This window comes from Cyprinodon variegatus, unplaced genomic scaffold, assembly GCF_000732505.1.
Source record: "Cyprinodon variegatus isolate N-32 unplaced genomic scaffold, C_variegatus-1.0 Scaffold347, whole genome shotgun sequence".
NCBI lineage: Eukaryota > Metazoa > Chordata > Actinopteri > Cyprinodontiformes > Cyprinodontidae > Cyprinodon > Cyprinodon variegatus.
In genome coordinates, this window is record NW_015150800.1 from 800161 (window position 1) to 865999 (window position 65839).

The 65839-nt window shown below is 35.7% G+C and overlaps 1 protein-coding gene across 2 annotated transcripts; it reads left to right on the plus strand.

Annotated features, from left to right (window-relative positions):
* The first annotated feature begins 3862 nt into the window (after nt 1–3862).
* LOC107091688 (solute carrier family 12 member 7-like) lies at nt 3863–42233 on the plus strand. 2 transcript variants are annotated; one of them, XM_015385765.1, is made up of 26 exons: nt 3863–4612; nt 13700–13788; nt 13868–13993; nt 18607–18753; nt 22337–22391; nt 24154–24284; nt 24372–24493; nt 24573–24677; nt 25318–25529; nt 25688–25855; nt 25977–26075; nt 26251–26308; nt 26548–26722; nt 28993–29111; nt 29206–29304; nt 30676–30795; nt 31007–31111; nt 32081–32249; nt 33289–33484; nt 33841–34010; nt 34127–34258; nt 34390–34497; nt 40523–40692; nt 41083–41097; nt 41372–41505; nt 41881–42233. In XM_015385765.1, the coding sequence occupies exons 1-26, from the start codon at nt 4465–4467 to the stop codon at nt 41970–41972; spliced, it is 3264 nt and encodes a 1087-aa protein (XP_015241251.1). In that variant the 5' UTR covers nt 3863–4464; the 3' UTR covers nt 41973–42233. The 2 variants fall into 2 exon arrangements, with proteins under 2 accessions (XP_015241251.1, XP_015241252.1); XM_015385766.1 differs by lacking the exons at nt 3863–4612; nt 13700–13788; nt 13868–13993 and adding an exon at nt 15986–16135.
* Nucleotides 42234–65839: the final 23606 nt, after the last annotated feature.

The following is a 65839-nucleotide window of genomic DNA, read 5'->3' on the forward strand; positions in this document are numbered from 1 at the left end:
CATATTCAAAATAACTTCAAGTAATATTAATGTTAACAGTTAAGATTCCACTGAGAGCAACTTTGTTTGGCCAGCATGAACATAAATCTATATTTTTGATTGAAAGGGGGCACTTACTCTTCCCCTTCCTGAGGTGCTCTGCCATGTTTGTCTTGTCTGATGTCTCTCACTCTTACTGAACATGATCGAAGTCATGAAATGATTGTAATTTGATAATAAGGATCAAATTAGTAACAAGCAGTGCTGACATCATTCAATTGCAGAGTAATTATTAGTTTAGAGACAGAAAAACGTAATCACCATACCAATGGACGTAGGGTCTGAAGGGGTTAAAGCATTGATTTCCTTTCAAAGTAAAGCTATAAAATCAGATTTAATAGTCATAGAAGTTGTGCACTGCTTGATAGATACTCTTGCAGTCCACATAAATCTTACTTACTCCAGTAAGAGATCAACATTTGTTATAAATAAACATGCAAGTACTTAAATGTTGCATCCATTAATTAAATAGAATTGACATTTGTTTGAATTTACAGCCTAAATTAACCATGCACACATGGAAAGGAAACTTGCTGCTCTTGATATTGTGTTATACGGTCTGGCACGGCAGTGAATGAGTCGAAATCTATCCCTAGAGTGATGACACAAGACGTCGTCCAAACCCTCCAGCATGTTTGTGCAGCTACCTGGTTTTTGAGTGGGGGAGTCAGTAAACAGGTAAAATGCTACAAATAGAATCTATAGCCACTTAAGAATACAGTCTGGAGGGAGGGCAGCCTGTTCCCTGGCCTGCGTCAGCACTGACCTTTTTGCTGTTTGCTAAAGGGATTTGATTTCACCTCCACTTCTCACCCCCTTAACTTTTTTCATAGATTGACTCTGAAGCCACCTGAGGAGGATAAAATGGCTGTTTGTCTAGAAATGAGAAGTTGTGGTATTTTAGCCACAGGCCAAATGATAAAATGCTAAAGAAGAAGAAGAATCTTTGGCATTTTTCAGCAAAGGAGAAGGAATTTCTACTTGCAAAACATATTTTTGGAAAGCGTGCATTCTTTACCTGTATTTAAACCTTTCTCTATCCCTAAGAGATATAAAATATTATTAAAAGCATGACAGGAGAGCTAAGGTACCTTAATAATTATTGCTTCTTACCCCCTGCTTTTAATAAAAATCATTCTGCTGTAAATTTGACATTTATCAGACATCTGGAGGTTTCTGCAGATCTTTGGTGACATAAGCCAGTTTTACTCCTACAGCTCCCTCTGCTGTTGATATCTGTGAAGTCCCAACCTGCTGACTTCTTTGATTAGTTTTAATAATAATACATTTTATTTACAGTGCCTCTCAGGACACCCATAGACACTGCACAACAATCAACAATACACAGTATTATGCAAACACCTCTGATTAATGATTGATAAGATATAATTACTAGAATAAATACAACTAAAGGGCCACATGGAAACTTGAAAGGATCATAAAAGTCCTTTCACAAAAAAATGCAGAAGAGGGAGACGAAAAGTTCATAACTATAGAAGTCCGTGGGTCTTAAATTCGATTGTGTTTAAATTAACAACTAAATGAGGTAATTTATTATCTTGTAGGTCCTGTTAAAAAGAAAAACTTCTGAGTTCCATTATGTATTTCAATGCATTTGCATATACAGACTTTTTGAAGGGTCACGTATAGTAGGGGGCACTTAACTATGCATTTTTTCCCCCTGAGAGGCAACTTAAACATGCATTTTGGCTCCCAAGAGGGCACTTTATCACATGTTTTGGCATGCAAGGGTGCAATTTAACATGTGTTGTGGCCCCTGAGAGTGCATTTTGGCATAGGTTTTGGCTCCCGAGATTGCAATTCAACATGCAATTTGGCTCCCAAGATGGCACTTGAACATGTGTCTACCTTTCCGCAATTTCACTAATTTGCCAACTTTTATCCCCTTTTTTATTATTATTATTTTAATTCCTTCTAACCTCTATTATGTAGCCTCAACAAATTTTTTTACTATGTGCTTAAACATAGTATATTATTTAATTGGTTGCAAAGGGACTATTATAAATTATAGAGGTAAGTAATCATAAAAATTGCTCAAATCAGCTAATTTAGTTCAACTGTAATTATCTTGTGATAAAACATTAAACATCACACATTCCACACATGTACATACAAATGTATATATTAGCATGATTTCCCACCAGTACTATATTATCCCCTTTGAATGGATGGGAGTTTGTTTCAGCCAGATGGTGGGCTTTATTTGGGTAACTTTTAACATTTTACTCAACTCTTGAACAGACAAAGAAAACAGACTCTGCTCTATCCATAAAAAAGGGGTTTAGATTAGCTTGCAGGTAAACGCTGAAGCAGTTCATCCACAGTGGGAAATCTAACACACTATCCAGAAAAAACACAAGAGGTAAACCAAAGAAAGAACAAAAACAAAAAGTCCTTGCAATACTTTACTCTGTGTAACCAGAATCGCACATTGTATTGATCGATATCTCATTTTCTTTCATAACTTCAACATGCTGGTACAGCCCATTCCCTCACCTGCTGCTCATACAGGGCAGATTTTTGTGAAAAAGACAGATAGCTTTCAACACCAAAGATAAAAACAAAATGGATAGGCCTGCATACATATTTTCACTGTTAACAAGCCCGTTGAAGGAGGTTCTCTCCCTCTGTAGCAGTAAATGTATTTCTTCTTCAACTTCCTGCATTTTTTTTTCTCCTGATCAGAATTATTTTCTGCCTGAAAAACAGACAAACAAGCATATAGGACTAACTGCCCATTGCAGTGCAAATTAACAGTAAACTAAACCAAGTAATGATGTAAAAGTTGAAAAAGTGAAGTTTTCTAGAAGATGTTTTTCCTCTCATCCAAGATAGTGTAAAACATTCATGTTTATTTGCTCCTTTAAACCAGACTATTATTTTATACAGCCCCTAATGACTTTCTTTTGGTATAAATTGAATCAATTTGATGTGTTTTATTCATATAATCACATTTCTATACAGTAGACCTTCAGTTCAATTTATAAAAATTACTTACAAAATTGGTTGGCAAATTGATTGCAGAATATCTAAATGACACCCAGTAGAGAGCATTTAGTGTTTGTACAAACAAAAGTGCAAAGGTAAAAAAAAAAAAAAAAAAAAAAAAAAGTGGAGAAATGTGCTGCTCCTATTTCTCCTTTATTTTTATATTATTTTTAAAAGACATTAAATAGGGCATATATGTTATTCAACACATCCTTTTTTTAAAATCTTCAGTTGTAATTTCCCCACAGCCATATACTGAGCAACCAAAAATAAAAGACCTGCGCAACTAAACATTGTTTAATAATAATACAAATCAATAACACACACACAAAACTCTGTTTGAAGTTTTTAGTTTTGGAGGAGGACACATAAACCAAAAAACAAAAACAAAAGCCAAACCAGGAAACATGCCAGTAAGGAAAGAGCAGGCTTTGTTTTTGTAAAACATAATCACTTTTTAATGCCAATGCTGCTTTAAATAACATAGAGGATGTTTCTATTGGGCACCAGAACAACAAAAGATACAAGCTGTAGTTAAAACTCCTGCTTAAGATTTCATTCCCACAAAGTAAAAATAATTGTTTACAGTCATCCATTGTTATTCAAGCTCTTTCTTTTTCCCATGTGGCTTGTCCATTGTAATCCATGCTGGTACTCAGAACACAGAGGAAAGTTCTTGCTCAAGGCTTTAAAGGTGTTTCCTTACTGGATACAGTGTGTGAGGGCTGTCCTCTCTATGATGAACAGTAGCACTTCACTATTACCCAGAATGCACTTTGGAAAAGGTAACACCCATTTTTTTTTTCAACAGGAGAGAAACCAAGACCAGAATTGTCAGCCTAGAGGTACAAGAAGAACAAAAAACAACAACATTGGATTGGAGAAACAGAGCTTTTCAGTTGTATGTTACTTATTTAAATGGATTTTTAATTACTCTTTTGTGACTTGTTGACTTGTTTAGCTCTTCAGCAGACATAGGGAAGTTAGATTCTCTTGTTTTTTTGAATGTCAAAGGTATGAGAGAGAGAAGTGGGATGGCTGGAGTTTAGGGAGGAGCCTCTGTGCTCTGTTGAAATGGTAAATAGAGAGTCACATGGGGCAATCTTAGGTCTTCAGGGAGTGGGGGAAAAAGGGAGGGAAAGCTACAAGGAGTGACTACAACACATTGGAAGACTTTGCCCTGTCTGTTGGACAGGAAGCAGGACTTTCACCCCTAATTTAGAGGATGTTTCCAAACAGAAAGATTTGGAATATGTGCTCTGTTCCGGTCACAATGAAATCCTAACATTTTTCCCATTACCCTGATAGGGTTTTGGATTGTTGTACCTCTTTGGACGTTATTCTTTGTGTCAGAGGTTACATCCTCTATTTTTTAACATTTATTTTAATCATCGAACACCTGACAGAGGAATCAAGATGCCAACAAACTTCACTGTGGTAAAAGTGGATGACAGTGGGGATGGCAGCAACAGTGAAGCTGCAGCTGGATGCAGCAAACCTATCAGTCTGGACAAAGTCTTTCAAGAAGAGGGGGATGTTAACAACTCTCAGGAACCTGAGTCAGGTAGGTGCAATCTAAAGACAGCAAAAATGCTCTGTCTTGTTCACATGCTCTTGAACTGTAGGAGGGTTCCGCAGTAACAGAACAACAGTGCCAGGATGCACAAAGATAAAAAAAAAAAAAACACAATGTGTGCAAGTATGATAAAGTGTAAGAGTAACTGTTTATGAGGAAAAAGAAACGGAAGACCTCTGATGTGGGCAATCTCATGCTATAACATGCACATGTTTTAAACACACAAGGAATTTAAAAGCTCAACCAGCTGGAACTTGCACTTTGCATGACTAATATGGTGGGGAGGATGGCCTGTGTGCTGTAAGGTTATTGCAGTCTAAAATTATGGCTAAAGCTCTCTGCCTTATTATGGTGTTGCAAAAGAGCTGTTTGTTTCATAAAGCTATGGAGAATTGTGTTCTTAACACAGCAACAAATATTTTCATTATGTAAAGTAAAAAGGAACAAAAAACGGTAGTAAGTTTTTTTATTGTGCCTGGCAGTGTTTGTTAAACTGATTTCTGTCTGGTAAACAAACCCTCCTTAAAAAACCCTAAATGATTAGATCGCAAAAGAATGTATCCTCACTGGGGAAGCATTTAGACCAGAGAGAACATGTTTCATTTACAGCACCATGCAAGATTGGTACCTCTTTGTCTTATGGTCACCATTAGCTTTTATGTTTTAATATTTGGGTTTTCATTGATCCACACAACATCACGAAGTAAAAGTGTACATTAAAAAATAAAACCTGAAAAGTATGGCATGCTTTGTTTAGGATTTACCTTCATAGTTTTTCTTTAGAGGACACTTGTGAGAAAACATCATGATGAAGAGGCCCCCACTCTCTACTATGGGCCCCAGCACATCTGACATGGTTGTCCCCCCACCTTTCTGCAGACGTGTTAAAGACTGTGAAACACAGAGGACAAATTTGAATCAACTTTGTTCCCAATTTTTAATCAAGGCTGGGTTATTAAACAAAATATTTCAAACTTTAACTGAAGAAGTCACTCAATAAAAGTGTTGCACCAAGAACGATACTGCACTAAAAGGGTGCTATCAGTATTGCCGAGTACCAACAAATAGGGCACTGATATCATTTTGAGAGCGAAAAGTTTATTTAACTATTGTCACCCATTCCAGGTAGGCAATAAAAAGATCTACTGGATTCACTTTGTATTAGTCTTTTTCCTGCTTCCCAGAGGTAGTCAGCAGCTTGACAAAGCCATGATGGCAATTATTTTACATTCAAGTAGTATGCGGTTCTTTAAATATACACACACACTTAAATTTCAAACGTCAAATACTGCACAGCCAGGTATCGGTTATCGATATCGGGGCCAAAAAAATGGCATTGGCACAACACTACTCAATAATGCCAACAATATAGAACAACTTTAAATTCTAATAGTTGTCTACGTAGACTGACTGGCCATGCAACAAGGCTCTTAATCAAGTGGGAATTAAAGTCAACCAAGTTAACTCTAGAGGAGCTGCAAAGATGAGATCCACAGCTCAGGTGGTAGAAGCAATTGGCAGGAATTTTTTTAAAATCTGCTCTTTTCTAGTGAAAATTTTAAACTACATGGAGTTGCAGTGGTTTCATAAAGGTCCAGGAAGTGAGCCCCCATGAGCTATGCTCTGTCCACAAATGTGTGGGTTCTCTCTGGGTCATCCTTCTTTCTATAATTCTCCAAACAAATAAGAACAACAGTTAGGTAAATTTTTCTAGTCTTAAGTTGGTGTTAGCTTTCAGTTAGCTCCCAGATGGTTGTTTATCCAGGGGGTCTTTGTGATGAGAGGTTTATTTCTAAGTTTGTTCACACAACCAAGAGATTAGGCTTAGATTCAACTTTTGCCTCAATGCAAACGTAATGCCCTGTGAAACCCTGCGATGGATGGAGGAAAATAATAGTGGAAGACTAATATTGCACACCTCCATGCTTTTCTTTAGCAGGGGCAGGGAAGGTGGTCTTGGTTGATACGAAGATAGCTGGATGATAATACAGCGTAATACTGGTAGACCGCATGTTTGAGACTGGAGGGGTCACCATCCAGCGGGACGACTCTAAACTCGAAGTGTAAACGACTTTAAACTCTCATTTAAGCAATCTTCACAATAAATTAAACAGGTATTACCAGTGAGTGAAGCTCCATTGAGGGAGTGCTTGTTCTCTATTCATTGTTTTATTATTCAAAAGGGAGTCAAGCTTGCATGGCAGCTCCTATGTCATTTGTATGTTAGGGTGTGTGCAAATTAGCAAAACACAACTATAACTTCAGTTTTCTTAGACACACATCGTAAAAACTTTTAATATTAGATCACAACAACCTATATCTAGATATCTGGTCGGCAAGCAATAACCTATGTTTACCCCAAAACATTCTTAAACTCCTGAAACTGCCTTGGTTATACAAGTGGTTTAGTTTACTGTTTTTGCTATTAAACAAGTTTTCTTTAGCAGAAAATTTAGTCACCCACACTGTACCTTTGTTGTGCTTTAAATCATGCTCAATAAAAATAGGTGGAGTGCTTTCTCATTGCACCGCCTTTACAAAGTCATACAAATGGTTATAAAAATATATGAAAGAAATATATCCATTTCTGTGACTATAAACAGAATTTAAGCAGAAAAAATGTAGATGCATAGTTGATAGTACCGGTAGATTGATTGTAAGATCGGTAATAGTTATTTTTAAATACTAAAATGCTTAAACTGAAATGAAAAAAGCTCCATTTGTATAAATATGTTGCTATGTGAAAAAAAAATTGCCCTGAAATCGGACATCTATGAGAATATTTTTTGTAAGATGTCTGTTGTCACTTTTTTAGTGAATCTGGTAAAATCAGAAAATGACAACTTTCTTGCTACAGAGAAGAGTGGTGGTTTCTTTTACTTCATATTGCATGCCATCCTGGTAGAGAAAGGAGTCTGTGCAGCAGAATTCTCACCCTCAGATACACAACAAGTGCTGATTAGGCAAGATGCTAACTGTATAAACACCATCTCAGCACCCTCATTTATTAACCGGGTATGTCCTGGATCAGGTTTCGCAATGTCCACTTTCTGCTTCTTCTACAGCCTGACTGAGAAAGAACACAATATGCTTTAAATGTGCTCAAAAGACATTCATGTATTCCTTATATTGGGACAGTTGTTCCCAAAGAGGGAATTGCGCCCCCTATGGCATATGTAGTGTAATTAATTAAAGATTTTGGGAATAACTTGCATCTGTAACCTTGTTGAGTAATCTGTTTTTAAGTTTGTCTTTTTTGCTCCTTCAGATTTTGACAGTTTATGTTAAATACTTTATTTAATTTAAGTTATTTTAAAACATATTGCTGGTGAGCATTCTCAGTCATCCAGGTCATAGTCATTCCAAAAAAAAATTAAACACAATCCACTGGACTTGGTTTCCAAGTTTGATGACGTTTTGCTTCCCATCCAGTCGTTTGGCCTCTTTTGTTAGACTGTAATACTCCATACCCATCTAAGTGTCTGAAAGGTCGGTCGTTAAAGGGGATTGTTGGCCTGGCTGAATAGTCAAGGTCCTCCACTCTCCTGTACATGACCTCGGCTATTCTGCCAGAACAACAATCAAATGGCTGGACCCCTTCGTCTATACCAATTTGCATAAAAAAAAAAAAAAAGAAATCCAGGCTTTGTTAGGCTACTGTATAAAACCTTGAACTCAACTGTATTCCTGACTGTTTTAATTAAAAAGGCTTCCTGGATGGGAAGCGAAACATCTTCAAACTTAGTCCAGTGGATTATTTTTTGTTTTATGTTTTTGTTGGAATGACTATGACCTGGATGACTGAGAATGATCACAGCAATATGCTTTAAAATAACTTAAATATAATGAAGTATTTAATATAAACTGTCAAAATCTAAGGGAGCAAAAAGGCAAACATTAAAACAGATTACCAAAGACAGTTACAGATACAAGTGGTTCCCAAACTTTTCAATTAATTACACTGCATATCCCATAGGGGGCGCAATTCCCTCTTTGGGAACAACTGTGCCAATACAAGGAATACATGATTGTCTTTTGAGCAAATGTAACCAATTCTTTAACAATGCATTAACTTTTCTAATATTTACTCTTAACATACATTAAAAAGTATAATATATTTATAATATGAACTGAAAAATAAACAGAATAATTTATACCATGTCTTTTTTTTTGTGAATTCTAACCTGAAAGAGCAGTTTGCAAACCCAAACTGTGGCTCCAGTTTCACTTGAAAGAAATATAGGGTGTCTATGCAGCCTTGAAAAGTCTGGAAAAGGAGGTATAATTTGCTTTGATCAATTTCCAGGTCTTTAGAGGTATGAAAACATAATGTTGCTTTACTTTCCAAAAGACAATATTGTATATTTTATATTTCCTATTGATGTGATATACATGCATTATCGTATGATCTATTAGATCTATTACGTCACATTTTGATCTTGAAATTGATCTTTTCACCCCCTCAAAATAAAATAACGATATTTTAATTTTTGGTAAAATTCCAAAAGAGGCATTACAACGGCTAACTTCATGACTTTTCTAAAGACATGATCAAGGAAAAAAATCCCACAAATATGCTTCTAATTATCTACATTTAATATTTATTTAACACGACTGAGAGTGTTAGGTTTGAGACTAGTTCAAGTTAGTATTGATGTCCTAAACCACAGTCTGAAATGCATTTATTTTTAAATTGTATATTTATTATTCGTTGAATTTGCAACAACTTTACTGCTATCATTAAGGTTGAAAACAATCAGTATAATTAATGGTACCTATTAATTTTTTCATTAAGATTGTCATAATTTTTGGAATTTTGGTTTGATAGGTCATAACAATCCATAAGCAGTGATTGTAGATGTACATACCTACTTCCTAAGTTAAGCTGCTTTTGTGTGACAGAATATAACTAATAATATTTGCTCTTTTTGGCATGCAAACAGGAAATCCAGCAATATTTATCATTAGAGTGAGCCTGTAAAGTGTGACCTTTCCTATATTTAATGATGCTTGAAGCTTTACACTTATAGTGTTCTGCTTAACATTTGTACTTTTTTCATATGGCAGGTTATCAGAAGAACAAAAAAATAAAAAAAATAGTTACAGACAAGAGAAAAACAAAATTGTTTAAGTTAATTTAAGTTCAAGCTTCTAATGAAACATAATTTGTACCCCAGGAGGCTTTAAGAACTTTACCATTGACCGAAGGTCATGTTAAGTGAAATTTGAATAGACATACAATGTGTGTTAACTGTAGAGACACTAGCTGCCCCCCCCTTTTCTGCCATTCTGCTGCTACATTCTGTGACATCTTATTCATATTTACACTTGTGTGACTGTAGCGTATTTCACATCATAGTTCTGCAATAAGCACACAACCACAAACCAAAACCAAGTATCCATTTTTACTTCCAAATCACACGATGCGCTTTATCGGGATTAATTTAACAAACTTTAGATAATAAAAAATAATCTCTGCTGCAGATATGGCATTTTGGTTAAACATTTACCTTTTTATCATGTAATCAGACACAGTACCTCAGACTAAGATCAACTCACATAAGGACTTTAAATCTTAAAATTGAATATGCTCATATGACAGCCTGGGGTCTAGTTAGTGTTGCATTAGAAGATGAGTATTACAGTTATGTCAAAGGTGTTAACTGAACCCATTTGAGATTAAACACAAAAGCTGGACTTAGCTTGATGTTTACAACATGTCATCTTAGCCTGGTAGCAATTTCCAAGAAAGGCTGATAAGATTTTTATGAGCATCATCTTTTCCGAACTTAAGTTCACAGACCCTTGCTGGTGTGGTTTCCTACTGCAACACCGTGTGTCTCCTATTTTGACTTACTGCTATTGCTTCTTTTACATCAACTAAAGTTGAATTTCTTTAACAGCTGTAAGTTATAAAAAGGTTTGCTTTCAAAGTCACACAAATCAGACGGAGAAGAGAATTTCTTTCTGTTCTCCTTTGATTTTCTAAAAGCAAAATAAAAATTCTAGTATAAAGCAATTATATTTAGGTACATATAAAAATCTAGTGTCAGTAAAATATCAAACATCTAAGCCATTTTTTTTTTTTAAATATGTTAGATTTATTCTTTATACATCATGTGCATTGTTATTCTGTTAGCCAGATTAGAGAGAGTAGAAGGCCTTTCTTCACATTGTGGATGTCACTGTGTGTATGAAGGTCATCTAATCAGGACAGCCTTTGTGTCTTTAGAAATACACAGGATATGGGCACATCATGGAGCCGGTCTGATACAGGGAAGCTACCTGTAATTCTTGGGAATAGAGGCAAGATGCATACAGGTCAGGGCATGGATGGCGTGTCAGTTTCTGATACGGACAGCTAAACATCCACATGATCCAACACATAGACTCATGAGCTATAAGAAGGAGAAGAAGACCTTGTTTGGGGCTCAATCTTTGCCAGACGCTCGCGGACGTGATTTTTGAGCCCACAGCTGTGCAAGCTCCAAGCATTTTCTCTGTCCTGTAATGACCTGATCTGGAATAAACTCTGTTACTTTTTAACTCCTGTTTTCATAGTCCTTTTTTATATGGTTTTACCCAGTTTGAGTTAAGATTAGTAAATAACTTGCTCCCAGGAAAAGAACAGTTGAGGTAGCCCAGAGGCGCAACTGCCTTTTTAGGGGACATAACTTCTTCATTTAACAAATAGTAAGAAATTATATTTCAAATAAAAGACTGTATCCCTAAAGAGCTTGGTATTTCTCTTTTCTAAATAACCTGCATTTATGTGCTGGTAAATATTAAAATCAATTAAGTAGTCATTCTTAATCAGTCTTTTTAATTAATTAAAAGAGTGTTAATTTTTGTAATATAAATCAAGTTATACAAAAGTATTTGTGTTTATGTACAAACATTGATATACAATTTCTTTGTATTTATTAAGTTCTTTAATTTATACATTTTAAATTTGACATATTTTAGTTTTATTTCTCTGTTTTTGCTCTTTTAAGCTCGAATGCTTTGATCTAAAAAATCTTGATATGTAACTAAAACATATCAGTTCCATGTCAGCATTCATAGCATGCATCAAAAATAGCCACGTTTTTAGGAAATCTGATATAAGTCAAGCACCGTTGTTTTTAAAAGCAAAGAGATGTCAGCAAAAAAAAAAAAAAGTAATCAAATTAAAACATAAAAAGGCAACATCAGTTTTAATATAACAGACTGTTCAACATAGGTTATACGAACTTGAACGGAAATTGCCAAAAGCCAAAGGAATTTGCCTGGCTGTGAAAATAGAGAATAACCATCAAATTAAATTTATATATAATGTTTATTATTGTATCTAGCAGTTGCTCTAAGACATTAGTAGATCATGTGCACCCACAGCTCAGTTCTCATTCTATGATCTTTTATGAAGGATTCTACATGGTAATAGAGAAAGAGCTGCTGACTGGGTGCTCCGGATAACTTTCCAACTTTCCAAGACTTCTTCAAAAAAGAAACAAAAAGATGGAGGAAAATGTTAAACTGTGGAAAGCCTTTAATCTGCTGGATGCTCTTCAAGCAGAAGAGGACCATATAATACCAAATTGCTATCCCATAGATCCTTTAAATCCCTCGTTTAAAAGTTCTTTTGAACTGGGTTCTTAGACTATATTGGAAAATTGGTTAAGGTTTATCCTTTAGCTGCATTTTATTTTATAGTGATTTTACCTTTTGCAGAACTGGCCAGGAAATGTGAAATATGACATAATCTGATAGTTCTTTGTCTTTCAAATTTAAATATAGCATAGCAAAACAGCGATTTCCCTTTAGTTCTATCAGATCTTTTAAAATGTTTTTTTTTTTTTTTTTTTAAGAACATATACTTGTTCATCCATACAGAACGTTTGGATCACTATGGGGAAGCTCCTGTTCCAAATGGGAAAAAAAGTCCACCATTAGGCCTTCTCGTTGCTTGAATAATTCAGGAATCCTTGGGCTTTGCTGGACCGAATATGAGAGCAGGGTCCATGGAAACCTGGCTTTGGGGACATGAACCATCCCCTGACTGGTAGATGGGATTCTTATGGGTTTCAACATTAACAGCTAGAAGTAGTTGGACTTTTCTTTATGCACAGCTTGGACTGTAGAACCCACACTCCTCAGCTTCCCTCTCACAATAGGTGAGGGGATCATGTTTAAAGTTAGCATTCCAAAAACAACCAATTCCACTTTTGGCTTTTATTAACCTTAAGTAAATATATTTTAAGTTAATCTACTCACAGCTTTACTAACCCTGCATTAGGGGTGCACCAATTACAGCCTTCTAGCCAATCACAATGACAGATCTTTAAAAAAGTTTGACCACTACATCACAGTCAGTTGCGCTCATTGGTCAGAGCGTTGGCCAACAGGCACAAACATAGTTTGAAAAACAACGGGTTGTTCTCATCAACAGTCTTCTGATGACTCATTCATTGGGGCCAGACTAAGTTACACATTTAATCTCACATTTACTGTGGTTTACCAGGCTAAATGAGAGGTGTTATAAGGTGACAATGAACCTTCAATGTCAATTAACCTCCAATATATATATATATATATATATACATATATATAAACATCTTTATTGTTTCAATTATTGGGAAGCTTAGGAGCACAGGAACTTTTTTTATTAACCCAAGATCATCATGTGTTTCCCTCCCTGGTGTTTCCACTGCTGTGTTCACCTGTAGTATTATTTTTACTAACAACTATGGACATCTGTGCAAATATTAATACATACCAACATCAAATACATTATTTACATTTCCCTTTTTGACTCCAAAAAAAAGAACTACTACTACTCTACTAGCCTTGTTTCTTTGCTGCCGTTGGACACCCACAATCCCGTGCGATATCTCATCCATCTGTCCACTTTTTGACAATGGTGCTCAATATAAAAATGGGCTTACCGGCCGACTCCAATGTAAATTCTTGTATATCGTGCAGCTATATCACTAACATAGGAACCACTCTACCGTATTGTGCAGTTGTTAGTCCTCTTGTTGTCTTTGTTGTTTGTCAGCCTGACATGTTTTTCTTTGTTCTGTATATTTCTAACAGAGGAAAGTCACAAAGAGTCTACTCCATTTATCAACTCAAACAATGATGGTGAATGGAATTACAAAGACAAAAACATGGCCCTCTATGAGGTAACTGACTCTTAAGTTGGAAAAAGTTTTGATTTCTTTGAGTTTTATTGTGTTTTTAAAAAGATCTTTTTGCCTATAGGAGGAAATGGACAGTGCCCCCATGGTTGCCTCTCTTCTCAACAAGCTGGCCAAATACACTAACCTCCCCCAGGGCGTTCGTGAGCATGAAGAGGCTGAAGACGGGGTCACGAGGGTTGCTGTTATGGTATGGACCCCTGTCTCAGTAGAGAGAGGTTCCTTTCATTAAACAACTTGTTAAGTTAATGATACAGTAGGGTGAAATTGAGCATGCCTATCAACATAAACATAAAGTCTTGCTCATCTTTTTATATTTGTGGGTTACTTTGATCTCTTTTGATTACAACACAAAGTAATAACCAAATTGATGTTTTAGAAATTACTTTAAGAACCAGGTGTATATTTTTATACTAGCTTTTTATAAAAAAAAAAAAGTAAAACCTATGTCAATAAAACACATGAATGTTACTATTTTCCAGTACCAAATCCAACTAGTTGAGCTTTTGTGTAGGTTAGATTAGTGTTTAGCAATTTTTTTCCGGCTTTAGATTTAACCCTTTATAGGGCACTCGGTGAAATACTTTGAAAATCACAATGTATTACCTTTATAACATTCAAAAAATTGATATTTTGGCGGCAATAATTTTCAACTCAGTAAAAAGAAACACCAACTTGCCCGAATATATAAAGAAAAATAACAAAACCTTTTTTTCTTTTTTTTACTACAACATAACCTTAGGGGCATTAATGCTGATACTGGCACTTACATTTTGTAGTTTATAAACCTAAATATAGTTGTTAACTAGGTTTATTAACTTTTTAACTTTTCAATTAGCTTTTTACCTTTTTTCTTGACCTTTCTTTCCAACTTTATTTACAATAGGTAATATGTCATTCAAGGGCTCATCTAATTGGTTAAATGCCAAAATAAGATGTATAGCCATGTAGCAGTATCTTTGCTGAATGGCTGGATATAGATATTGTGATTCTAGAACTCACTTTGTAAGGGTAAGTGATCAAAAACAGTAACTTGCCTTATAAAGGGTTAAGAAGCTGATGCTGTATGAGAAAAAAATCCACTATATGTGAGAAAAAATATAGTACTTTGTAGTGATTGCAGGGATTTGAAAGGCATATAATTTAAAATCATACCATTATCATTAATGTTGTGCTGTGCACTCCATCAGTTATGCACAAAAAGCTTTTGGATGAGAACAGAAAACTGTTAAAAATGTTGAAACAAGTCAGATTCTTTGTTATATGGAAAGGAGAGAATTGTTAGAAGATGGATGCAACAAATACACAGGGACTTTTAAATGTCTTTTGGTTCATGGATAAAAATCTTTGCGGCTGGAGTGCATCCCATGCAAAGTTGATTAGACTGCCTGAAGATAAATTCTACCGACTAATAGAATTGCACCTTGGTTAAAATGTTACTGACCCCTGAACCCTTTCCATACTCTGATTTTAATTTCCATCATCTGCTTGAACAGTTTAGCATTTAGAAAGGATCAGAGAGTGGAGGGTAATTGATTACTCACACTCTCACTGCAAACCTGCTTAAATGAAATGCTGTAACCGAGGATAGGGAATTTCCACTGAGAACTTGCTTGTAATGGTGAGCCGACACCCAATTTAACAAATACAGTTAATCCGTGTTGTAGTCCAGTTAGATCTAAAGGTGTTCATCTGCTCCTTTTGACAACTGTCTTCTTAAAGAGCCAGGGAAACTGTGTCAAAGAAAACATACTTTAATTTGGCATGTTGAATGTATATCACTTTTATTTGGTTAAATGCTAGATTTACGGATGCTCCCACAGCGGCCAACCCTACAAAAATGTTTTCATGTCTGCAATCAGTGTGGCAAAAACTCAAAATGGTTTAATCTTGCTAAATTGATGGCAAGTCAAAGAAATTGACTTTTGTGATGTTGATAATTGCCATGAACCAACTTGTCACAGTTGTAACAAAAGTCATCTGTTAAGCAGTGCGGTGAACACAGAACATTGGGAGTTTTTGATTAAAGCAGAACTTGAACTTTGAGCTTTTGGTCTGTTAAAAGGCATTGATTGCATTTTCATTAAAACCCACCCCCTGGATGTCATCTGAAAGAAGATCTTAAGCTTGAGTCCAACATGAATGAGACAAATAATGCAAAGAGACTGAGGGAAAGGAGCAACGAAACAGAAGGCGAATGCAGGACAACTTAGGGGAGAAGATATGGGAAATGTGGAACTACAGTACCGCAAAAGGCACTTTGAGTCATTTCGAGAAACAGCTGTTTGCAATGAAGCAGCCACAGGAAAATGTGTTTTCGAATCAGAAGAAGGTATGTACCTTTTGGCATTTTGGGAGGAAACTGATAGCAATGCATACGGAGCATATTATGCATCATAGTTTGTTTTGTAGAATATGAACTCTTTTGAATGTGTTTCCACTGTCGCTAGTATACCTGGATTTGCTTTCTTAGGGTATGGAGACACACATTTTAGGGTTTCGTAATATTTATACAATGAGTTTATTGATTTACGAATTGTCATCTGAAAAGGGTAAAAAATATAATTTCTGATCAACTGATATAAGTATGTGGGTTATTTTAATTTTTGCCTACTTTATTCTCTTAGTTTATTTGTCCGTGTTAGTGAAAATGGTTTAAAGCATCGAATACACATTAGAGAAGGAATAAGAGTATCAAAGACCTCTAGTGAATTTTAAAGGGCATATATCCAACTGTGCAAAACACATGGAATATGTTAAAGATTTCTTATATCTCAATAATTTAACTTATTTGAATTTTATGAATAGACAGAAATGTTTGGTTTAAATGTCAGGATGCAGCCGTCATGGCAACTGTCCCCTGTAAATAGATTGTGTTTCCATTCCCTCTTGGCTCTAGATTTAAGGAACCTGGCTTATAGTGCTACTTTGATTTATAGAAATAATTAGTTGAAATAATTGGAGCACAACGGGATTATCATAATTTAAATGCTCATATAAATTAACCAGTCACTTTCTTTGATCTACTTTTTATTGTTTGTTGTTACAAATATTACATTGGCCAATCATATAAAAGCACCTGGACATATTTTGGTACCTAGGCTTGCTAAAGCATCTAAATGGGGACAAATTTAGATGGAAGAGACTTTGAAAATTGCTCCGTTGACAGGGCAGTCTGACTATTTGACAAAACTGCTGATTGAGAAGGGACACTTAACAATCTTTCACTTTACAGAAACAAGTCAGACATCTTAAGAGCCTTACTTTACTTAATTATTCTTTGAGAAAAAAAATTTAAACCTAACTTTCTGTAGTGTTGGTGCTGATGTTTGTGCTTTTCTATAAACACAAATCCCCCATCTTGATGGCTTCTTTCAGTTTTACAATCATTAATTAATCTTTTTTCATTTAATCTCATATTGCTTTCCTGAAAATGACCCCCAGTGGCCTCCAACAATAAACAAATCACATTCCAGTAAGTAAAGATTCCCAAACTAGGGTGTATTACCTTTATGTCGGTCACTTGGAGTACACAGCATAACTTCAGTGTCTATTATGGGTTTCCTAATGTAAGAATAAAACAGATATCTGCATTGTATTGCCTGTAATCAGCTGATATTTTACATAAAAAAAATACCATTCCCCGCACATAAAGAATTTAATGCACTTTTAAATAGTCAAATCCAAAAGTAATGTACAAACTAATGTCAATGCTGAAGTCTGAGAGATGATTTGGCTTTTTTCTTCAACTAAAAATAAATGCAGTAAGTAACGCTGTATTTTTATATTAAAAGCATATATGAAGCAAACATTAAAACATACACACTTGTCTATGTGTGCACCTTTTTTTTTCTGTGCATAAAAGGATTGGCTCTCAATAAAAGAGGTTAGAAACCACCCCAACAGAGCTCCTTTGTTATGTATTGAAGGCTGAGGTTTTTATGGTTTTTCTGTTAGATATCACAATATTTCATTAAACATTACTTGTATTGATTCAAAATACCAACAATGTGATATTTGATCAGAAAATATTTAACATTGTTTTGGAAGGGATCTTAAATATAAGAAATATATTTATAGACAAACATCCATTTCATTGTCTTGTCGGAAAAAGAAAAAGGATTATCTTTTTCCGGGTGGATCATCAAAATAACTGGTCCTCCTAATTGTCAGTCATTCTGGTGGTATGTTTACATAAGGCCGTCTATGTGGTCATCCCCATTTTCACTTACCGCTGTTAAGTCTGACTTATTGGTAAAATTGCAAATCTTCTTTTGGAAAGTAAGCTTGTATGAGCAATGCAAACAGCAACTTTTAAACAGAGCGTGCACGAGGAGAATTGGCTTGTGCATGTTCTCGCACGCGTTTAATAGGCGTTCCCTCTCGGGAGCAGGTACAGGGAATTTGCTTGTGCATTTGTTTTTTTTAAATGGAGAGGGCGGGTCTTTTCAAAAATTGGCTAAAAATCCTCCACTATACCTTTAAATGCCCAGCAGCTAGTTGGCAGCGAAATGTCCAAGATCCAGTTTAGATGCTCTACACTAGCCACAGCAGAGCAAATCACACCCCAGAAATTCACACCCAAAGTAAATGTATAACAGAGACATGCAGAAAATATTTGACCCTATCATGTTGATATCATGCCAAAATCTTAAAGGAATGAATTAAATTGGCTCGATATATCTATGAAATGAATAATCAAGGTTGTTCTGAAGGCAACCAGGATCTAGTATGGTGAACCCATTAAAGTGACGAGTAGAGGATGAAATATTTAATTGATACATCTCTGTGTTTTGTCTCCAGGTTCCTCAGATGGGCACATTTATTGGGGTTTATCTGCCCTGCATGCAGAACATCTTAGGTGTCATCCTCTTTCTCCGCCTTACCTGGATCGTCGGCACAGCAGGGATCTTGGAATCTTTGGCCATCGTCTCCATGTGCTGCATCTGTGTGAGTCTTTGGAATCGCATTAGCAGTGCCCGCGTGTCAGCTTTGTTAATGTCTTCATCATTTTATAAAATCACATTCATTACACATGAAATATAGCATCTAAGGTCAAATTTTAGGTTCACTCTAATAATAAGATGCTTTAAGATGTTCAAATAAAATCCTGTGTTGAGTTCAAAGCCTGGTAAGTGTTAATCATGTCTGGGCTCAGAGGAAAGTACTCACAAAGGGAACAGAAAGGTTGTGTCTTTTAACAGCCTCATATGTCAGCTGCTGCAGATGGCCAAACAGAGCTCTGACTGTTCAAAAACTCTGAAATAATCTTGACCAGGACTCATGTGATATAATGTGAACAAAGAGCACACATCATCAATAATGTGTACCCATTTTCTGATGTTTCTTTACATTGATGAAATTATTCCAACGGATTGTTCCTGCTTGTAATTTAAGGATATCTGCTTAGCTTTATTACATGCTTAACTTAGGCTAAGTTCAAACGGGCAATGCGGCCCTAATATACTCTTTGTTACCAAATAAGGGACCCATATCTGACTTTTATGGCAGTTTTCACAACCTATTCCTATCTTTTTAAGTGCAAAAAAATAGCACATATGAGAATCAGCCGCTTTCGTATGTGGTACTAAATCTGATATGTTTAGCGTTAGCAGTCTGAATCGTAATGTCGCGTTTTAGCCTACCTTTACATTATTGCTCTGGTTCCAACTACAAATTGACAAACTTCTCTCCAACAATTGCGATCGCTGTAGTTGTCTTTTCTTTTCTAACCTTCATTTGTCTTGTTATGATGAGATTGTTATATACCTTGCTAAACTGTTCGATAATAACAGAGAGACACTGGTTTCCACTTCGACTTTTTTTTTATGTAGGTTTATTAACTATTTTTAGTAACAGCCACATCCAATATGTCTTCCATAATGTATCCCACCTTGTAAACGAAAGCGGACATCTCCTGACTTACACTGAGTTTTTCAGAACATTTTATTTCCCAGTTTCTGAAGCATATCGTGCAGCCATAGAACAATAAAAGACCGACCAGTCCTACCATGTTCTCAGAAGCAGCCACCCCAGCAAAGAAATCTATATGGGGCAGGCTTGGGTCCACACCATCACCATGATGATGCAGTGACCCCCCAGGCGCCCCAGCTGAGGTGATCGGCATCCCCATGCCTGAGCACAAAGAACCCAGCAGAGAGATTCTCAAGAATGAAACGCTGGAGATTATAGAACTTCTTCAGAATTTTAATAACTTCAAATAATTGGAACAACTTAAAACCCACCTTAAATAACATGCTGAAAGAACTTATATTGACTACATTTTCCTTTTCACACGTCCAACCGTGAAAATACATTGAGGGGTGGGGCATGTCGCTGGGCAAAGGCCAACCATTAAGAAAGCAGCAATTTCTGCAGCAAGATCGGCATTTAGAGTTATTAGAAAATACATATGCAATTTGCCGTTTTTAGATCTCGGCACTGCTGCTTAAACTTTCCGTAAAAATAAAAAAAATATCCACTGGACTTGGTTTCCAAGATTTGAAGACGTTTCGCTACCTCTCCAGGAAGCTTTCTCAATTCAAATGTCTGGATCCGCAGTGAGTTTGAGTCTTATATAGACAAAGCCTTGTATCGCTTGGAAACATGCAAATGAATGACTATGACCTGGATGACTGAGAACCTTCATCAGCATGCTGCTTAAACTGCTTGTGATCTCCTTTGCTCAGTACAAATCCAAATATATGTATGCACAAATGGTAAAATTGGTAAAATACTACTGAAAAAAGTTGCACTGCTGAAATGAACAATTCTTGAGAAATATAGTTAAAATCTCACTTGAAGGTTTCACTTCACCCTTATTTTGGCATAATGAGGAAATTCTTGGTACCTAAAAAGACTATATCTGCAGTGGTTGACATCATAGACAGCAATTAAGAACAGGAGGCTTCCATAGATAAATTATAGTCACTATCAGAGAGAGAAGATGAGGCGGAGTCAGAAGAACAATGTCAGCTGTCATCAAATAGCAGAGCACACTTTTGGGGTGCAGCTTAATTGGAGCTTCTTGCAGAGCAGTGGGTTTTAGCCACAATTGTCTTTTATTGCTGTTGTATCACAAGAAAGTGTAAAATAATGCCCAAGTTTGCATTATCAATATACCTTTCTTCCATTCTATTTATTTGATGAAAAAATGCCTTGCAGACACTTTAAATGTACATTAGTTGACTTTTGAAAACAAAGTTTTATTTATTTGTTAAAACTGTTATATGTCCTGGCAGTAGATCATGAGTGAGAGAAATAAAGGAACTAGAGGCAGGATAGGGGAATGAGATTTACAAATGAAAAGACTGGGCAGCAGGTAACTGTAGCCACAAGCCAAGCCGGCAAAGGAAAACGCAAAAACGTGGACAAGCCATATTCACAGCAGTGCAACGGTGATGCTGTAATTCTGTTTCATACGTGACAGTTTACTATAAGATCACTGTGCATATTTAATGACACCAAAAAGCACCATGTTAAGCAAATGTTCCACAATCTCTATTAAAACAGCCATGACCTCTTGTATCAAAGCTGTTGGGGGCACACATGCTGCGTCAATTGACATCACATCTGTAGGACTGCACAGGAAATTTGGCCCCTGAATTGCAGAATAGTACACATTATGTGGGTGGGCTCAGTTTTGGTTTTAGGCGCTTCATCGCCCATAAGCTTTTAAAAAGTGGACATGCATGTTTATTCTTTTACATGTCCTGCCCCTAGTTTCTTTAAGCTCCTCTCGCTCCTTGCAATGGTCTTACTTTAATTTGGAAAAATACACCACACTCAATCAGAGCAAAGGGGAATGTCTTTACAATATCAATCCACTAATGTGTTATCACAGCCCTCATCAGCAAACCACCTGCTGTCTTTCAAGTGTAAGAATGTGTGCAGCAGCTATGTGTCTGTAAAGCTAATTGTCGATGTTTTGTCCCTACCAGTAAATTTGCGATAGCTGTTTATTCATTTTCATCATAGCCAATAGTCAACACTTGGCAGAAAGGGAAAGGAAATGGTAAGGTTTGCTTTTTGAGATTTTAGGGCTAAGTCCATGGTTATCCCAGAACTTCCTGCTGCAGCTTTAAAAAAAAAAAAAAAAAAAAAATTTTTTTTCAAAAGTTTTCCTTTGAAAAAAAATATACATTTTTGTTTTCAAAAGTTTTCCTTTGATGTGAATCAGGTGTGTCATTTTTTTTATTCACATTGATCTCATGCCATAGGTAATAGTGATAATAAAAATGAGACAAAGATATGTACCCATTTAGAGAAGGATAAAATCCTTGTTTTTTTTTAAAAAAAAAAACAATAATTTTTGTGTGATCTTATATTTGTACCTTACATCTTATACACTTAGTTTGTTATCGCATTTGACTGTGAATTGACCTGTCCTGAACTAGCCAATATTATGTATTGCTAACGAATCAGATGTTGATGTCAAACTTTGGATTTAGCAATAGATATGTTTACTTTTTTCTGATAAAGTTGGACACTTCTTTTCTGCATCTTAACATCTGTCTTGTCTCCCTCTGAACAGACCTTGCTCACTGCCATATCAATGAGCGCCATAGCAACTAATGGAGTTGTACCAGGTAGATTGAAATCCCACCTTTTTAAAACATTTCAGAACATCTCTATGTGTATATCCATGCTATGATTTATTTTAGAAGTTTTAGATTAAAGTAAAAATGGCTGTGTTTAGTATTTTTTTAACAATGACTTGCAATAGATAAAGATAATATAAAGCATGAATTCAAAAGTCACAAACTGTAAATTAAGTAGCTGGCATACAAATCTAAACTAGATGAATACTGTTCAAATGACATGATTTTAATGTAATGGCAACATGTTTGTTGTCTTAGACATTAAAAGTATTTAAATTTAGTAGCTGGAGTCAAAAATAGGCTAACATTTTTAAGGTTATTTGAAATTGGGATTTTTCTTTCTTTCTATAGCTGAATGGGTGTAGGGATGCCTGCTGTAGTAATTGACAAGGGTATTTAAATATATTTTCCTATAAATAATTCTAATCAGGATCATTGAATAGATTAGATATTTCAGGTGTCGAATAATAATGGCTTTGTAGAGCAAAATATTGTTTTCATTATTTACTGAACTAAAATATTGGAAACAAGAAACAACCAATTAGTAATAGACTGATATGTTTTAATAAAAACTGAACATAAGAAAGAAAATGATATATGATTTAACTAAAATAAAATGAATAAATACTTTATGTAGAACATAGCTGAGAATGCATGTCCAATATCAGCTTCGTTACAGCGCTATGTTTGTCAAAATTCTCTGCTTTTCATTAAGTCCTTTTGCTCCAAAACAGTTTGTAGTTTCTATCATAAAGATCTCTTCTAAAAATGTTCTAAAAAGGTCTTTAAAAGAATCTTTGAAAAAATTAATCAATCTGGCTAAATATGCAGCAGCAGCCATAGCAAAAAGTGGTATTGGCAGACACGTTTTCTGTCTTTGTAAATTTGCCTGGGCTTCTTCTTGGTGATGTTTATTTCTTTGTCCATCAGTGCATCACACTTTGACTACATTCACACTGCAGCCTGAAGTGACCCAGATCATATTTCTTTGCCTATATGCGACCTGGATCTGATCTTTTCATGACAGTCCGAACAACACAGACCCCATTTTTATCCAATGTGATCCAGGCCACTTGGCTCTGTGGCCCTGAATCTGATAAGAACCTGATCTTTTCAAATGCGACCTGTGCCTGAACAGCCAGGTTTGCATCCACCCAAACTGAATGTCATTAATACCTGACAGTGGTCAATTTTCTGCTTCTTGCTAAGCAGAGGTGGCAAGAAAAACAACAACAATGGCGGACGATAATGTGGAGAGTAGTATTTATGTTTAACCATCTTGGAAATATTGAGTTTTTAAGGTTGGGAAAGATCTCTAGATGTTCTCCAGCAAAACCACCCATGTTTACTTCCATAAACACAGAGCAAGCTTGCTTGTGACATCATGGCATGCTCTACTGCGCATGCAGGACACAGGTTGTATGAATGCAGTTCACAGAGGAGATCACATACAAGTAACATATATTTGGAAATCTGAACAGCAACGCAAAAAAATCGGATTTCACAAAAAAATCGTAATGGAGCATCAAGGCCTGCAGTGTGAACGTAGCCTTTGACTCTCCATAAACAGTAGCCAGCAGACACTGATCATGAAAGCCAGTTTGTAGTAAATCACCTAATCGAAGCAAAGAAAAAAAACTGTTTTTAGAAATTTTGTTTTTACACCATATTTTTTTGATCAACAATGTTAAATAAATAAAAAAATAAAAAAGAATAAGTTAGCACTAATTTATCTTTTATCTCATCATAGCTGGCGGTGCATACTACATGATCTCCAGGTCACTGGGTCCAGAATTTGGAGGAGCAGTTGGCCTTTGTTTCTACCTGGGAACCACCTTTGCTGGATCCCTGTACATACTGGGTACCATAGAGATTCTGCTGGTACATGTGCCCACCATAGCAGCCATGTCAACTCATGTACACTGCAGTTTTTGATGACTCAACAGCTTTGTTTATGTCCATTTCTAGACATACATCATTCCACCAGCAGTATGTACAGATAATAACGGTTTAACAATGCAGAACAATATGCGTATCTATGGGACGTGCTGCCTTCTTCTGATGGCTCTAGTAGTGTTTGTTGGGGTGAAGTGAGTGAAAACACATATGAGTTCATTGAAATATTTGTGTAAGGACACATTTTCACCCCTTTCTTTTTGCTCTCTGTAGGTATGTGAACAAACTGTCTTTGGTGTTTCTTTCCTGTGTGGTTCTATCCATCTTGGCCACATATGCAGGAGCCATAAAGACATTAATCGAACCACCAGAATTTACGTAAGTGGCCTATGGTTCTAATAGAACAATCCTCATGCATCAGCTATGTGTTCCCTCTAAAATACTGTCTTCTAAGCCAAACATATATTTATTTTAGCATTCAAAGAGTCCTCATTCTAAAATTGTCAATCCTAAGAATTCTTAGTATAAATATAAAAAAATTGTGTCTTACTGATACTAAGAAAAAACTGGTATTAATAACTTGCAAAGTAATACAAGTGAAATAGGACTAAGGCATACAGTAAGTGATTCATCTCCCACAAGTCTGAATCTGGATCTGGGATTTATTGTAACCGTATTTCTTGTTGAAAGTTTGATAATTAGTTAGATTTGCTTCTCATTTGACTAGGTTATCTACTATTTGCATTAAATGGCCTAGAGATTCTAAGCTTTTGAATACATGTATCTCAACAAGCTGCAAATTACTCACAAAGTTGTGTCATAAAAGTTTTGAAAAGATTGTATGAGCATTTTTGTACTGGAGTTATCAGGAAATAACTATATATATATATATCTATATATATATCTATATATATATAGATATATATATATATATATATAGAAAATGTTGGTTTGTCAGATGCTGTATTAAAACCCAAAGATTAGTCACTGAGCTCTATCATCCATATCTTTTCTGCAGGGTTTGTCTGTTGGGGAATCGTTCTCTCAAGAATGATTGTTTTGAAACGTGCTCAAAGACAGAAGTCTTCAAAAACAACACTGTCACCACGGAGCTGTGGAAGCATTTCTGCAGCAGTGAATATAGCAATGCAACCTGCGATGAGTTCTTCACCTTAAACAATCTGACAGAAATCCCAGCTATACCTGGGCTTCTGAGTGGAGTTGTCAAAGGTAAGTAAGACAGAATAGTCTAATAATCTTTAATTTAATCCCATGACTACTTGTAGATTTACTGGAAGTTCCAGCTGTCCTAACAGTCAAGTTTAACTGAAGAAGGAGTTTGTTATGTCACTGCATTGCCCCCCCCTTTTTTTTTATTTTTTTATTAGACAACTTGTGGAGCAACTATGGTCCAGCCGGCATTAAGATAGAAAAGACAAATCTGCATTCTGAATCTCCTCAGAGCCCATCTACAGACAACGATCGGTACTTTGTCTTTAATGACATCACCACATACTTCACATTGCTGGTTGGGATATACTTTCCTTCTGTTACAGGTAATAGTCAAAATACCTTAAAATTTAAAATGAAAGCAGTAGTCTTATTTTTTTTTTGTTCTCGATATACCTTAAAAAAAGAAAAGTATGTATAAGTTATATGTAAATATTTTCTTTTTAGGAATCATGGCTGGTTCAAACAGATCTGGTGATCTTAGAGATGCTCAGAGATCCATCCCAGTAGGAACTATACTGGCTATTCTCACCACCTCTTTCCTCTGTATCCTTGATATTTGTGTTCAATGTGTATGCAGCTAATGCATTGTGGTTGTGAAACTGTTGTTTATGGATTGAATTTGACTTCACTACCAACTTGCTGTAGTTTTTTATTATTTTGTGGAATATTTGATGTTAGCCAACAGTGAATAGCTTTCTTCTCTCAACGTCACGATCAGATATCTCTTTTGTGATTTTGTTTGGAGCCTGTATTGAAGGAGTTGTGCTGAGAGACAAGTAAGAGAACGTTCACTCCAATCGAATGTTTGCAGCACCTGTTACGCAATCGCTATTGATGATATCCGTGTGTATTTGTTGCCTAAACAATATTTATGTGGTACCTGATGCCTTCACTCACATGGCAAGGTTTACGTTTCATTGATTCAGCACTAGTATTGGATCGCTGTGTTCAGAAAGGTATCGGAAAACGCTTAATTGGCGCAAATCTATTCAAAATATCTCTGTGTTTCTATTAGATTTGGCTTCTCGGTGAAAAGTAACCCAGTGATTGGTGCTCTAGCCTGGCCGTCCCCACTGGTGATTGTGATTGGCTCGTTTTTCTCTTGCTGTGGTGCTGGGCTTCAGAGCTTAACTGGTGCTCCCCGTCTGCTGCAGGCCATCGCCCGTGATGGCATCATCCCTTTCTTACAGGTGAGGGGTCAAAGAGTTTTTCTTTAGATCACGATTTCGATAAAGATTGATTACAAAGCATATTGCTTAAATAGCAGACCTGTTGTATTAGATTTTTTTCATGTTTAACTTTGCAATATATGTTAGAAAATGAAATCTAATTTTGGGTTGGATCCTGATGGTATTGTAATTTAATCATAAACTGTTTTCTAAAAACTTTCATAACGTATCTGGAAGTATTCCTTTAAAAACAACAAACCCCTGCAAACATGTTCTAACTCACGAATGTCTACATAGTCAACTTCACTTCCCTTCCTGTTTTGTCTGCAATGATTCAGAGAGTTTTTAGTGGTAATAAGGTAATTTTCTATGACCTTTAGAGGCAAACAAATGGCTTGTTATGTAAACCAGCATAGCCAATTTTTGAGAAGGAAACTGACGGAGTTGTCCACAGAATTTGGTTTTTCATGGGGGGAGGGTGGACAGCAGCGGTGTGGCCAGCCAGACGGATATGACATATACACGGTGTATCAATCTGATAGAGCGCCAGTGCAGCTAGATTTCAAAGGTGGGACTGACACATTCGACCTCACCAGGCTAGAACCATGTTTTGTAGTCAATTGAACATGTCAAGTTATCAAAGAAACTTCCCAGAAAACAATTTCTGACAGTTTTCTCTAAAAGCTCTGAGGATATAAGATGTGCTTTCTATTCATTCTTAATTTTTATTGCACAATTGCTGCGTTGCTTTGACCGGCTTGTTGTTATGCTAGCAGAATAGCATGATTGTGTTACGGATAATTGTGGCGCTGAGAGTCGTGCATCGTAAAGTCCCGCGTCCAGTGCTGTGATTGGTCCAGTCATATATGGCCGGAGTCAGCGGTGACAACGCAGGGCGTAATTAAATACTGTATGGTTGGCCAGGCAGCAGAGCACATTAGCTTAGCACAGCTTAGACTTGCAGGACATTGACACAACAGTGTTTTTTCTGTTAGTATTGGCTGTTGGCCGTCTGTTTTTGATCTGCCGTACCACCAGTACTAGCAGCAAGCAGACATGGCTGACAAAGCTTGAAAGGTTCAGTTTAGGTCAACTAGACATGAAGTTTTCTAGAAGACGCTTTACCTCTCATCCAAGAGGCTTCTTCAGTTCTAACTAGTGGTGGGGAGCACTGAGATTAATATACTGTAGGTGTAACAAAGAATTGGGGGGGGGTCTCAATGAAAGTCTGTTTCATTAAGACCTTCTGTTTGGGGGGGGGGGGCAAAAAGGTGGTAATGATCCCTCCTACTGGATGACCTCCAGGTGACCCCCATGGCCAATCCAGTAGGATGGATCAGAGCCACCTTTTGTTTTCCCCTAATTCTTTGTTACACCTACAGTATATTAATCTCAGTGCTCCCCACCACTAGTTAGAACTGAAGAAGCCTCTTGGATGAGAGCCAAAACATTTTCTAGAATGACCTGAATAACTGAGGATCTTCACAGATATGCCTTACAAAAGAATCTGAGGCCAGTCATACACTGTGCAATATTTCAATTGTACTCAGCTACAGCTCAAACTGTACAATGAAATTGCAGGATTTTAAAGTTCACAGCCCTCAATGCATGTTCTTACACTGTACGGCCCGACTCTCTGATTCGATCTACCTGCTCACACTGTACGTTCCAAAACTACACTCCCTTGTTTGCACATTTGCAGTGTATGAGGTTTTGGTAAATCGACTCATAGACGCTCACAGCTCTGCTTCAACAACAGGAATTGCCCACAAACACCTTGCAACTGCCGACTGAATTTCAAGCATGTTTGATTTTTCTCTCGACCTTATGATTCCTAATCTATCCAAAATCTATCCACTGATTCCTAATTCATCCAAAAAATTCTCACACGAGTGGAAAAGTGGCCCTAAAAGGGCAAAAACTTGTACAGTGTAATCATTATCCTTCTTGTTGTTCTCTATATAGAAGGAAACAATTTTTACATTCATGTTTTAGTACGGTGTATTCTTTCCTCTTAGACACAATGATCACAAACACCATAAAGAATGATTTAATACCCATATAAAACTGTTCATATATATATATATATATATATATATATATATATATATAAATGCTTTATTTATAAAAAGCACTGATCCAACACACGTAGAGTAAAATTTCCATATTCCAATAGAGTAACCTAGAAGCAGTATAACAGTGAATTAGAGCTATTTCTTGCAAAGATTGAGTGAAACATAGGAAAGGACTTCTGATCAGGCCTCTATCCGTTGTGTTTCTGTCTCTCTCAGGTCTTTGGTCATGGCAAGAGAAATGGTGAGCCCACCTGGGCTCTTTTGCTCACAGTTGGGATTTGTGAGATAGGAATCCTTATTGCCTCTCTGGACGAAGTGGCCCCCATCCTCTCTATGTACGAAACTGGAAATCACCCACATGCTCAACCAGTTACTGTTTATTGTACTCAGTTTGTATCACTAAACTATCCATATTGTTTGACCCTTTAGGTTTTTCCTCATGTGCTATTTGTTTGTCAACTTGGCCTGTGCAGTTCAAACATTGCTACGTACACCCAATTGGAGACCCCGCTTTAAGTTCTATCACTGGTAAGAAATTAAGAAATTTAAAATACCTACAGTGCGTTTAGTATGTTTGCCTTCATGAATATGCAGAAAACACTGATCATCAGAATATACAAAACCCTGAGACAAAGATACCAAAATAATTACTTACCACTTTGCAAAACCTCCGGAGGACTAAAGGTGAAGATTTTTCATCTATATTCAGTATATTTAAAAGTCAAATTGTGCTGGAGGTTTCTTCCTGTTAAAACAGAGTTTTTCCTCTCCACTTTCGGTACAAACATGCTTAGTGTGCGGGATTGCATTCGAGTCGATGCAATCAACTGGTTTTTCTTAGATAGAAAACTTCTATCAAACATTCAGTCAAACTGAATCAATTTGACTGTATGATCTGGTGAACTGTAAAGTGCCTTGAGATGACATGTGTTGTGAATTGGAGCTATATAAATAAACTGAATTGAATTGAAATTTAATTTAACTGATATGCAAAATCATCTTTGGTCAACAAGTTATACAATGAGAAAGATGGAGGGTTATAATCCTACATGTCCATGTTAACATATTTGGTCTGTCAGAAATAGATAATGGTGGAGATAGATCATCTGTCCAGCAACAAGATTTTTTATTTTTGAGTTTCTGGATTACCTTTAGGTTGATTTGGAGCAGGTCACAAATAGAAGCCATATTTGCAATTTAGCATCTTTGATCCAATGATTAGCTATATTTGAGATATATTTAAATGATTTCTGGCCAATATACAGTCCTTGGCAGGTATCGATGCTCCATGCGGGATGTCCTGCTCAAACACTTGCCTATGTAACTTAACGTGGTCAAATCCATCGCTAAATCAACCATGCTGCTTTTTGTCTGTCTGAGCTCCCATTTAATATGATAGCTAATATGTCTTTCGGCAACAAAACAAATATGAAAGTTACCTGATCAAACATATTTTTTGGTCTGTGTTGTAGGATTTTATCTAGAGGTTTAATGTGGCCTATATTTTATAAGTAACTCTCAACTTCTCAGTCTGCTGATCCAAAGTGATATGCTATCAGACTTCAAAACAGAGAAAGGCTGTTTTTCTTGCGACAGTGCAAGTTGCTGGTTGCTTTCAGGGGCGTTAAACTTGAAATGAATAGGTCTAGTGCCCCTAGTGGCTAAAAGTTGCACAGTTTGGCTGTAAAGCCAAATGTCAAAAATGCACAGTTAATGTAAGCATTTTACATATAAGGAATACTTCAGAAAACCGTTGATGGAAAAGTATAGAGTTTTTGTGGAGAATTTGTACGTAGATATTGATGGAAACCCCATTAGTAGAGCTTTAAGAAATACATTTATTTTATTTTTTTTTCCTGTAAGTCTGTTTCATTAAGAACTTCTGTTTGTTTCCTGCAGGGCTCTGTCCTTCCTTGGCATGAGTCTCTGTCTGTCTCTCATGTTCATCTGCTCCTGGTTTTATGCCCTGATTGCCATTGTGATCGCTGGCTGTATTTACAAATACATTGAATACAGAGGGTGAGTTCGCACATTTTGAAGCCAAGAGATCATTTTGGAATTGCTGTAAAAAAAAAAAAGAATTGTGACTTTAATGGGATCATTTCAGCTTTAATTTGATGTCCCAGTGTCCCACTTTTTTTTTCTTTTTTTGGCAATCGGTGAAATGCAATTCTTAGAGCCTTTAGAAAACCATTTGAGTAGAGAAATTATGTTTTCCTGTTTGATGCAGAGCTGAAACGGAGTGGGGTGATGGAATCAGAGGTCTGTCATTAAATGCAGCCCGTTATGCTCTTATTCGCCTTGAAGAAGCACCGCTGCACACCAAAAATTGGAGGTGAGTGCCATTACATTTACACAGAATAATTCAAATATTCTTATATCCTCTTAAGCCTCCAATCCCAGTAATAGGATAGGAATTTAACTTCCTATTCTCCAGGTTCATTGTTGTAAGTTTCTTCTACATGAAACAGACATATGTGGCATCCACAGAAACATCAGAGCATTGGCGAAAAGCTGATGTAAACAGTTTAAGTTAATACTAAACATAGAATCACAGCAGATTGAATCAGAAGGTAAACAAACTCTAAAAACTTGCTCTCAGCTGCCTAACAGGAAAAAGGCCAGCACATCTACTCAGAGCAGATATCTTACAGATGGAAAAAATAAGTTTTATCACAATCTAGCCAGGATTTACACAACCAGCAGCAAAGGCGGTCCAAATGTTTTTTTTTTTGTTTTTTTTTATCATTTTCTTTAATTTTTTTCCAAGTTTTTATTTGGGGCTGATATTAGTTAACATCCACTGCATAAAACACATTTTGGCTTGCTCATGACATTTTAAGGTTTATATAAACATACCGAGGTGGATAATCCAGTTCCAGAAAGTTAAAATATCCATACAGAGACTTGCACAAACCATTTGCATTCCTAGCTCCATATTATATATTGGGTGCTAATTACAAGGTCAAGTGAACAGCATGAAGGAAAACTTGAGAGAGTTTTTACATTCTGGACCTGGATTATCCACCTCTGATATAAACATATAATGCAGTAAAAAAAAAAATCCCCATTTCTTCTTGCTCCCACACTCATAGTGTCTGAATTAACCACAACTGCTGTGATGTTTAAATTTAGCTGAAACTCCCTAAGTGTGTTCTTTATTTTGCTAATATTTTTTTTGCAAATACATTACGTAATTATGAAGAGGAACTCAATCAAACATAAATAAGCTATTTAAATTAAATGTATATATTTGTTTCTTTTTTTTTGACTGAAATTATCTGCTGTTTGTAATTTTTTGCAGACCACAGCTGTTGGTGTTGTGCAAACTGAACTCTGAGCTTCAAGTGAAGCACCCTCGTCTCCTGTCCTTTACCTCACAGCTCAAAGCAGGCAAAGGACTAACTATAGTTTGTTCCGTCCTGGAAGGGACATACATGACACGTAAAGAAGATGCCAATCTTGGAGAGCAGGTTTGGCTCCTCTGTTCTACTTTTGGTCAGACTGTTATGCTCATCTCTCCTATAGTTACAAATTCCTGTATACAGTGACACCAACTAACTGATGACAAATGGGAGTGCAAGGGTTTTTCTTTCTTTGTATCTATTTAAACCCCTTCTTTAAGTAATAACCTTGTTTTTAAGCTATTTAAACATTCTAAATATATATATTTTTTTCATTTTAGGGGGAGTAGTGCTTAAAAGGGAGGAAAAACTACACATAGCTTTCAGCATTTGATTAAAAATAAAAACCTAAAATGTCAATCTCGTACCCTTAAATCAAATCAAGTGCTTTTTTTTTAGGTTTTACCACACTCATAGTCTAGTTGTGTATAATTTACTTAAAAAGGTCTAAAAACTTCAAAGTGCTTCAATTATTCAACCACCAATACTGTGGCTAACCTTTTAAGATACTGTTGTTGGTAATTTCCAACAATAGATATGTTCAAATAAAAGTATTAGAGGGAGTAATACTTTTTTTTATATTATCTATATATTTAGTTGATTTAATAAAACAGAATTAGAGGGAGAGGGTGAGTACTTCCCACCGTTCGACCCCTCCTAAACCATAAAAAAATGGCTACCCTCCTTTCATAGCAAATACTAAGAAATGCTTTCATTATTACTGATTGATGCATCTTCTCATATCACTGCTCACCAACTATCAGTCATTATTAAAAAATGTTTTAACTAAAGAATTTGGTGTATAATATCTGATGTTCTGCACCAACAGTACAGTTAGGATTTACAACCATTCGTTCAGAATGCAAATTCTGCACCAATTTCAACACCTGTTTCACCTCTCTACCTTATTAAGAGTGTTGTAGCATATAATCCTCCCTATATATGAAAATATAAGCTGACATTGATAAACTTTATTGCCTTGAAAAGTGTATCACCATTTAACACAGTTAGTATGAATTAGATAAAAAAATTTAAACTACTGTAAACGTGTTATTTCTTAAGTAGGTTTTTCCTCCATCTTTAACTAGCCTTTTTTTTACTAATCCAGAACATGAAAGCGACTATGACAGCAGAGCGAACCAAGGGCTTCGCCCATGTTGTTGTGTCGTCCAGCCTGCGAGACGGTTTCTCCATAATGATCCAGTCTGCAGGTCTGGGAGGAATGAAACACAACGCTGTGCTGATGGCCTGGCCTGCAGGCTGGAAGCATCCCACGGACTCCCTTCCTAGAAGAAACTTTATAGGTAAACTATGCAATACTGCCATTTATAAACTGAGTTTATAAACTGAGCGAAATAAACATTTACTTGTACTTGGATCACCCAAGACCTATTTTGAAAGTGTAAGGAAATTTGAGATATTACGGTTAAATATTGCATTTCACAGTATAAAACCTCCATTAGACTGGTATAAACATACCAGTTGTTAAATAAGGAAGTTAGGTCCTCCTGAAGGCGGTTATGCCTTTGAACTTCCATTCCGGTTCTTTTCCTGGGAACAAGTTACCTAGTATAATTATTCTTGACTCAAACTGGATAAAACCATATAAAAAACTTTTAAATTCTCTTGCATTTCTCCATTTTTTTCTGTCTCCATCCAGAGACGGTGAGGGAGACGACAGAAGCCAATCAGGCTCTCCTGGTCGCGAAGAACATCGATCATTTCCCAGACAACCAGGAACGACTGAAGGAGGGAGCTATTGACGTGTGGTGGATTGTCCATGATGGTGGTCTCCTCATGCTGCTGCCATTTTTACTCATGCAACACAAGGTGCATGCTCACCACAGCTTTTATGTCTGCAGTGTAACGTTGGATTATTTGGTGGAAGGAATAGCATATTGCAACGTATATCTTCCATCAGCTGTTACTTATGCAAGTATTTGTAGGTGTGGAGGAAGTGCAAAATGCGGATCTTCACAGTGGCCCAGCTGAATGATAACTCCATCCAGATGAAAAAGGATCTGCAGGTGTTTCTATATCATCTACGACTAGATGCAGAGGTGGAGGTGGTAGAGATGGTGAGACAATACAGATTTCCCTCATTGTCTTTAAAATGGCAATAGCATGACTTACCATTGCAAAAAATAAAAATACTGCTTTATGGTTTTATATCTGAAATCTGAATATTTCCTGTATTGTGCTTCTATAGCATGACAGTGACATCTCAGCCTTCACATATGAGAAGACACTGAAGATGGAGCAGAGGTCCCAAATGCTAAAGGAGATGCAACTGTCCCGTACTGAGAGAGAAAGAGAGGTATAATCACTCATGAAGTAAAACCTGTTTTAAAGTAACAATACACTGTAAATTTAAGGCATCTTTTATGCTCTGTAGTGTTTCAGTGCTCCAGACCAACCTTATGCGCTGGTTGCAGTAATTTGCCTAAAATAGCTTTAGCCTCTCTTATGTGCTACTCACAGCTTATATTTAGATACTTTAACATTTTTGAAGTCAAGAAACATTATAGCAGTGATAACATGCGGTGTCATAACTGTATGTACAAATTGGTAATGTTATTATTAGAGGTGCAGCGCTCCTTTTCTTTTTTCTTATTCAATCCATTACAATATATGGGCTGATCGTAGCAGCTGATATCAGATAATGGTCCGATTAATCTGTTGATTGAATGAAACATATGTCGCCATGTGAGGGGAGGGACGACATAAACATTGTTAGAAAAAAGGTTACAAATTAACACAGATATAAATGTACTTTATAGTATTTATTAACAACTAAGTAGCAAAAATAAAGAAATAACATTTCCTTGTAAAGTTCACTGGATTGGATCTATGATTACTAATAAGCTATCCAGCTAATTATTCAATATCCGATCCAAATATCAGATCATTATTTTATAAATTATAAATTATTTATATTTTAGAAAGAATTATTGAAAATATACAGAAAATAAAACTTAATTCTACAAAGATTGTATACATACTCTTCCATTCTGTCTTTTATCTATAACAGGTCTGTGAAACAATGAGACGTTGCCTCTAAGTGAAACAGTTTAATAAAAAGATAGTACGGTAATAAAAAAGAACAACAACCCATCGCTTTATAAAGGTTGTTTTTAAGACAGTGGCTTAAACTTAACAATGCAGCAAATCCCTAAAGAGGACATCTGTGGTATTTGGGCAGTTTTTACTGTTTATAAGGAGACCAAAAAATAAATATACTTACCAAATATTCACCCTGGATTTTCTTTTAAAGCAATGATTAAAAATGCTAAATCATTTCTCACTGTCTGCTTATTTGAGTAGGCAAAGTGTGAAGGACTAAAGGCAGGCTGTAGATTTTAAGAGATGATTTTGCAGATTTATCAATGTCTTCGAATATGATATCTGCATTTCAGAGTGTAGGTTTATGGATGTTATCATGAAGGTTTCAAGGAAATTATGTCTAAGTTAATCTTTTGGCAAAGTGATGTCATCTTGCCTGCAAGCCCAGTTATTACTGTATTCTTTTGTTCACAAACAAGGAAACTCATCTTGTCCAGCTCCCGTGCAAACGTTTGTCTGACCCAAAATGGATCAACCAATCAGATTATGGTGTTGTCATTTAAGGCAGGACACATAGCTGTCATAAAAGCAAGAGCTGCTAAGCCCACAGCCAGATCAAAGTGAACATATTTCTCTTTTAAAAAATGTATCTTTTATAGAGGAACAGCAAGAGTATAAATTGTAAATTGTTGTGGTGTCTACTGCGTATTCATTTGTTACCGTGATTAGCTAGAATAAAAATTGATAGACTGGGACTTGGTGCTGTTTTGCCCAATTAACTCAGAAGTTTCTACTGAATGTCCCTCCTTCCCATGAATAGATTCAATTGGAGCAGTCCCAGATTAATTGCTAAACTTGAATGCTATGCATTAGCAATCTGGCCTGCCAGATGAAAAATCATTGGCCTTTTTACAGTCAAAAACTCTGAGATTATGGCTTCGTTCACACTGCAGGCCTCAATGCTCAATTCCGATTTTTGACGGAAAATAATCTTTTTGCATTGCCGATCACATTTCCAAATATATGCGACTTGTATATGATCTCCTTTATGAACTGCACTTGTACAGCTTAAGTGTTCTGCATGCGCACTAGAGAACGAAATGATGTTACCAGCCAGCGTGCTCTGTGTTTACCAAAGTAAATATGGATGGTAGTGATGGAGCTCATCTAGCGATCTTTCCCAACCTTAAAAACTCAACATTTTCAAGATGGTAAAAAAAAAGACTGCTTTCAGCGTTATTGTTCGCAATGGTTGTTGTTTTTCTTCCCACTTTTGTGTAGCAAGACACAGAATAGTGACCTTTGTTGAGTATTATTGAGGTTCAGGTCGGATAAATGCGACCATTTTTTGAAAAGGACCATTTAGCCAAGTGGCATGGGTTGCATTCGAAAAAAATCAGATCTTTGTTGTCCAGACTGTCATGAAAAGATCAGAAACAGGATGCATATGGATAAAAACATTTAATTTGGTTCACTTCAGTCTGCTGTGTGAATGTAGCCAATTTTTGCTGTGAGCAGACCATCAATTACAATGGAGATTGCACAAGTTATTAGACAAGCTGCTAAAAAGTAAAACGTATAAATCAGACTAATCCAAGTGCAGCAAGCATCCAGTTACCTTTGAATACTGCGTCAACATTGCAAAATAAATATAGACTGCACTTGAGTGGAGTCCTTTTTTTTCTTTTTACTTTTGACTGAAAGAAATGTTAGGCTCACCAGTGCAACCAAGAAAAGAGGAAAAAGGGTTGTATGTTTAACCAATTTGGTTATATTATGGAGCTCTGTTACTAAGATATCTCTGTTTTTGAACTTCGTATTTTAATAACATTATGTTTTTAATGGACCATGGGCTTAGATTCAGAGCATCACAGATGTGTCGCGTGGCTCCATTAAGAGGAGGAAGTGGCCTAATGTTGACTCACCGCTCAACACTCTGAGCATTCCAGAGGATGAGGTAGCCAAGCTCAACAAACGGCTTGTAGCAACCACTCATGGTTTCATCCTCCACCTCATTTTTCATGTCATTTTTCCTGGCCCATATAATTCTGTCATTCCAGCTGCAGCACTTTGACAAAGATGCCAACATAAAATGAGGACAGTTTTACTTTCTTGCTGGTTTTGCATGATCATGTCTTTCTGATCAGAATTAAACTCCAGCTCATAAGTCTGCTTCTGCTCATCATTTACATGTTTTTCATGCTGCATTCTCCAGACTGGGTAGTGTAAGTGTCATAGCAGCAGGGGCAAAAATCTTTCCTGATATCAATTAACATATTTATTCATCCTTTTTTTTATTGTTGACCCAGAGTTGTTTAATTAAAACTGTGAATAAATGAGCCTTCCTTGCTGAGGGGGGATGTTGAGGCAAGCATATGGGACCTCATGCAGCCAAGATATTTATTTTGTAAAAATTAAGTTAATGTTTCTTGAAAGATGAGATGTTTTGCTTTACTTTTTGATTTTGAAAAATCTTATGGAGCAGTCAGCGTCTTTAAACTGTTTGAACAAAATGTAGTTCCTTTTTGAATCTTTTTCTACATTGAAAAAAAGAGAATCAGAGGGAAAGTGACAATCTTGGTGTGGGTACCTCTTTGCTAACTTAAGTCGGTACCAATATTCAGAAGATTTAATCTGAAAAATTTAATGCAGAGAAGTAATTCTCAGAGTTATTATGGAGCTACCAGGATCTGGCATTGCCTGAGCTCTGTTTTACATGATTTTAATCTGTGCCTCCTACCAGTGCAGAATCCTTTCATGGCAATGTTGGCATCATCACCATAAGGAAATATTTATATAGTTTGGACCATTCGAAATGTATAAAATGAAAACTGAAAAGAAATGGCACTGGGCAAAAGGTATGACTTTTTTTGATCCTTTAAATTTTTAGACTTGGCACCTCTATACCCACTGTGATTTCTGTGTTTAAATCTCAGTATGAGTGAGCTTTTTCTGTGAGACTCATCTACTCGTTATATCCATTTTACATATATATATATATATATATATATATATATATTTTTTTTTTTCCGATTTAGATTGTTGACATATTTTGCTTTTTAGGTTACAATTATATTTGGGAACCTTTTTAAATATATAACTACAGCAGGGCCTTGATAGGTGATGCTACTTTATGCTACTCTATCTGTTGCTGGATACATACAATTTTTTTGGCATTACTTTAGGTTAAAAATGTATCAAGGCTAAAAAAGATCATTCTTATTGAAACCCTTTTGTATCCTTCGCCATCACCAAAGTGTAATTTGTCTTTCTTATATGAGAGGATACATTTACTTTGTGCCACGTCATTGCTGGCTTTTGAATCAGTATGGGAGCAGGACTGTGTCATCCTGTTGCATTCTATTAATTGCTATTATAATTTTATTGGCTAATCTCTGAGAGGTTAGTGTTCCAGTTTATCATACTTACACCTTGTCAAGGTGCACCTTTATGAGCATCTATGACCTTTAGGTGCACCGGTGATTCACTGAGTACGTCTGTATCTACTCCTGTCTTTTATTTTGACCTCATGCATTATTTTTATTTTGATTAATATTTGGTTTGCTCTTTTTTTCTTGCAAAGAATTTTATAATCCTCAGGAAAGAACTCAGTTAAAGCTCTTCCGCCAAAAAGTTCAGTAAACTGTACACAAGGCCTTGGCCAAAAAGGTCTATATGTGATGTTGGAACTTAAAAATAAGACTGCCACTAGGGGAGGACAAAGTTATTTAGTAAAAATACTCATCATTACTAATAACAGCAGGAGATTATAGACGGTTTACACTGACACATAGTGGTGTTTAGAAAAATGCAGGAATAAAAACATCAGACAAAATATTGCTTACAATTATACAGTTATAAGAAGCAACTGAAAATATACAATAAAAATATATATATGTTAAATTGTAATAAATCCATCCATTTATGTATTAGCAAAAGTAGAGATGTTATTCTACATGTATGTGTTTAATTTATCACAGTATGATACAAAATACACAAATATTAGATCAACATTTAAATCATTTTTTTTAATAAAAGGGAAATCTAAAACTTCTAACTATTATAGGATGAAGTATTTGAATTTCTTTAAAATTGGTGAAAGTTGACTATATTCTTTTCATGTTTTACTGTGATTTTTTTTAAGCTTTCTCTCTGGTTAAATATATATATAATCAAAAATAACTTTGAAACAGACCAAGAATAAAGTAAATTTAAAGGTATAGTGGAGGATTTTCATTAATATTTTAAAACATCCGCCCTCACCACTTAAAAAAAAATACATATGCACAACCCTGTACCCGCTTCCGAGAGGGAACGCCTATTAAACTCATGAGAGGGCATGCAGGAGCACATTTATCCTCGTGCACGCTCTGTTTAAAAGTTGCTGTTTGCATTGCACAAACAAGCTTACTTTTCAAAAAAAGATTTGCAATTTTTCCCACTAAGTCAGACTCAACACTGGTAAGTGAAAATGGGGACAAGCACGTATGACGGCCTTACGTAAACATATCACAAGAATGATTGACAATTAGGAGGACCAGTTATTTTGCTGATCCACCCAGCAAAAGAACGTCCCCCACTATACCGTTACATACCTTAATATTTAAGATAATCCAATTTTATTTAACCTAAAACCGAAAATGTAAAGTATATTCTTACAGCTTGAAGATGCATAAAAGCAGATTTTTTTTGTTGCTCTGATTATGTTACAAAGGCTTAAGCAAAATGATGGAATAGTAACTAAATTAAGGAATTCACTTATGGAGCACAGTAGCATTTATTGTTGTTGTTCATTTTAAGCTAGTGCAATTTATTTATATATTGCATATATAAAGTACTTTATTTATATCTTTTTTTTCCTATATACTAGCTAACCAGTCAGGTTACCTGTTTAGGTACTGTAGCTTCCCACTGTCTGCTTCTTATATTACCTGTAGCTTTGAAGCAGGGTTACCTTAATATGATTAATAAGTTGCATCTATTTGATTTCTACACAGCCATTGTTATTTAAATACTTCTTCACAGCCAAGTTGTTTTTTTCAGCCATTATTCCCTCCACCCCTCCTAACAAAAATCCATGTACGGTATTAGGTTCTATATTCGATTTCTTTTTTTTTTATCTCCATAAACCTGCTTCGCACTTCATTGCTCTTATACTTCACACATATCATGACCCGTTTTCTTTATATTTGTATGTGTGCTGTGAACAGCTCAAGCAAATTATCCAACATGTTCAATACATAATAATTTCAGTAGTTCAAATTCAATGTGTCGTTTAGGCCCAGCTGATTCACGACCGGAACACAGCATCTCATTCCGTGGTCAATGACAAAACAGATGGAGCCACGCCTGATCGTGTCCACATGACATGGACAAAAGACAAACTGCTCAATGAAAGGAACAAACATAGAGAAGGCATGGCAGTTAAGGACATGTTTAATATGAAACCGTAAGTAGAACCATCTCTGCTGCACAACACAAGTAAAAAGTACAACAGCTGATTTCTTCCCAAATATGATGGGTTCAACTTAATATTTGGTGTCTTTACCAACATTTATGCTGGAGGATCAGATTATATCTTTAAACTGGATTGAAGAACTAAATACAGTTCTTCAATTCAGTTAAAACATTATATGAAATAATACATTTTAGGCTGCAAAATGTTTTATTTACAAATTGGATGTCCAGTTTTTGTCTTTATTAGGTACACTTATTTTCCCATGTAATATATTTTACTGGGATTCACTGCTGCAACAGTTATGAAAGAGTAAAGTAATAAGTTCTTATTTTGTTTACAATGCTGAATTTGTATTTTCCCTTTTGTTTCCTGCTCATCCAGTGAATGGGAGAATCTGTAAGTTGTTCCGTCTTTCTGTCTTTGGTTGCATGTGCTGAAATTGTTGTATGCAAGTTTCTGTAATTTTCTTTGCATGAAAGGGGTTGCATGGCAGCAAAAACATTCAATGATGGTGTGATATTAAATTACAGCTCAATGTAAGCTAATTTGCAAAAAGGATAATGTCAAGTGTGGCCATCTGCTATGTCTTGCTTTATGTCCTAAGCACAGGCTTTTTTTAGAGGCTGAAGGTTTTTCTTAGCAAAACTTTTATTGATGTCTTTAATTGCAGAAACCAGTCTAACGTCCGGAGGATGCACACAGCTGTTAAGCTGAATGAGGTGGTGGTGAAGAATTCCAAAAATTCCCAGTTGGTCCTGCTCAACATGCCAGGCCCACCAAAAAACAAAAAAGGCGACGAGAACTGTATCCTTTCAGACTGTTATATGATTCTTACATCTGTGTAATTTTACCCACTCCTCTTTGCACGATCAGCATTGATTGGGCCTGAATAGGTCGCCATACATATTCAGTCATCTTCATGAGTTACTGCTTGTACCAGTAATCTTTCATTTTGTTAAAAATAGTTAATTTCCTTCTTCATCTTAATGAAAAAAATATTTATATCAACAGTTTAATTTAGCTGCATTTATTCAGTTTAAAAATGTATTCAGTTTAGAAATGTATTTGAAACTGTATTTTTCAGTGGCTACTGCCAATAATGAAGTTCTTTAAAAACTACTGATACAAATAAACCAGCTGATGTGTACCATATGTCCTTAACCATGATGTGTTTCTCAGATATGGAGTTCCTGGAGGTTTTAATGGAAGGACTGGACCGCGTCTTGTTAGTTCGAGGGGGAGGTCGGGAGGTCATTACTATCTACTCTTAGCATAATCTAGCTTTGAATCACATCACATTTGGAGAAAACATGGGGCGGTGTATACCCCGCCTAGAAGTCAAAGAATAAAACAGCACTAATGATGGGAATCATTGTCTTAAAGCTGTCTGAAGGGGAAAAAAAGCAAGTTTCAGCTGATGTTTTAGTTTCATGATCTTGCTCTATAGGAAGGGGGGTTAAATGCAGCAAGATGCTGAACTTAGGATACCCTCTATTTGTACAGAAAGCTCTCCATCCCTTCCAACAGGAAAACAAAAACATCCTTTCTAATATTCTCTCTGAAAGACTTGCCATTTCATGCAATGCATGATTTATTGATGGCCATTTTCCTGAAGAGGAACATCTTCCTGTTTGCGCCCACATCTGAGTGATGTCACAGTGAGATGGAGACGAAATGAACGTTTTACTTCAGTGCCAGTTCCTAAAATGGTATTGATAATGAGCTAATCAGTTGTTTGGATGCCACTGTTTTTGTTGTCTTTGCTGACTATGTTGTTGATATGACTTTGTGGACTGATTTGCCCTTTATTAGCTGAACACCTTCTGTATATTAGCAAATCTTGTTTTAAATAGTTTTGAAGTTATTTTGTTAGAAAGCCATTTGTTGTTAGATACTTGTATCATTAAGACAAACTGACAGACTGTAATAGTAGTTGATTTTATTTACATTTACTGTTTAATTTTTAAAACCTCTTTTTTCTATTATTTCTAGAGCTTACAGGCTTCTGTAATAATTGAATTTTAGATGAGAAAATGTTAAAAGTAATAAATAAAAAACTATCAGCCTAAGCAATGTCAGTGTTTTTTTTTTGTTTTTTTTGTTTGTTTTTGGATAAATGTTAAATTTCAATGAAGTATTAGTCTCTCTGGAAGGGCTAATGGCCAACGATTCCCATTTCAAGTAGACTTGCCCTCTTTAGGAATAAAAACACCTCTAAGACTGACACACACTTTCCAACTGTCCACTAGTCATGGTTGCACTAGCAACCTTTTATTCTATCCTTAAATTTAAAGATAAACTACTAAGGGAAGGAAGGAGTTGGTATCGAAATCATTTAATCAACAAAAAATGTTTTCAGTTTTAGAAGGTTGAAAATAAATTACAATTACGGTATACATTTTAAACTGTTTGAAAAAAAGTCATTTACCGGTAAGAATTGAAAGGTGTTTGAATACATTAGTTAAAACTCAAAATCATGCACTTAATTCAGTGTACTGAAAAACTTTCAAGAAATACCTGTTTAGAAGTGTCCTAGCATGTAAAGAAAGGACAGAGAGATTTTTCTTTTATTAACTACAACTATTAGAGCTCAATGGTTTCTAGCAGTTGACCTAATCTTGTCTGACAAGAGCTGAATTGTTGTCATTCGTTACATAACTTGTCTGGCTTCACTTTCCAAAAATCAATTTAATCCTTAAATAATTGTTTGTTGGATCACAAAGGAACAAAGAAAATCTTAGAGCTTCAGTAAGAAATGTGACAGCAGACTTGGCCCACGATAAATGGCTTCCTGTTTGCCTCAGAGAGTGGTTAGTTGGGTCAGCACGCACACAGCAGCAGTAACAACCTAAAGAGCTAGATGCTGTCTCTCCAACAACTCTCCAACTTACCTACATTCTTTATATTTTAAATTACTAAGAATTGAATAACAAGATACATAAGGATTTAATCTTGCTGAATTACAATATGAGCCTATAAAAACAAATTGTAAATTGATTTTGATAGATACCTTCAGGTACGACATTATCCATACAGTTCTTTGCCAAAATATGAAAACGCATTTAACAACTGTCTGTCAAAAATAATTATCAGTTTTAATATGAAAGACTCCAGACAGAATGTTGCCTCTAAACTTTATATGGAACCTGAAGACCGTGTCACTTAGAAAAATTGTATTGGTAAGCCAACAGCCAGATGTTTCAATAAAGCAAATCATTACCACATTGACCCAAAATCTGAACTTTCTGGTGGAAGATTTTACAGATCTAGTCATTGTAAAGTTGTCAAAAGATCTGTCCAGACTTCAAATTAAGAATTCTTACCATAAGACAAAAACAAAACAGCACAAGACTATTGTTTTATTGAGGATAGCAAAATTTGGTAAACATGTATAAGCCACCAGGACACAAAAATTTGTTTCTTGGATCAATGGGCCCATAGAAAGTCAGCCATTTTGGATCAAAGATGCCATTTCTCTCATTTACTGATTTTCTATCTGAACAAACTCCTCATAGAGCTTTTAAATTAAAGATTTCGACTTCACTATGCTTAGACTTTACGCATCTCATATCAAAAGTTATCAAAATAAAATTTTCTACATCAATTCATGTGGCCGTTGCAAAGAATCAAAATCTGACTTCTTGCCTAGACACACCATTGTTATATTAGTTTGAGATGCAGTCAAAAGACAAAAGTACAATTTTTTTCTGTGTCATCTCCGGCCAGCATTCATCACATACGAATCCCCATTTGATAACGTAATTTTAGCCACGCCCCCTGAGAACAGACAAACTGATGTTTTACTGATGGAAATGGAAATGAAACTGCCAGAACTGCTGTTGAGCAGGTCGTATTTCGGCCTAATTGGCATAGGCATGGAGGTGGCAGTGCGTGGCTGAGTGGTGCTGAGCTGTGAGGGTCGCCCAACGCCGCTTGTGGCTTTAATTGTATTTGGAACAATTGACTATTTGGGTTTATACAGTCACCTAATGAGAGTTTCAAAAACAAAATACTTTGGAATACTGAGTTTAGCTGCAAGAAGAGCCAACAGACAATGGCTTAAACCTGACCTCCCAAGTATATATGAATGATATATTATTTAATGAATAATTGCAAGGGAAACAATCAGTTTTTCAATGATATTTCAGCTATTCAAATTTAAAGACATCTGAATGAAATGGAAAATTGTATAGAGGAAACATTTATAACATCTGTCTTTCTCCAATCAGAAACATACTGTTTTGATGACATTAATATTCCAAATGCTTAGTTGGACCCTCCCCTTTACCATCAAGGCAGAAGACAAACTAAGGATCATCTTCTAAGATACTTGGACAAGCATGTTTTTGAGGTGTAAAACAATTTTTTTGATAAGGTGTATTTTATACTTCATACTGTCCTGGCCAGGGTAGCATATATTTACAACTTGGATCAAATCATTATTGCTTTACTTCTAAGTTATATTGTTATTATGATCTAACATATTTCTGTCTAGCTAGCACATAGAACTGTCCCCAACCTTGAAAGCTACTCAAGATCCATAGAAGTGTGGCTGCAATGTTGGAATGGCAAGTCAAAGGTACATAAAGATTGCACGGCAACGTATGTAAAAACTCTCTTTCATGCACCTCTTTTGAGACTACTTTAATCCTCTCCCTAAGTTATTCTTCCAAGCTTGTGCCAAATCACAGTACATGTTTTTTTTCTGCCAGGGTCCAAGAGCCAAAAAACGTATTTCACTCATGTCAAATATAAAATTTCTAAGTGCTCTCTCCATCTTGAAATGAAACTTTAGCGTAAATTCAGTCTGGAACTCTTTATCAGTCTGGTCTGGACCCTGTGCTTTCATGCCTCACTCAAGCTCCTATCGATTGAAGATGGACCACACCCACTCCAAAGCCAATAATCATGCTTGCTTCTGTCTGTTTTCCTGCTTCTGTCTCCTTAAACCCCAGTCGGCTTCGACAGATGGCCGCTCCGCCTGGTTCTGCTGGAGGTTTCTTCCTGTTAAAAGGGAGTTTTTCCTCTCCACTGTCGCTACAAGCATGCTTAGAGTGAGGGATTGCCTTCGAGTCAATGAGTTGATGCAATCAACTGGTTTTTTCTTAGATAACTTTGAATCAATTTGACTGTATGATTTGGTAAACTGTAAAGTACCTTGAGATGATGTGTTTATATAAATAAACTGAATGAAATTGAATGTAAGACACCAGCTTCTCTTCAGCGCATCAGCCGAACTTTCAGCCACCTCTGCCCCATCTCCTCCCTCACCCTTAGGCTATTCTTCAAAACACTCACCCTCCCGCTTACTCCACCACCAGTTACCTGCCCTGGGGTCAAGAAAAATCTAACCCTCTCCCTAAGTTATTCATCGAAGCTCATGTCAACTCGCAGCATCATGTCTTCTGCTGGTGTCCGAGCTCCAAATAACTGATTTCCTTCATGTCAAATAAAATTTGATTCTCTCCAGGTTGAAATAATGTTTAGATAGCACAGGCAAAGGTCTCTCTAAACAAATAGGTTTTTAATATGGATTTAGAGCAACTTAATGTTTCTTCACTTTTACAGTTTTTTGGGAGTTTGTTGCAGATTAGTGCAGCAGAAGAACTGGAAGCTGCTTCTCAATGTTTGGTTCTGAGTAGGCAGAGTAGACTTGAGCCAGAAGACCTGAGAGGGCTGGTTGGTTGATAAACTAAAAAAAGTTTGTAATGTATTCTAATTATTTATAGACTAACAGAAGTATTTTTCTTGTAGAAATGTGAACATATGTGATGTCTAAATAAACATCACATATCCATAGCTTATTTAGCAAGCTATGGAAAGGTTCCTAGTAATGACGGTGCAGTTTTTAACAAGAGTTGGAGGAAGGCTGTGTTTAATATGCTTTCTGTCATCCCCCTGCACTCTATAGAAGAATAGCTGCGGAGGGAAAACAGAGGAGGCTTAATGACTAAGAAGGGGATGGAGAAAGGTGGAAATGGGGTGGAAATGATGGTGGGATTTTTTTCTTTTTCTCATTACTATTATCATTCCAGCATCTTTCTACACCCAAGTTGTTGGGTGTGAACATCAAAACATGTATTATTTTTCAGACTAACTGCTGACCCTTTTGACCCCTAAATTCTTTTCTTTTTTCCCAGAAAGAAGACTTAAGACATTTGAAAAAGAACATCACTAATCCATTGGTACTTCCTATAGCCAGTAATCTTGTGTTGAATAAAACACTTTAAAGATAAAAGGTGATTATTATTATTTATTTATTTTTTTTAGAAAACTGGACTTCCCAGTAATCACATGGAAGTATCCTACCCAGTCAGTGATCTATTCTATATCTAAAAATATTTTGTGGGCGTATTTTATGAGAAATACCTTTAAAAGATCCTGATAGGTAAACTTTAAGTACATGTGACAAACATTTTATGTAACTTTTAAGCTTGAAAAGAAGGTTGCAAAAATAATACATAGTGACTGGAAATATTTAAACATGAGCTGTGCTGCAGCCTAAACTCATATTTTGATTGTTCGCACATGGTTCTAATCCTGCATTGACTCAACAATCTATATATCTATATCTATATATATCTAAATATTTTTCCAACTTATAACAGTTAAATACACATTACCTGTAAAGATAAGCATTGATACATGGTTGTCATTTCTGTGAAAAAAAAGTGTTCCCCTTTGCTGCTATAAATTAGATGAGTTTTATACGACTTTCATTTTGTAGCAAATCGTTACTTTACTAGAGAAGCTTTACACATTTCAGTTTGCAGAGCTTTTTTTTTAATCAGGAAGTGATTGTAACCACAGGCTTCCCTGGAAAAAGTAATAAACTTCTCTATATAAATACCAAGCTAAAAAACATAAGCAGCAGACTAAACGAGGTGCTCTTTAAGGTTGTAGACATTTAAAATCCTACTAATGGTGGATAACTTTCTTCATTTTACAGAAATCCAAATTTCTTGATATTAGCAACTGAAGGTAGTCTGAAAAATATTGAGACAAAAGTAAACTCCTGTGGTAAAGCAAGTTCACGTAAAAAAACAAATATTTAGCAGGGCATGTAAGTCCAATTTTTTATTATCATTAGTCATTTTCAGATGGAAAAATAAAGGAAAGAGGTAGCATGTAATAGAAAGGCTAGTCATCGTATCGGAAATTGGAGAAATCTAAAGCATTTCCAGTCACAGCAAGTACCGGTATGTCTCTTTTTTCCATTCTAGGTCTTTTTTCCTTGCTAAAAAAAATAACATCTTCTGATCTATCAGAACATTTCGTACACAAAAAGTTAATGACAATATTAATCAAAATGATCTGTAATTTTTTTTATGTACATATATATAGCACAATGGTTTAAAGGATTAGAAATTAGTGTTCCATAAAGGATGCCGACATTTTGGAGTTAAAATTTCAGGAGACCAATTTGGTCTTAATACCTGCTGATCTAGCTGTTAGCCTTAGCCTCTGGGACCATTTAAACTTTCATACAGAAAAAAAGATTCAAGAGCTTTTTATTGCAAGTATATTGCACTGCTTGTAGCATTTTATCTAAACCTCACTTCAATCCTGAACAAACCATTCATTCAGGTCTATGAAAACCATTTGCACTGTTTAGTTTGGTTGGACCTGGCTATGCTGTGGAATCACAGTGAAGATGCTAAGAAAGGTATCTACTCAGGTAAGATTTATACAAATATTCATTCATCAACACAACCCACTTAAAATGAAACATTTGAATAAGCTTTGCAGTCAATTGTTTTCCAGGTTGCTAATTACTGGGCGGTAGCATACGGTAGGTGATTAGGTAATCTGGAGCCAATCTGTGCCCTGGGGTCACTGAAGAGTGAGATTGATCCTGATTTTAATGAACTCTTTTGTTTCCCTTATTTTTATCTGGTATTAAATATATTCACCCCCTTTCTATTAATTGCATTCATATAATCCATTAAAAATATTATTCTTTAAGGTATTAATGCAAACTGTCTTAAAGGGATGTTTCAACAGATGAATATAATGTGGAAGATAATGTGGACTGATAGGAAATTGACATGATGTAATCTTAAATGGCAATAAAATGATAGAAGAAAATTAGGAGAAAGCTTCTACTGAGTATGCTAAGGAAGTATGGAGGGAGTTTTTTCTTTCTTTTTTCTTTTTTTTAAGAGTCAGATTTCTCGAGTCCATGGATCCCGGGAGTTACTCAGCTCCAAACTGAGAGAGCCTTTGTGCAGACAGAGAGAGAGAGAGAGAGAGAGGGAGAGAGGGAGAGAGCTGCAGTGGGACTTTAGGTCTGGACGGTGAGGGAGGACAGAGGGAGCACAGAGTTTGCTGAAGTTTCATCACACACATGTAGTTGGAACTGCCATCCAAAGCTGCATTTTTTTTTATCACACTGCAAAATGTTCCAAGGGTAAGAAGACATTCTTTGTTTTAATATTAGAATTGCTGTTTTAAAATGAAATGAAAATGATTTTTTTATCTTCACAAAGAAACTATGCTTTGAAGCACCTATAGGATTATAATTATGTTATCTTTTTTGCATTCATTCTAATTGTCTACAATGGAAATGTATGTGAAACACAGGGAATAGAGCTTTTTGCCTTTTTTTTTTTAAATGTACCCTAAAATCTGAGCAAAACCAGCTCCCAGCATGTGTCTGCTACATCCCCATAGGTGGTCTCCTGCCCTTCTTCTCACCCTGCTTTGCAGGATGGTTGCAGCCTTGCAGCTCATGGAAGGTAAGTGTCCTGATAGTTCACCTCTGTCTAAATCCTGTCCTTGTTTAAACTCTCTTGGTGAAAAGGAGGAAACAGACCCGAAGGAATATTTACTTGAAGCTTGAATTTAAGTAATTCCTTAGGCTGATGATGCAGTTCTTAAAATAGGCGTAATTGTCTCCTTTTTCAATTAAGATATTATTTCAACTATGTACATATTTATATACTACCTTATCTGTTCCATAATGTGTGTTCTACAAGAAACTGTAAAAAACATTCAAAGTATACATTTCTTTGGAGCCAGATGTTGAAATAGTTTTGAGTGTATTAATAACATGCATTATATGGCTGACTTATATTAGGCCCACTTCAAAATTTGATGTTTTCCTGTTGGGATAATTTGCCTGGCTGGATAAACATTTATTTTAATGTTGTAATAAAGAAAAGTAAAAGAAAAACAAAATGTTAAAAAACACTGAAGCGTTTGTAAGCTCCATTCTGAGTGCACTCTAATGTCTTTTAATAGGACCGGCTGGTAAAAGCCACTTTCTAAAAAAGTGTCTTTCAAATGTTGCCAAAGCAGCCAAATGAGCTCAATTAATAGGGAGCTTTTTCAAGTTGATAATTCTGAATAAACTTATCAATAAATGAGCCAATATCAGCAGGCATGTGTAATTAAAATGCTGTGTTAATCTCCTTACAATTCCATTATGATATCCATAATATGACTCAGCCTCCTTTCCCCTTTATCATTTGCACCCCCACCCCCAGTCTGTGCTTCTCCTCATCTGGAGCTCCACAGGAGAGTGATAGTTTGTTTGTTTGGTCATGGGCCTGCCTTCCTCTAATCCCTTTTATCTTATTGTCTGTGTCTGCCATGGGGTAGCTGGAAGTGACAGACAAGGCAAACACCACACCAGAGTGGGACACCAAGTGTATAGGTGGTATGGTAATGCTGTTTGGGAATTCCTCTTTCTAACACTAGCTGTTTACGTGTTTAAGATCTTTGGGATGAAAGGAGCTTGAAAACAATGCTTTAAAGTAAGGAAGAATTTATTCTCTCCTTGAATAATCCTACAATCCATTTGTATATTGAAACTGAAGTTTTTGACATCCAAGCTGGAAAGTTTATTAGCACAGCAGTTAGCAATTCTAAATGGATTTATTGCAATTTTATCAGCAAACCAAGCTGGTGAAGTTGGAAGCCTTTTTAGACCCTGTGCAGTTTAGATTAAAAGGCAGACTAGAGCCTGGTCCATCTCAGCACAGCTATGGAGGCACACAATAATGCACCCATGCACTCTCTCCTGAGGGAAATCTAAGGAGACTAACTCATTCAACTTATTCATGTTTTTGAGCCAAAGCACCTAAAGAGGACTCCTGCAGGCACTGGAAAAACATGTAATCCCCAAACAGAAAGACTCCAGCCATCACCTTCTCAGTAAACAAAAATCTGTTAAAACAGCACTTGTTGCTAGCCATAAGATCTTTACAGATAAGAATAAATGGGCAACAACAAGCCAATTTACAGATTACGTTTGTCATTCCCATCAAGCTTCTGACTAGTAAGTAAGTAAGTAATGTGGGTAACGCTTTCTTTTACAGTACACCAACACCCATGTAATAACATTGTAATAAGACAGCAAGTCACACTATATTACCTGGTAACAAGAAAAACTTTATGTTAAAAAACCCCAAATTAAGGTATATATGCAGGTAATTACCTTCATAATATTACAATAGTATGTTACTATATAACAATAGACTTTTGGTTGGTAATTACCATTGGGTTACAACATAACAGTTTCTATTATTGGCCACCAACTACCAACACTTTACAAAGTGAAGTGTAACTTGTGATCAGGTTAATAAATCATTATATAACTGAACTCAAGTTACATATAAATACGAGTTTAGTTAAGAAAATTGGCTTGCCATCTTTTTGGTTTTGTTTTCTGTTATATGCCAAGTAATAAACTGCATTTTACTAGATTATAAGACACATTAATTTATTGCTGTGAGTGAAATGACTGAGTTACTGGTAATAATGGTTTGTCAACTAAGAAGTCTGACTTTACCTTGTCAGCGTAAAATTTGAAGCACAGCACTTACCAAAATTCTCCATGAAATGTTTCTTGTTGTCTAGTAACATAATATTACTTGCTAAGTTATTACAATGTTATTGCATAGTTATTGATGTACTGTAAAAGAAAGCGCTACCGTAATGTGCATCGAGTGCCACAGATTACATGTTTTTCACATTTATTTCCTGAACAGGTTTTTTTTTATTAATCAAGTAGCCTTAAGAGTCTTTGTTGGTAATATAAAACAAATCATAGAGACTCAGGGAACTAATTGAATGCTTTTAAATATTCAACACAATACATGGATCACTTTGAAAAACTTTGAGGGGAATGTTCAAATTCAACAATTAAAACAGACATTGCATTTAATGCTTGCAAAAAGTACTCTAGATGCTCGTGGTAGTTCCATATGCATTTTTAACTCAAAGAAATTAACATAACAGCATGTTTATTCTTATCCGACTGTAGTTTTCTAATGCAATCCTACTTGAATGGTGTAAATACTTAATCTGACATAATTGCCCAGAATACGCTCTAGATTCTAAGTCATTAAGGACATACCAATCCTAAGTGTTTAAATAACAAAAGAAAAACTGAATAAAAAAAAAAGAAAATTAGAACATGTACTTTAAAAATTAGAAAATATCCATTAATCCAGTCAGGAAAATCATTACTTTTTTTTCTTTGAGCTGGGCAAGTCAATGTGGCTCCTGACAATGTTCTCCGCCATTGGTTTGATTATTAGAGAATACCTTGTGACTTGCAAATCATGAGTTTAATCCAAAAGGGTCATTTGATACCACAGATTGAGTTCATTATAATTACATGTGTGCCCTTAAGTGAATCATCGGAACCTCAAGCAGCTGATTCAGCATCATCAACAAATGGGTTTTTGTAGATTTAGTTTTAAACGTTTGAAATATTTTCTGTGTGATGCTTTGCATCCATCCATGTTCCACTGTCATGTATTCATTATTCAAGGCTTATATATATGCTGAGTTGTTTACAAGACTGTTGCTGAAATGAGCTTGAAGTGATGGAGGGGATTGACTAAGTCCAAGGAAGAATAATTTATGTGTATTTTGCATTTGAACAAATGATTGATTCATTTCTATTATTATTCTTTATACCACCGTTAATCTCTAGAGAGGTGAAAATGATAGAAAAGTTGTATTATTTGCACAGCTGCCATGTTAGAAAGTAAATGATGTGAGGTTTAATATCAGAAGTCTATACAAAGCCAAGTCAGCTTTAAAACTCAAAGCACACATCAAAGCCATAAAAGCATCTTAAATAGTGGAACTGAGAATAATCTGACAGTGAGGGAGGAGATGGGGTGGAGGTGGATGAAAGTTTGTTTGCGTGCGGGAGAGAGAAGCTAGGCCTGGAGCTGATGAAGGGGAGCCTGAAAGATGATTGGTTTCGGATCCGGTGTTATTCTGAGATGATTGGCTGAAGCAGGAAGAGGGACATCGCAGGTGGTTCAGGTGAAGCTGATAAGAGTCCAGAATGAATTGTCGCTTAAGCTTCATAACTCCGGATGTAAATTTCTTGATACAAATATGGCAGTTAATTTTGATATGCTGGTTTCCGGGAAGGAACTGCAACATTTACACATTTTTAGTCTACATCAGGGTCAGTAATAACCAGGTTTTTTTTTTTTTTTTTCCCGTGAAAGTTTTATGGAATGACTATGTCCTGGATGACTGGGAATCTTCATCAGCATAGAGGGTTATTTTTTTTTTTGTTTTACGTGTCAACGTTTGTATATGTTCTTAGCTTAAAATAAATTGATGAGAATTATTGGCAAGCATCCAGGGTCCTCTTATGCTTAAGCCAGGCACTAGAAACTTCCGGAACATCAGTCACTTTTCTCAGCGAAGCCAGTTTACATTATTTAAGAGAGTGCCAATTATAAGCCTAGGTGAAGCTTTCAAACTAGGCCACTATGAAAACAAGCATGAAGACTGATTATAATTTGGACCAGTTTTTATGCATTTACTCTTGGTCATGGATGGAGGATGGAATAAGTACGTAGGATTCTCTCCAATAAACGTATTCCCTAAATCAGTATTTAGATGTTCCACCAACAACAATGAATCAGAGTATCTGAAAAGTTCTGCACTCTATTGAGGTCTGTTAAGCATCCCTTTAAAGCCAGTTGTATCATATTTGATACATGAGTTACTGAGACCTCTGCATCATCCCAATGTACACAATCACATCTAGTGAACAGAAAACACATAAAATCTTTAATAGAAATGCCTGCTATATCAAAAGTGATCAAAATAAATGATCTGATTCAACTTATACAATTTTTGTGTGTGTTTTAATATAATTTCTCACAAGGTTGAATGCCCACTCTAATTTAAAAAACAATATCTATAAATTATTTCATGATTTATATTGTTAAGCTTAGTCTTTGCCTGAAAACCAAGCAATTTAAATTTACTTTGATGTTTTCACAATGTAAAATGTTTAATATCTATTCAGAATGATGCCACACTTTAGCTGAGTGCTACAGATACTCATTTAAACTCTTTGTGAGGTATAGTTAACATATATTACAAGTTTTCCTAACATAATTTGCCAAAAATTGCGCATCCAGTTTACATAATGTTTGTTGTATCATTATAATAAAGATACAAGTAGATACAAGTAACAGTTCAAATGATTCATACCCAAAGTGAATATGATATTGGTGGCAATAATCAATGTGTGTTGAGAGAAGAAAAATATCTGCTACACTTCAAAGAACATGTAAAAACATACCTACATATTTTCTGATTCATACCGAGACAACGCTACAGCTAAAAATATGATACAACTTAGACTGAGAGAGGAAATTAATATTTGGATTTTCTACGCTTCCAACTCAAGTCTTCACTTCCACCTCACAAGAATTAGAGAGGTAAAGCTTTTGTCTGGATCTCAGAACCTTCACTTTCTATTTAAAGTTGGTCGAGTTGCTCTGAATGGATTTTATGTTTAGCCAATACAACTGATTCTAAGGTGAGCCCAGCAGGCTTCTGTTTTGGTCCTTGTACAGTAAGGGAAAATCCAATTATTTAATTGCTAAGTATTTCACTGCAAATTCTCCGTTGTAACCATGCAGCAGTGAAAGCTTTTTTTTCTCCTCTGACCTTGTTTGGTCTCTGATTTCTCAGGAATGAAAGCCCCTCTAAGCTCCCTTCAGTGTTTTACGACTGAGTATCCTGGCAGATGATGATTTCATAAAGCTACATTAAATAGCCTCCACCTAAACCTATAACTTCTTTATATTATAGAACTGAACAACCACACTTTAATGCCATCCAGTCTGAAATGTGCTCGTCCACCCAAACCTACTTTGGTTAAACACATTTAGACACAATGGGTCTACTGTAAAAGGTGTAATTGCTTTAGGGGAATAACATATAACTCAAAGGGATCTAAAAAGGAAAATCTCCCTCTCACTCTCTGGAAATAAGAAAATAAGCTCTCTCTTTAAGGTTCTTTGTGTTTTCCGTTGAGATCGGTCTTCTCATACTTTCCATGATGTGATTCCCATAGAGATGATGTAGTACACTAATCCTGGCAGCTATTTGTATTTAGAGGGAAACACGATGTGCCTGGGATGAAAATGAAAATTATGTTAGTGACACTGATTAGCCTGGCCTGATTAGTTTATTAAGAGAGAAACTTAAAAATATTTCTTAAATAAGGGAAGCACAGACACTCCAGTAGTTGTTGTTTTTGCTGTTGTTTGTATATGCTGTTTCTATGGTTTCTCTATGAAGAGATGCTCATGATTCATCACCATTTGGAATGCCTTTGTTGTTCTTGAGCTGGATGCTTCAGGGCATGAATGCAACAAAAGTAGCCTTGTAACAACTTCAAGACTTTATAATGTTCTGTAATTGTTGAAGCAGTTTTTATTCTGTTTATTTGCCAGTTGGTATCTGAGATTCACCTTAATTGGGTCAACAACAAATAAACATGTTGATTTTTCCGGGCTATTCCTGAATTTCTTTGAGATCATCAAACAATGTTAATATCAGGCAAGATAGAAACAGAAATATATTTTAATGCACCATAGTGGGGGGAATTCATGACTACTAACAGTAGGGTGAAAGGCAAATAGAGTGTGTGAAGGTAAAAAAAATAAACATTTTTTAAAAAGTCATATAGAGAAATTAAAATAAGAATAGCGGACTCTACAATACAGCTCCATTTATAATCTAAAAAGTACTTAGTAGTTGAAAAAAAAATGTAAAATCAGATCAAATAAATGTACCAGTGGGTAGAATAATTTAAAGCCATTATTGAAGCGAATACACATATGGTTTTCTAAATACAATTTGCTTTGTTTAAAACAAAATCAAGTAAAACATGTAATGAGTAAAGGTCAAAGCAGTTCTAAATTATGGTCTTACTTGAGCAACTGGAATGATCTTTACAGGCTCATGTGAGAAATCCGCTGTGCAGGATGCTTGGAAAATCATAGTATTTTTAACACATACTGCAGGGGATTAAAACCTAATAATGTTTCTTTAAATGTTTTGTAGATGTAGAAGTAAATCTGTTGATTTTCTACTGAAAAACAATTGCATCTAAAACTCAAAGCCCTATCTTAGCATCTTAGAAGAGAACATTAAAATAGAATGATCTGCTTCTCTTTTGAAAAGGTCAGTTGGACAAAACCCCTTTTAAAAGGTGTTCTGAAAATTTGTCTGTTCAACTATTTTTGTATTTAACTTTACCTTAGTAATAGCAGCCTAGCACCTTTTCTTAGCTTCCATCACTCTCAAATAAATGCAGTTCAAATGTTCCTGATGAGTGAAGGAATTAGTCATGTGAAATTAAAATAGTCTGTACGGAGCCGTGCAAATATATTCCTACCCTTTTTTCACATTTTTTCACTTTTCAACCTCATTTGGGGTTTAATCAGACAGGTTAACACAAAGTTACAGGCACATAAAATACTTTAGAAAATAAGTGATGAAGAATTTCTCATTTTCTGCTTCATTTTTTAAATAAATAAAGGCTGAAAAATACACTGCACATAAAATGTGTTCAACTTTACCAACTTGATACCTTTTAAATGTTGAACACTAACGAGCCACAGATCCAATCAAGGAGCCTTGATTGAGCAGAAAAATAGTGATATCCTATCCCGTTATGGCTAAATCTAAAAATGCAATACTTTAATCTTTAAATCACTGTTAAAGTAACACTGTAAAAGAACAAAATAAAATAGGTGCAAGGGATCAATCATCAGTTTCTGTGCCTGCATGCATCATCGTAAGAACATAATTTAGTATTGTTTTCAGTACAGGGGCCATAAGAGGGTGAAGACCAGTTCTGCAGGGGCACTGACCTCAGGTGTCCTCTGTCTAGAGGCACCCATGCAGGGAAGACTTTTTTTCACACCTGAATTTCCCCACTGTGGAACAATGAAGGCATTTTCTTATCTTATCTCACAAGATCTTAAAATGGAAATTACTTTTGTCAATACCTCATTGTTCCAATGATAGGCTAATTGATTTTGTTGGCATACTCTCCTTTGAGACACCTTTGCATATCTTCAGTATCAAGACGTAAGGAGAAATAGAAGCCAGAATGTGCAACATTTTATTTCTAACATCCAACAATAGTTTTTTTGTGGCTTCAGTTCTGTGGGTGGTCAATAGGTGGTTCATTGCCAGAGGGAATGTGGAACAAGCATGAGCTAATATTTCCCTGCCACATTTCTCTAAAGGTTGTCTTTCATTCTGACCAGTTTTGACATAAAATGTTTGTACATGTATTGTAGAGCACTGGTAAAGAAAAAGGACTCACTCAAATTTTTTTTTTTTTTAATTTGTCAGGATTGCTGCGGTTATGAAATTTGACCTAAAGGAAGCTCTCTATGGCTTCATTAAGGCAAGGCAAGGCGATTTTATTTTGATACCACAATTTAGTATAAAGATAATTCAAAGTGCTTTCCATGATTAAAACATTGCAACATCAAAGCAGAATAGAAGTAAGTAAAGACGATAACAGCTGGTAGTAAAGCAAATATAAAACAGTTAGACCACAAACTCAAACTAAAGAGTTAACAGTGTAACTTCAACAGTCAAAGACAACTCTAAACAAATGGATTTTTAACTTTGACTTAAAAGAACTCAGGCTTTCAGCATTTTTCCAGTCTTCTTGAAATTAGCTCCAGACACATGGAGCATAGGAACTTAATGCTGCTTCTCCATGTTTGGTTGTAGTTCTGGGTGAACAGAGTAGGCTTGAGCTAGAAGACCTGAGTGGTCTGGGAGGTTGATACACTGACAACAGATCTGTGCATTCAGGGATTTATAAACTAACTGAAGGATTTTAAGTCTCTGAGCTACAGGGAGCAATGCACTTTAGAACTGGGCTTCAGTTTTGGATCAGCTGCAGCGGTCTGATGGATTTATTAGGCAAAGCTATGAAGACACTGTTGCAGTGATCAGTTCTACTAAAAACTAGAATCATTAGTCCTTTCATTCTGGAAGTGTTCTACAGGTGATAAAAGGCTAACTTAATAAGTGCCTTTGTGTGCCTCTGAAGTTCCAGGTCCATCATAACACCAAGATTGTGGCCATAATCAGTGGTTTCTAGCTGCAGAGGTTGGAGAAAATGATGGTGCATCCACATATTAATCTGTTCTAAGCATCTAGGTTCATAGTCACCTGGTGACATTTTGATATAAAGCCGTGTGTTGGCATTAGCATAGTTATTATAACAGATGTTGTTTGCTATAACCTGAGCTGAAGGGAGCATGTAAATGTTGAATAGGAGGGGCCCCAGAATGGAGCATTGAGGACTCCTGCATGTGATTTTCCTGGTCTCTAATTCAAAGGTCTCATAAAATCCAGTCCTTCAAGGAGAATTTTAACCAGTCAAGTACTTTACCAGAAAGGCAGACCCAGTCGCGCCAATAAAATCAAGTGATTATCACTGTCAACTGCTGCACTGAGGTATGCATGAAGCTGTGAGAACAACACTTGCAGCTGAGTAAACATTGCTAAGCACACAAACACTTAGTTTGTGTGCCAGTGCAAGAGCTTTGCACATAATATGTGAATAGAAAATGCAAATGAGTCAATTTGTGTTTGAGTTTTTAAACCTTTTCAGATGATTTCATATGCATATATACTAGCGGGATAATTTGAAATAAAGAAGCTAAAGGACTAAATTAACATCTATTTCACTTACAGACAAAATGCACCAATAATACCTTAGGCACGAAAATGATTGTTTTCATGTAAATCAAGCCTTTGCATTTACTCATGTGATTTTATGTGTTAACAGGACATTTAAACGTTTTCATGTAAATGAAACATGCTTTATTAGACTGTAATTTCAAAATATATGGATTTTCAGATATGTTTAAAATGAAATGATAGCAACTGAATGAATGAATGAATGAATGAATGAATGAATGAATGAATGAATGAATGAATGAATGGATGAATGAATGAATGAATGAATGAATGAATGAATGGATGAATGAATGAATGAATGAATGAATGAATGAATGGCTTCATTGTTAGAACAGGCAGAGTATGCATAATGTATGGTACCAACAAGAACCGGAAAAAGGAAGGAAATAAGGACACAAGAAAAAAATAAAAGAGGCCATGAGGAAATTAGCAGAAAAAAGTAAAGACAGTAATGAAGGATGACAGGAAGAAGAGTCACAAAGTGGGATAGAAGTTAAGGAGATAAGAATAAAGGAAGTAAAAAAGGAAAGAACAGCGGGAGTGAGGTTGGAAGAAAGGAAAAGAAAGAAAGATGAAAAGACAAAAAAAGAAAGGACTGAAGTTCACAGAGAAGGAGTTGAAGCAATAATCTTTTACAGCAGGAAGGATGGAGGAAGCTAGGAAAGATGGAAGACAATGACAGAGAAAGGAGAGAAGGAGCAAAGAAGAATGGATGGACAAGGGGAACAAAGTCAGGAAGAAATGAAGCACTGACACAGGGAAGAAAAGAAGGGTTCAAAGAATAATTAATAGAAGGAAGCTATTTTGTACAACTGTTTAAACCTGAAAAATCAAACCCCGACCCTGTTTTGACTGCAAAGGATCCGTGTTTGAAGTTTTTTAATGAAATAATAAAAGCAAAGAAAACAAAGTTAATCAGATTGTGAGTTTCCAGAGGTGAAGAATGTGTAGAATGATGGCAGGAGGTATGAATGGTGAGGCTGTAGGCAACTAATGAAGCAACGATCTCTGACACTTCATGTAATGGAAAGAAATATTTCATTTCCGCTTCTGACCTCCTGTTGACTGCAAACAATGCATTCATCCATTTGCAAAAAGTGGTGGGCCTTACAATGAGTCACTGAGGAAAACTGTGTCTGTATGGTTGCAGTGTGCTCTAAAGTCAGAAGTTCATCACTTGCATTAGTCCAGTAATATGTGTCCCAACAACCAGAATCTCTGCAGGCTTACTGTACTTACTGTATGATCATTTATAGAGGCAAATTTTAATTTGAAGCAAATAGTCATTGTTAAAAGTTCTGTTCAAGCACAAACCTTGAGCATATTGTAAGTATTATTTGGTGCAACATGCAATAGAAAACTTCTAATATGGAGGTGATAAGCTTTTTTTCCCACAGCACTTATGGTGCCCCAAAGACCATGCTGCCCCCAGGAGTGAGCCAAATGATCACTGATTGTGGTGCAAAATTGGGAGCCATTTCAGGGAACTATGTAACTTTCTTTATTTATACAGTTAAATTCAGTGCATTTGTATAATGCCAATTCACAGCACAAGACACCTTTACATAAGTCATTGAATCCAGTTACAGGTGCTATATTAATCATGCATTAAAGCACAAGTCTACTTATCTAACATGTATTCTAATTCTTTTTATGATTTCTAGTTTTATAATTTCTCTGAGAAGACAGAGCATGCATACTATAAACAATGAAGATGCACAGATCAGGAATACTTTTCTGTTAGAGAAAAGCAAACAAATACATCACCAGTAGATGGGATAAGATAAAGATAAGGTTGGGATTATACACAATAAAATGTATCCACTGTCTAACGTAAGGTGCCTAGAGAAACGCTGTAACCAAAACTATGAACAGAATACAAACATGATGCATAATAAGTCCAGTGATAAACTAGTAAAATAACAGTTATACATATGTGCTGCGTATAGCCCTCTTCACAGAACTGAGGTATTTATTAGTTATAAAATTATTATTATTAAAACAGTTTGTAAGTTTATTAATAATAATAATTGGAATATGTTGATCTCCCATGGGAGAAATTTACCTCTGCATTTAATCAATCACCTTGGGGATTGATTAAATGCTGCCATTGTGGGGTGCCTGGGGAGCAATCAGGGGTTAATGGTCTTAATCAGAGACCCAGAGTGGCAGTCTGTGGGAGTGGGACTCACAACCTCAGAATTCGGCGCTCTATGCCCTAACCACTAGGCCACCGTCACATTAATCTGTTACCTCATTATTTATATGACCATAGGGCAGCAGCTCAAACATCCAGTGTTCTTGGTGTGTTTAGTCCCTCAGGATCCTGCTTGCCCTCTTTTGACTGTGAGATCTGAAGTTTTCCTACAGGGAAGGAAGAGGGTGACTGATGATCTTAGCAGTGTTGATTAACCATTTTTAGTGCCATCTTATGCACCGCGATGTAGCTTCTAAACCACACAGATATCAGATGATCAGCACACTATATGAAGCAGCACCATCTTCTTCCCTAGGTTGAGTCTTATGAGTGAAGATGTTGCTGGGATTTATTTGATAGTTAAAACATTATTCCTGCCTGCCACATTTGGACTGCTGAAACTGGACCAGAGGAAATTTACCCTCTAGGTGTGGTGGACATGTTTTTACGCAGACGTCTAATGCAAGTGAGACTTTTATGATTGTTTTCCTCCATTTTTAGATCTGTGCTGTCTCACATTAGCAATTGCTGTCCAAAGGGAGCAACAGTTGTCACACATGCAGCTTTGTTTACATGTTAGTGATAATTTGTAAGAAGTATAATGAGAATATGATCTATTTAAACCAAACAAAATGAAAATAAAATAAAATAAAGTAAAATTTTGGAACCCACCAAAAAAGTGGGGGACTTTCCCAATTACCTCTGCCAAGCAGGTTATGTTTATGTACATAACTTGAAAAGTTTATGTACAGATTCTAACGAAATCTTTGATCATGACTCATGCCAAAGAACAATTCATTAAATTTTGGTGATGATCTATATTATAATCTTGGTACAGAAATATTTTCAATAGATTCTGTAACATTTGGCGGAACAAGCAGTTCCCCACTAAACCAGAGGGGGGCAGCAGTGACTATTGACAAATTCAGTATCAAACTAAAAAGTTTATTTAGGTATTATAATGAAGACAAAAACACAAGAAAATGTGACCTTGTATGTTAGCAGGACCAATTGAAAACTAATAAATGGATTTTATGGATTTTGTTTCTACCAGAGGTGCGCCTCATGCCAAGGAACAATTGATTTAAATTTTGCAATCCATGTGTGAGTTTAAGACACAATTTGGTGCTTTTCAAGTTTATTTTTGTTTTCAGTCACTCATTTGATCCAGAGCTGTGTCAACTTAACATAACCTTGAACAGAATAAAACATCTATGAATATAAAAACTATATGTTCTCTACATCAAGAGGTTTAAATGAGATGAAAAGGCATTTAAGAGTGTGGTGCTTGGTAATAACTTTGAATCAGCCTAGGGACGAATGAAACTCATTCCCAATATGTATTGTAAATTAAAGAATAAAAAAAATAATAATAAGAGGAGGCTTTATTAATTTTTTTTATTTATTTCGTTTGATGTAGCACACTTTTTTTCTTTCTTTTTTTGTTTGTATTTACCTTTAATGAGGATAAAATGTCAAAGGATGTTTTGTTTTGCTTTGTTTAATGCATAATTCTCAGATTGTAATATGGAGTTATTATATAAAGCATAAGGTCAAACTAATTTCTATTCAAAAACACACTAGTTTGACAAACAAAAAAGTGTTACTTTTTAAAATAAGCTTTTATCAACAGCTGCTGGTCATTTCAGTGTGGGTGGGAGGTCAGTAGTTTAATCTCCCCCTGGGGTCAGACTCTTCCTCTGATAACCTTTCGTGACCTTAACTTTTCTTATCCCCACCATGTCTTATTCTATCCTTACTCTAATCCTTCCTGTTCTTGTCACACTGTTAGTCTTTCCATCCTCCCCCATTTTTCCCATACAATACACAGAGGTCTTTGGGGAAAATAAAAGCATTCTATTTACCAGCTTATTTTTTTTATACTAAACTGCTGAGAAAATCCAGTTCTAGAGTTTTTTTTACAGTTGAAAATATCATCTAGGGGTTTACCTTGCTGAGATGTTCAGAGCTGTATGTCTTTCACAAGTGAATAATCTTATCACAGTTGATTATTTTCCTAAATTCTGGTCCTTTTTCCTAAAAAGGCAAAATAAACAGTCCGATCACAGAATATCATTGACTCAAAAAATATAAGCTGAAAACAATAAAGGTAACACCTTATTCGGTATTTTCTCAAAACTGTTTTTATACTCTAAGTAGTGAAATAACAAAGGAAATGTAAATCATGTTTGTCAGTTACCAGTACCGAGAGTAGCTGTATTTCAAATAATAAAATAAATAAAATATTAATATTTATACCTCTCCTTTTTTGATATGTCAATAAATCTCTGTTTTTCAGCTCATTATCCAAGGATCTCCAAACATTAACCTTTATAACTGAAATATCTGTTTCTAAAACTGGTTAAGATTTTAGTTTTTATTAGTGTTTGGTCTGCCTTTTCTTATCCTTAAATATAAAATATATATAATATAGCATTACAGCTTACTTATAAATATATTGTAATAAAAAGCAAAATCTCGTTATTAAAATTTTTATGAAAAGGATATATATATATATAAGTGTAATCAAGTGTAGTCAATTAAATGCTGTTTTTTTGCACCAGTTTTTTTGAAAAATACTTCAAATTATCACATGCAATATTCTTGTTATACACAAGTCATTTTATTTTTTTTTTGTTTTTTTCTAAAAAGACAGTCTGTTTAAAGAAAACAATATTTTAATACCTCCATAAGCATTTCCAAAATTATCAGAAAATAAAAACCCTTGCAGTCCTGACTCCAGTATTGAAGCTTGTCTGTTCCAATTGCTGATCTTCAATAAACCTCATTCTTGATTTTTTTTTTAGGTGCTTTTTAAAAATAGAGATATATAACTATTATATAATAGAGAGATGGAGATTATTCTCTGTGTTGATAGACTGTGACCGATTCCCAGGCAACAGTGCAAGCAGGTAGCTCCCATTTTGTCACTGCTGAGACTGCAGCTGAAATTGCAGGGTTCTAAAGTGTGGAAATGCCTGTGCTGGTGAGCATGTGTGTGTTTGGACGTGTGTGTGCATCTACTATCATTTGTCACATTCCACACATTCTCTGTCTGCCACCTGCTGTCCAAAACACAAAAGAGATTTGATCAAACAGTTAGATGCTGACCTATTCCCGCAATCATCGCTGAACCCTTACTGATAGGACCCCTGTGCTGCCCATCGGTAATACAGCTTAAAATGACAAGTCAGACAAGTCAAATTATCTATTTTGTTGGAAATATATGTAAAGAAAGACTATGAAGCACATCTGAAAAATGCTATGAAATAAATGGATCATTTTTTGTTTTGTTTTTTATCAGAATCACCAGATCATCTTAGATTGTCAGGACATTCCTTGGAGTAATGATCAGGCTCAGTGACTCTTTGAGACTCTATTGGTCACTGGTATAGTGTTTTACAAAGATATTAAAACCGCTAGACTTTGTTCTGTTTAAAGTCCAACACAACAATAAATCTTATTTGGATTTTATGTGATATACCAATACAAAGTAATGCAAAACTGTAATGTGACCAGAGAGCTTTCTTTTAGATGTACAATGTCTTCTAGTCAGTTTCTAAGAGCTTAGTTTGCTTTAAACAACTGAATTCCTGCCCTGTGCTTATTGGGCCTCCAACAGTAACTATACTACAGAGGGCTCAGTACAAAATTGCCCTACAATTTTTTTTCAGATTATTCGTCATAATCTCTGCTTCTGTTTCTATTATAGAAAATATGATTGACAAAATTTGAGGTTTGCAGTTTTAACATGAGAAAAGTAAAAGTAAAATGTTTTAAACAGTATAAATATGTTTTTAGGGAACTGGACATGGCTTTACTACACATATAATGACATTAGTTTTACTATCTGGTGCAGCATTTCATGCACAGAAATGAGCTCAGAAATATGAAAAGCCCAACACATCATTGAAGGAGAGAAAAAAACGGAAGGATAGGTGGAGGAAAAAGGAGGCAGCGGGGAGAAAAAACACATTTTTCAACAGAAGCTTCATTGACCAGTAGCAACATGGTGCTGATGTGTGTAAGAACAGGTCCCCTCTGTTAACCTCTGCAGACCGCCCTGCAGCCAGAGGATCAGTTTGGAGTCTGTCTGTCTGTCTGTCTGTCAATCCTACATCAGAGTGAAATCAACATCAACATAGAGACATCAACAAAACAGGTCACTTATTTTATCTTATTGACAGAAATGGTTTATTATGTGTAAATCAGTTTAGGAAACAATTTGCTTTAAAATAAAATCTTAGCCTTAACAATAAACACTCCTCAGCGAGCCAAATATTTATTTTGTACTAATCAGTGAAACACTTTAAAGCAGACTTTTAATATAACTGCACAAAACAACAAGATACATTACAAAATCTATTTTTATCATTTCCCCTGCTGACCTGCTAATTAAATTTATACAGTATTTTCTTAGTTTATATTTTTAATATTACTAGGAGGGTTTATTTTTAAGGATTTCTAGTAACATTTATGTGTAAGAATTTTTAAACCATTCACACATCATATTTTGCTGAATAACTTTTAGAGAAGATAAAATAAGATAGACATATATATATATATATATATATATCTCATTAGTTGAAAGGTGTTGTCCATGATGGATGTAACACCCAGGCATCTTTCTCTATGGCTGCCCTTTGGCTATATCTATGCAGTCATCGGTTAACTGATTACTTTGAAACCAATGAACAGTAAGGTTTTATTTCTCTCAGAGAAATAAAACCTTACTGTTCATTGATAACACAATGTAACAGAGAAATTCTCTGTTACATTGTGTTATCCAAACTCTTAAACCTGTCTTCTTTTCACAGTGTTATCGAAATTTACCACCAGATGGCGACAGAGATTAGGACATGTGAAAAAGACTTTCATTGTCTTCCATTGAAGTTAGAAGCTTTTTTTATTATTATTATT

Coding starts and splice junctions, on each gene's coding strand:
- LOC107091688 (XM_015385765.1), top strand. CDS start 4,465: ATGCCAACAAACTTCACTGTGGTAAAAGTGGATGACAGTGGGGATGGC. Junction 30,796..31,006: donor AAATACATTGAATACAGAGG/GTGAGTTCGCAC, acceptor TGTTTGATGCAG/AGCTGAAACGGAGTGGGGTG. Junction 41,506..41,880: donor CAAAAAAGGCGACGAGAACT/GTATCCTTTCAG, acceptor TGTGTTTCTCAG/ATATGGAGTTCCTGGAGGTT.